This window comes from Centroberyx affinis, unplaced genomic scaffold (assembly GCF_046629955.1).
Source record: "Centroberyx affinis isolate AG114_WGS23_722 - 3 ecotype Tasmania unplaced genomic scaffold, CSIRO-AGI_Caff_v1 ptg000898l_1, whole genome shotgun sequence".
Taxonomy (NCBI): domain Eukaryota; kingdom Metazoa; phylum Chordata; class Actinopteri; order Beryciformes; family Berycidae; genus Centroberyx; species Centroberyx affinis.
The window spans coordinates 151408-223496 of NW_027279484.1; the positions used below are offsets into that span (position 1 = coordinate 151408).

Genomic DNA, 72089 nt, shown 5'->3' on the forward strand with positions numbered 1-72089 from the left:
TTCATTTTAAAATCTTGCTCATGGACTCCATGTTTGAGCAAAGTTTTCCTCTTGACCTTCTCTAGACACAAACACACAAACGCAAACAAACACACACTCGCACACCCACACACACACACAGTTTGGCACCATCTGCTGGAACTTTGAGAAGCATGTGGTTTCTTAGAGAGAGATTTAGCTTGAGAATTAATAAATGGGTAATAAAGTAAACAGAAGAGGACCATGCTGGTCAAACAACCCAAAACTCAAATCATGCTTAAGCCAGAACTGCATACTGTTTTTGAAACAAGCCTTCTCAATTAGTTACAGTGAGATCAAATGCACACACACATATTTCAGGGTTTCTTAATAGTATATTGGTTATTTTCCACAGAAAGGCAAGGGTACATTGACTGATGAATGCAGTCTGTTCAGCCAGTTCACAGCCGACTTAGAAGAAGCACAGCAATGGTTGCCAAGGTGCCCAGATAGTCATTTAACCCTCATTGGTTGAGGGAGAAGCTGAGGGCAGTGTAGCCTTTTCACATGCTGCTCTTTCCATCCCCATTATCTCTTCTGTCTCATCCCTGCGACGACCAATATGGGTTCTTTGAAAGGGTTTAGCATTCTTTTAAATGTAAATACCAGACTGTGCTCTTTCTGCACAGACTCGCAGGATGGCGTTGAAGATTAGGCTTGATGGTTTGTCAGCGCAGCACTGCTCTTGAGCAAATCGTTTACCGACAGCGCCAACTGCAACACACAGCATTAGGCACATTTTGTGAGTCACTGGTCACATTTAACACTGGAAAAGGCGATCAAACACGCGGATAGGCCTGCTATACTTATTATGGCCTGTTCAAGCATCACACTACGACAGACTGTGTGACAGAGGCATGGCTGCACATACAAACTTAAATCACATCACTCTCAGCAGTGTTCATCCGGAGAGAAACACAAACAGAGGGCACTAGGTGGCTTCAGACGTCGTCATACAGAGGGACCCTCTGCCACTGTGGTTCTCAGGGCCGTGGCATGTTTGGATGGCGGCGGGTGTGCGTTCCATGGCACTACTTTCAATAGAGCTCCCCCTGGAGTAGCCAGGGAATGGCTATCACAACAATTACACTGACAGCTCTTTTCTAAAGTGCACTTGATTTATTTGATTTAGCTAAGATTAATGGCCTTCCCCTCCAGCAGGCCTGGCTGACATGTGCAGGAGAACACAGGCTTCTCTCACAGAGGCACAGGTGTATACTAACACAGATAATGAAATCGTATAAGCAATGTGCACACTTCCAAACACTCTTGCGCACACACTCACAAATCATCCTTGATGATGCTTCAGTCTGACAGGAGTGTCAGACTGTCCAGGTAACTACTATCAGTCATAAAATAACTTTAAATGACATTTATAGAAAAGATGATGCACACAACTAACAATATGAGTTAGATTTTGTTTGGCAGACTGAAATAAATAACAGATTTGATTAGCGCTCTCTCTCGGTCTGTCTCTCTGTCACACACACACACACACACACACACAGGCACACACACACATACATAAGTACATATGTGCGTGCACACACATTCCCACAGCTTGCTGCTAGAGGGAGACACCTGCCCCTCCTCTGTGTGCCAGAAAGCACTCTGTCTGCTCTGTCTGGCTGGCTGGCCGACAGTTGCCAGGCCAGCGGTCCGGTATGGTCCAGTGCGGTTGGCACTGAAGCCTGCCCATCTGCCCGAGTTGACTCGTTCGCTCCCACACCACTTGTCCGCGAGGACGAAATGTGCTGTGGTGTCCTGGCACGGCTCCCTGAAATGTCAACCTGGCGTGACAAACCCGGGCCGGCCCCTTGGCCCTCACAGGCCGAGTATTGTGGGGCATTGCCCTGGATCAGACAGGGAGCCAGGAACATGCCAGGGTAACAACAACCACTGATCGACTACCGGGGTGCTGCCATCTTGTCCTAGGTGGGTAGAGCTTGTTCGGTCGGGTAGAGAATGACTGCTCTCATTACTGGCCCTGGACCTTACAAAACACGGCTATTCACTAGTTGATAGAGGGCAGCTGGATAGAAATGAGACACCATGACCGGGAAATACATTGGGGGAAAACAGTTGGACCCTCCACTGAAACAGTAACATCCCATACAAAATTGTTATGAATGAAACAAATTGTAACTTGGCATCTCTTCTTACAGGGCAAAGACAATAAACCTGGAAGACAAATAACATGCGGAACATATTTTCTGTTGTTTTGACCAGATGGGCTTGGAGGTGCAGTGAGGGTCTGATGTTGGCTGACTCTGTCCTGCATCCCCCTCAGGGCTGCAACTGTGAGTGGTCATTAACACAGGGAGCAGCCATGCCAGCAGAGAGTGGAGTCTAGCGGTAGTTAACAGCCACTATGCAGTTAAATCCTCCTTCTCTGTGCTAAATAGGAACAAGTACAGCATGCCTCCTGCTTGCCAGGGCTCTAAAAGAAGCACATCATCTAAGACCTTTAAAAAAAAGGTATTGTTTTGCAAGCACAAAGGAATAGAATGGGAAAGGTGTACAATTTCTACTCTGCCTCGTAGCTCAATTCTGCTGAGTCTGGGGTTATGGCTGGGGCTGTCTGCAGTGCTTAATTTGTAAATGATGAGGTTAATGAGCCAATTCGGTTTTTGCAATGGAGGGGAAAGGAAGAGTCAACTACTGGGATTATTACATGGCAGACAAAAAACCCCCCAAAAAACAAACTTTCATGCCACCAGAGGTGTCAGGTCCACGCAAATAAGTACCGGAATGCAGGTAGTCCAAAACCAGGAGGTGCCGGATCCTGTTCCGGCAGGATCCGGCACAAATTAAACACTGGCTGTCTGGCAGTTATCCATACACAGCAAAGCACTGCGTGTGTGCGCACATGTGTATGTACATGTGTGTGTACAGTGGAGCTGTGGACAGGTATGACAGGCTGACCTCCGCATGTTGCCGGGGAGAGTGTGTGGCCCAGCGTTACCTGTCATAACATGGCCTGTCTGGAGTCCTGCAGCACCAGTGACCAGGCCACTGGGCAGCCAGAAATAATAGAGACTGGCAAGAGGGCAACGAGAGGTCACAAGGGAGGGCTCGAGGGCGGGAAGGGGGGGGGGGGGGATCGAGGACATATGACAGGAAGACGAGGGGAAGGATGAAGGCAGGAGAGTGAGAGGGAGAAAACAAGAGGTAGAGAAAAGAGAGAAATTTACTGTAGTGAGAAGGAGAGTATTAAAGATAATGATGCTGGAGCAAGTAGCTAAATCAGAGAGAGAAAATAAGAGAGGGGAAGGAAGGCTGTGCTGTGTGGCTGTGCTTCTCCCTGCATATCACATATTCGAGCCTCTGAAGAGAGCCAGAAATGAAGCCGAGTGGCAGTGAGGGAAGAGAAGAGCGGGCAGTTGGCAAGACATAATCTCACTTGTGCTTTTTGAGTTCTCTTTCTCGGTCTGACACCCTGAGGTGGCCACACACAAACCAGAAAAATAAGCCCCATCTTTAACTAGACAGACCACCATGCATCAGTTCCCCTTTGTTTTGAAACTCAATCTATCTTTGCCAGTATGATGTTGTTACAGCATTCTCAAGGTACAACCACTCGCCTGCAGAGATCGTACAGCTGAATTCACTTAGGCAGGCTTGGCCAGCAATTAAAGTGGCGGATTAAGAGTGATTGCATTTTGTGTCCTGAGGAGGCGCTGCCTGCCATCTTGAGAGGTCTCATTAACATGGCTGCCGTGGGCCGTGCTGAGCACTGCCACGGGCAGTTAAAAAATAATGGAGACATTATCAACCTTAATGTCTTGTACCTGGAGTGGAGAAGATTTTATAATCACTATTGTGACGGGCCACAGGCCGGCAGTTGCGCGAAAGGGAAAGGTTGGATGAAGATAACCCTTTTTCTGACCAGACCCCTGTGTGTTTTTTGATCAGGCACGACACGTGGGGAGTCTGAGCAGCTGGATTTCATTAATTGAGCGCTGGCAGCATTCTGCTCTGGCGGCAGGGGTGAGTCACACTGGTGGGATTGGTCTCTCTCTCCCTGATATCATCTTCCAACCATAACTACAAATAATTATTCACTCAAATCCATTACCGGGGGTCAATCAAGTTCCCCAATCACTTCTAAAGTCCAATTACTGGCGCCAAGGCTCTGTTCGCGCCTTCCTGCAGATGAAGGCCTGGCCCACAGGCTGCCCAGTAAATTACACATAGCAAACAGGAGAGTGTGCTTGTGTGTATGTGCGGGAGAATGAGCCTCCTCAGGTGGGTAATAAAGCAGGGGTACACACTGGCCTCCCTGGGGCATTCTGACCGTACCATCCTGCAGACTTCACCAGGTTAAATAGAATTAGCCCATGCAACGAGACGCACTTCGAATACCAAGCGCGTCTCATCATTCTACGAGGAAGAGCACACACAGTATGCACCCCGTAGATTGGTATTAACATCCATCTCAGCAGTTGATATAATAAGACATGTCGCCATAAGGGTCTTCTTATAAAGAGGCTGCACAGTGACCCATCAGAGCAGCATAATGAGTGAGTGTCTTGGGGTGTTAGATCTACAAGAAGACACACACACACACACACACACACACACGCACAGCTTCCTTGCAGCTCTCCACCCCCATTAGCGTGTGGCTCCTTGTATCGTTTTGCAGCCGTTTGGAAAGTGAGCCGTGAGCCTGGAGGAAATGCTTCTCACACACTCATCTGTCACGACAGAGAGACAGCAGTGCAGCCAGCCGAGTCGGAGCGGGTGTGCAAGAAAGCAGACAGTGTGTGTGTGTGTGTGTGTGTGTGTGACAGGGAAGAGGAGGGGGTGCTGTATGTACAAGGCGTGTAGGAGGTGAGCAGAAAGGGAGGCAGGAGGGCTGTTCATATGTGTTTGTTGTGTGTAAGGAGGAGGGAGGGTGAGTGTATCTGCTATGGTATGTGCCTCTGTGTGTGTGTGTGAGGAGTAGAGCAAACACAGCAGGGAAGGGTGGAGGTTTGGTGGATCGGCAGTGCATGACCAGTCATCACACTGTACACACACACACACACATATACACACAAGCTCCCAAACCAGCATGGTGGGAGGGCCACTGTGACATTTCACTCAGTGTCAGGCTTCCCTCACGCTCTGATCCGACCGGACAACAACCAAAATACAGCGCTGACACAACCAACAACACAAACCCATAAACGTCTGTCCCCGCTAAGATGCTTGCTTTGTTTACTGACATTTGTAGCAGCCCATTGTTCTGTGCCTATTCCAGACTTTGAGGTTTCTGAAGGGGAAAAAAGCTGAGTTCTGGGCTGCAATTACAACAGTATGAGGGCACCATTTGTTTGTTGTGTGCCAGGAAAGCATTTTGACTTCAGACTGCTGACACAAAGAGATGCTGTCAGTGGAAGCCCCGCCATTAAACATGAAAATCCTCCCAACCTCATCAAAGAGCCAGTCTCTGTCCTCTGCTTACATTCGAGAGATCCAGCGAAATGCTAAACACATGTGGACAGCCCTGTGTTTAGGCTAAAATGGCTGAACATGATACGGCAGCATTTGAGTTAATCTTCCTCAGTGAAACCGCATGGTGTGTTTACACTGAAGCCTGTGTGTGCATGTATATGAGTGTGTGCGTGTGTGTATCTTGTGTTGTGGAGAATGTCCAGAGCTGCAGAACTCACTGTTCCCTTTGCAAAGCCAGAGCTGTACAGTGTGTGTGTGTGTGTTTGTGTCAGCATGATGGAGGAGAAGGGTGTTACTCAGACCTAATGAATCCATCTGCATTCAAGGGGCATTCTTCCTCCTGTATGCAGGCAGGAGCAAACGAGCAGTGACCTCGGAGCCGGTCCAGCAGTAGGGGGTTCTTGCTCGCTTGTTTGCTCTTCCAATGCAGACCAGTAAAGATAATCAAGAAAACTATGCATTAGTATTGAACTTGTTACGTTTTTTCCATGATGTACAGGCTAGTTGAAGGTTACAGACCACCGTTGCTGCAGCCATACAGTCATTTTTAAACCGGCTGTCCTGCACTCCCGTCATTCCTTTTTGTGTGCATCAGTGAGGCTTGAGAATAGCGGAGGGTTGGCACAGAGGGCGAGGACTACAGTACAGCCTGAGCTCCAGGAGAGTGGCAGCTGCTGATGTCCTCGCCTCTATGTGACCTGGCACCCTAGACAGCCACAATGGAGAATGGATGGGGGGAGATTATGCAGGGGGAGGGTGGCTGGCACCAAGAGGCCAGTCATTAGGATAATGAACCCAGTAATTTAGTGGAATTTGGGAGACCTCTAGTGGTTCAAAGGAGATAGTGCATAGTGAAGGTAATTCTGAAAACATTTAATAAAGTGTGGGTTGACTGAAATTAAAAGGAACTGCGAGAAGCTGACTCATTCAGAGGATTTCTAACACAGGGGTTTCTGGCTCCAGAATGCAGAAATTTAATTACATCTTTAACACAAATTTCAAGACTAATATTTACAGAGGCAGCATTAATCATTCCCCCTTTTTCATATCACGAGCAAACACGAAGGAGAGAGAAAAAGCTCACCAAAATATACGGACAGATTTAATATTATTGATTTTTAATCCATTTATCATTCACATCACTCATTAAATATTTAATTTATTCCACTCAGAAACAATAATAGTCAATAAAAAAAATAATTTTAAAAACACATCTATTGATATTCTGAGGAAAATAGTGTTTATGATTGTCTAAGAACAATTTCCACAGCAGTGCAGAGCAATGGGATAAACAACTGACTGTGACAATCCCAAAGCTCTAGAAACTCATCATCACTATTAGGTCAAAGGTGTTGTGTTTTAACAATGAGTGGGCAGGCAAGGCCGCCAGTCAAATCTGTCCATCGTAGATGATGCTCCCACCATATGTCACAAAAAGCCACAGCTTCACCTTCTGCTGAGCCTGTTGGCTACAGTGTTTGGTATTTTGCATCATATTTTCCAAACGTAATGATGAGACATTCGCAATTCTCAAATGCACCGGGCTAATCTCATTACAACTGTTCTTGTCTAGTTTTCTGTTCCAAGTAAAAAGAGCAACTGTGTCACTCCCAGTATCTGGTTTAGAAAACCCAAGGTGATGGCAGCAAAAAGTTTAATAAGTTTAATATCTGACAGCATTAAACCTTATCTCTCATTCAAATGAAATGATATTGATATTATTTTGCCATGTACTGTCCAAATATGAATGTGCCATGAAGCTGTGGGTGAGAAGTGAGCAGTTCTCTCCTAATTTGGAGTAAGGTAGGTTGAGCTCTTCTCTGTGCTGAGTGATGACTTCTATCTCAACTATTTTACATATGGATTTAGTGTAAAAGAGTGAGGCTGCGTCCTTTTGCACTAACCACGGAATCAAGGACAGATATTCTCACTTTGTCCTGACGTTACTTGGCACTTAGTGGACCTGTTCAGCCACTATGCAATCCCTCCTTCTCCAGAAGTGCAGTCCCAGTGCTAACTATGAAGATGACGATGAGGAGGAGAAGGCTTTGAGGAGCAGGTCAGCAGCCAGGCCCGGGGAGATGGCTCCTCTGGTCACCCTGTCCTCTAGGTGGGGTAGCGCCTGTCTGACGGCAGGGTGGCTCTGGAAATGGCAGAGGACGTTCTCCTGGATCAAGCTCCACATCCAGACCTTCTGCTGGGCCCTGCGCCGGCCCTGCAGGGCGCCGCTGGCTGACATGGTGTCCCGGTACGACTCCATCTTGGCCCACAGCTCTGGGATGCCCTCCCCAGTCTGAGAGGAGACGCGCACCACCTGAAGAGGGAGTCAGTGGTCAGTGTGATCACTCAGAAATAATTCCTTACTGTAAATGGAGTCATAAAGCCTGATGAACATTGCGAGACTGGTGCTAAATCCCACCCAAAAATCAGACTGCATTCAGTACAACTCAATCGTTCAGCCTGAGGATCCGATGTGTCACTAGAGGCACTGTGAGACATTTCAGCCTCCTGCCTTTTTAAGAAGCTCTGCATTGAAAGGTCCTGGTTTTCCTTTGGTTTTGGCAAAATGCTGCATGTCTAACAGAATACATCCACTGAAAGAAATGGCTGCCACATGATTTAATTTCTATTCCCTCTTGTTCACACAAGCACTCTTGAAATAAACATCACTTGACAGAGATTATTCGTTCAACAAGTGACTTGAATTCATGGCTGTATCTTATTAAGAGCTTACTGTGGATTCCAAAAGACATAATCAAATTCAGGGTAATTATTAATTAAATAATTTAATTAATGTAACAGTTTGTTTGATACCAGTGAGATATATCGGTGGAAAGAAAATGCTAATATGCTATGAAACATTCAAATGTTCAAATTATTTAGAGCCATCTAACACAGGGTCTTGATCAAAGTACCGTAGATATAAAAGTGGAAGTACATCACATTAACAGGATTCCCAAAAATCCATGGCATTCAGAGGTGTCGCATTTAAGACCCATCAAACATTTTGTTCAGAGAAATAAGTTAACCTCCTGCAATTCATCACTTTATCACGCACTAATGAATCAGGAGGAGAGGAGGGAGTTTGGAGTTCATGTAAAATAAACCTTGCAGATGTTACTAATCTTCCACCATCTCCAGATTGGTGAAGTGTGATTAAATTAAATCTATTAGTTGCAGATAATTTGGCATAAAGTGACAGTTGGTAGAGTTGGATTTGACACCCTGATACAAATTGGAGACATGCGATCAATCAACAACCAATCAGAAGCAAATCTCCAAAATTTATTGGAGGCATCTAATTAAATCATGAGGTCAACTTGTACACATCATTTTACAAGGACAAGGCAAAACGGGGAAATCAAACTCTCTGAGACTGAATGTACTGTATGCAGAGGTGCGACAAAGTCAGCTTTGCTCGAGTCCCAAGTCTGTCTCAAGTCTTGAGGCACAAGTCTCAAGTCAAGTCTCAAGTCTAAATGTAGATTACCAAGTCAAGTCCATGTCATTAATGTCAAGTCTCAAGTCTAAATGTAGAACGCCAAGTCAAGTCAAAAGTCCAGTATCAATTTAGTATAAATTGAGTCCAGTATCAATTTAATATCTTAAAGAAAACAAAATATCTAGGCCTTTTCAATGCAATATCGTTTTAAAAACTTAAATAAGTGCATTTAAATTCAGTTGTCTGAATTCAAAGTGAAACCCAAGTCACCAGAACCCAAGTCAAGTCAAGTCAAGTCATAATCAAGTATTCTCTTCATGCATCAAGTAAAGTCTCAAGCAAAACTGCAAATTATTCTCTTGTCAAGCAAGACACTGACTGAGTAGACTAGTCAATATTAACTGTGGTAATTGACGGTCACAAAATCAATTTGCTTAAATTCATTCCCCACTTGTCTGGAATACACAGTTAGTGAAAAAAAATATATAATTAGTAGTCTAGTTTTTTTTTTTCCCTTTCACAAATCAATTTTATGTTCATGTGACACACCAGTGGAAACTGACCTACAGTTTTAAACCCACCAATATAGAGTTAGATAATAAAGGGAGCCAGGTAGAGACAGAAAACAGAGAGACAAAAGAGGGCAAGAAAGAGAAGATAAGGAATAGAGAAAGAAACTAGGAGAGGAGGAAGACAGCAAGGGACCAGTGTCTCAGCTTTTATGTGAGTGTGCGGGCTTCTAATCAGCAAAATGCATGACACAGCAGCCCAGTATTCAGAGCAGCGGTAGCAGGGGGAGGGGGGATGGGGAGGGGGAGAGCGGGGGGTGGGGGTGGGGGGGGGGGGGGGGGTGTTGCCTGGCAGCCTGCCATGTGGGCAGATGCTGCATTGGGCCAGGGAAACAAAGGGACAAGGCCAGGCAGGCGGGTGAGCTGGGGCGTGCGGGGAGGGGGGTTGAGACACTGCAGCACTGAGTCCATGACGCTATGACATCATCACCATCATCGTCCACCCCTCCTCCCAGGTCAGCTGACCTCACTGTGGGATGTCTTGTTGGGTCCACAGTGCGCGCGCGTGTGTGTGTGTGTATGGTAGAGGGACAGAGCAATGCTGCTTATGCTCCTGCCCAGCGGGTTAAATGTTGAACACTTCTGACACATCAATTATCCTTGTTTATTGTATCCGATCCATAATCATTACAATCCTAATCAGTCCTTCGTTGACCCACCCTGTTTATGCACTGTTTTTTATGTATACAGACACATACAGACACATACAGACACACACACACACACACACTCATTCTCTCACACACACACCTTAGGGTTCCAGGACTTGGACTTCTTCCTGAGCAGCTTCAGTGCGCTGGTGTACTCAGCCTGGATCCTCCTGGCTGGTACCACAAGGTCTCCGTCTGACTTGGTCACCACCACCAGGTCCGCCATCTCGATGATGCCCCTCTTGATGCCCTGAGTGGAGACGGTGGGGGTGGGTGGGGGGCATTAAGTTCACAACACTGTAAATAAATCTGATGTCTAGACACCTAAGCTGATTGAGGGATCCATGTACAGAGTGATGGGCTGATGGATGGATGGAACTATGGCTTACTGTTTACTAGAAGGGACTCAACTGACTCAAGGGATGCAGTTGAAGTTATTTTTATTTCAGTTTCAGTTTGATCCAAAGTAAGGAAAGTAATTAGGCTTATTTGAAACAGTAATTATAAAAAAGCAACAATACAGAAGTCCTACAGTGAGAATCGCTTTTTGTTTTGTGTTACAATCAATGTGAAACATCCCAGTACTTCAGTACTTCTTCACATGCTGCTGTTGTCATGACATCGTATTATCACGCTGTCCAGTTCCTTGCAGCTGTCTGAGTGTAGTTTCAGCGTGGGCGCACGCATTTTAGTAGCCAGGTGGTGAACGGTGGCTGGAGTGAATGTACTGAATACTTGTTGCATCTCTGAATATTTCAAGTTGTGCTATTTGTTATTTATGTGTTAATTGCTTTGCTACATTTTAGCCATGAAATTAATGCCTCAATGCATAGCTGAGTAATTACTGTGCTGATATTTATGAACGATGTGTCTGCATTACGGTTTGTCATGTTGTTTGCCGCAATTGTACAGGATGCAGCCTGTATTAGTTTCAACACACTTTAACTGTTTGCTTGTTTATTTGTTTTTGTTTATCGGGAACACTTTTGCAATCTTAATCACATTTATACAGTTTATTGATTGGATGAATTTTGATTTCAGTAATGTTTTCTATGGCAGTGTGTTTTTCCATGTTTTCATTGTAGAAACCAACAGCTACAATAATTAAAACAAAAAGCACTTCAGCTGCCTAATGTCCCGCCATAATCACCATGATATATTAATCATAACCAGTTATGCTAATTAAGTTATTAATTAAGCAAATTAATGCATTAATTAGATATTTCTTTGCAAACATACTTGTCTTCACATAATACATGGGTAGCATTAATATGAACTCCAGATTTTAAAGCATCAAGAAGTTACAGTCGTTTCAAGAAAATCTGTTTTTCCTCATTAATATGCTAATTTATGCAGCAAGATGCTCCAAAATCTAATCAGATCATCTACTCTATAGGGGAACCTGTGGTGTGAGTATGAAGTTTCTATGTTTTCCATGTTTTGTTCTTGAGTTATTGTGTTGACAAGAATGTGTCTACAGACAGACAGGCAGACAGAGACAGACAGACAGACAGACAGACAGACAGACGGACAGACAGACGGACAGACGGACAGACGGACAGACACGAGGACAGGCAGGCAGACAGACAGACAGACCAGCAGACAGACAGGCAGACAGGTGGACAGACTGACAGACGGACGGACAAACGGACAGGCAGGTAGACAGACGGGCAGATGGACAGACGGACAGACAGACAGACGGACGTCACCATGACAACATAATGTCCTGCATACCATGAAACCACGGTGGCGGGACACAACAATTACATTCCTCAGACAACTGCAATAAAAAGTCATGTGGAATAATCTGACAGCTGTCTGAGTCACAGTGTTATAAAAAAAAAAAGAACTTCCACTCACAAAAAGGACATGCAGAGGTTTTATTCTGAGCTGAGGGTGAATTCACGCTCTGTAAGAGGGAGGAGACAGAGAGAAACTCAGGGTTTGTTGAAGAAAACCTGCCAGCGAGCAGGTTAGGACCCAGAGTGACTGACCCAGAGTTTAAGTTACCTCTCTTTCTGGAACTGAAAACCCGGAGTTTCCCTCATCTCAGGGTTAACAAGCTCAGAGTTTTCACTAAACCTGCTTTCTGGAATACCATCCAGGTCTATACAGATGAAAACAGAACTGTTGTTCACTGACCTGGAGTTCATCGCCCCCTGCTGGTGGAATCAGCAACACAAACATGTCCACCATGTCAGCCACCGCAAACTCTGACTGGCCCACACCTGGGAACAAAGACAGAAGTTACTGTCACCGCTGACTGACGATATGACAAACCAGCACAAGACCAACGTGATGTTGACAGACAACAAATGAGACAAAATCCACAAGTACACAGAAACCTCAAACTGTGATGAATCCACCAACCCATTTAATGTTTTATACTAGAGTTACACTGCAGGTTCAAGGTTCAGCGGAAAAAAACAAAACTGGAAACTATGTAAGTTTTCCATGTAGATAGAAGTCACAAGGAAATGGCATGTTGGGACAAGGGCTGAACGATTTTTAAAAAATATCTAATTGCGATTATTTTGACTGATATTGCAATTGCGATATGATTTGCGATATTAGAGGGAATGATAATTTTTACATCATTATTCTCATTTTCATTGAAAAACGTATTAAAATGATTATGGTGTGATTTTTGCAGGGATCTGTACCAAACAAAGATGTTTTCTTTGACGTGTAGGCCAGGACATCTCTGCAGCATGACAATATTTCATTTAAATTGGTATTTTGACACATTTCGCCTTTAACAAATACTGCACCTCCTGCGATTTGAAAATTGCAGTAGGCCATATTGCGATTTCGATAAAATTTCGATTAATTGTTCAGCCCTAGTTGGGACGGAACATGACAAGGGCAGGAACTGTTCAAACATGTACAAAAGTGTTAAAAAATGGGTTTGTGCATAATCTTGAACTGTCATGAATTTATTTAAATCAATAAATTCCAGCCACTGGGACGCAACCATGGTGTCCTAGGAACAGAAAACAGGATTTTCTGAAAAATGTACCACTGTCACATGTTGTCACTTGTGTGTGTGATAGTACTGTTGGTTGAAATTTTTTACGTTCACATCATCAAGTAAAAATATGCCGTTTTCCAGAGAGTAAAAGTAATAAAATTATGTAAAAAATGACAATTTTGTAGAATTTTTGGCATGTATTGTTATATAGCTGTACAATATGATATGGAGAATTAGCTAATAAGGTGAAAAAGTCAATGCTTCATTCATTTCATCGGATCTGTCTTGTATAGGTAAGAAAAAAAGAAAGATTTGAGCCTGCAGTGTAAATATAGGCTTGGTGAAAGACATACGAGTGGAAATCCCAGTGTCTTACCTACAGTCTCTACCAGCACTATGTCGTATCCGGCCCCCTCACAGAGGACAATGGCCTCATTAGTGGTTCTGGTGACTCCGCCCAGCGTCCCGGAGGTTGGAGACGGCCTGATGAAGGCATTCATGTCCCTGGAAAGCTCAGTCATACGTGTCTTATCGCCCATCAAAGACCCTGGAAGAAGAGCGATGATTTGTATAGTATATAACACCAACTAAACTATTCATTACTGTAATGGTGCAACTGCAGCATGTACTGAAAGAGGATTATGTGGCAGCATTAGTGCATCAAGCCACAAACATCATGGAAACATCACTGAAACTAAAACATGAGAGAATCCTGCTTGAAGCGTCCTTAGGAATCAAACTACAATCATCCACTTAAATCTATTATACTTTGTAAAGCATCCATTGTCATCCCAAAAACATTCTCTCATCTATATCTTATGATGATGATGTATGTCTGAGATGCTACCTCCTGTAGTGCAGGAGGATGGGTCCACAGCCAGCACTGACACTTTATGTCCGCGTCCCGTCAGCATCTTGCCCACCACCTCGATGAAGGAGGACTTCCCTGCTCCCGGAGGACCAGACAGACCTGCGGAATCAGCAAACAGCTCGAATCAGCGACAAATCTTACAAAGAGGCTGATTTCTTAAACATAGACTGTTACTTCAAGACAAGCAGGCTGCCAAGCAAGACTAAAACTGGCTGCCCAACTCATGTAGTCGTTCTCTTAAACAATTGTTGTTAGTTATCAATTACTTGTCTGATGCCGGGTGTAGAGCACATAAGCGTATGAGGCCACTGCAATTTAATTTTCAGTTAATCTAGTTGTGTAGAAACTACACAACTACACAGAATGACTTACAAAACATAAAAAAAAGTTCATCCACTCCTTCAGATAGATCCATGTTTCAAAATGAAGGAATAAACATGGCACTTAGATCGATATATCAGTTTGCAGATATATTTTAGCTGAATATTTTGAATTTTTGGCATGACAGAATATCGGCACAAAAAAATCTGCAGCTTCAACACAAAAATATCACCATCAGTCTGTATACATGCAGCCTTATTACTACTTGTCGTATTCATAGTACTCCCATGATGTCACATGCATTTCCTACCAATATGGTGCTTTACAATACACACTGCTCATTGGCTGTGTTTGTCATTTAATTGTAATCACCTGTTAATGTATTACAATCACCTCTTATTTTCCTACCAAGATGGCCGTGTGATGATGTGACAGAATTCTATGAATAGGCAAGAGATCAATCAAGAGAATAAAAAGATATATCCCCTACAACTGACAAAAACCAAGTCCCACTTTGTGACGTTTATGTGCCCTGGCCTTAGCTCACATGCCCAGTTGAATACAGAAACCCTGTAGCCATTCATCCCCAGACCACACACCTACTCTGAAGGCCAGCGGCTTCCCTCCATTGCGCTCCTCCTTCTCCCTCCTGTAGGCCAGCACCCTCTGCAGCAGCACCTGGGCCAGCTCCTTCTTCCTGGGATGCTGCGTCTCCACCAGAGTAATGGACTCGGCCAGAGAGGCCCGCTGTCCCCGGATCAGCCCTTCGTACAGTTTGCTCAGCAGCCTCTTCTCGGGCTCGCTCAGGTCCTGTATGTGCTGGCTGAGCGCCGCCTCGGTGCTCACAGCCCTCCTGCGGTGCCAGCTGGGCCCGGGGACGGGGCTCCGATAACGGCTGTGAGGACCGGAGAGGAGCCCGCGGCGGAGGCACTGGGTCCTGCTGACCGAGGGTAAGGTGAATAGAGTGGGGGTCAGGTGACAGAGCAGGGAGAGGCCGGACCGTCCCATTGTATGGTACACCTGGGTCATCTAGGAGGAGAAACAGGACATTAAACTACGAGCCTCTGTTGTTGTTGTTTTTCATTAGCTACAACTGGCACTGAATATTTCAGAATAATGAATTGTTAACATGCAAAATGGAAGACATTTACTGGCGTTTTTTTTGTATTAACCCGACATAATATACTGCTAGCTCTGCTATCTAGACAACCAGCTGTTGAATACAAACTGCAAAGTTACAAAACCTGCCACTGTTTATGACAAGAGCGTGCACCAAATTGCGTCTAAATCCTCCTCTACATTAGGCATGTATCAACACAAATTTAGCCCGTAATGTGACTACAGATATATCTCAAAGACCAGTGTTTAGATAGCAGACATTTCAGATAAAATGTCCATGTAGGCTATTCTGTAAGAAGCATTCACGCTGACCTCCTACCAGTTTAATTCATTCTCTTCCTGATTCCGGTCACGTGTGGTACCGCCCCCCTCCGCCCCGCTCCGTCCACAACAAATACTTCCGCCATTCATTTTTGCAATGAGAAAAACAACTTCATAAAACATGTTTAAAATTAAATGTACATATAAAAACGTGTAGCAAAACGTCTGCGTGATTTATGAACTATGTGAAAAAAATTACCACTGAAAATGAAACGTTAATGCACTGGCACGACAGTAGACCACTTTATCCACTAGATGGCAGCAAATATACATTTTTCCAATCCCGCCTTGAAGCTTGAAACACTAGTAGTTTTCCCTGAGCTACACAGCTTTCGTTTCTATTATGTAACTGTAATGTGCCTTTGAATTCCTAAATGTCAGCACCTGTTTATCCTCATTGTTTCATTGGTAAAAACATCATCCAAAGCAGTTTTTAGGGGAGGACTGTCATGACCTGCTCTGTCACAGTGAGAATCAGGTGTAATAACAATCAACTATAATTTGTTGGGCTACTTTCCAAACTGAGTCGCAAAGTACTTTACAGTCCATAAAACAATACAAAATAAAAGCCATAAAGATAAGAAAACTTACTTTACAGTGAATTAAACAGTAAGAAGTGGAAGCCAAGAAGATATAAAAAACTCATTAGGGGTTGAAAGTGCCAAGATGAAGCTCAATACCACACTTCGCCTGCAACCTTTCCTGGGTGTTATATTGTATGCAAATGTTGTAGGCTATGTGAAGTATAATCATTCATGCAGTTTTTCTACCTGCTTATTTCTTTTCAGGTCAAGGGGGGCTGAGTCCAATCCCAGAATATATTGTGTGGAAGGCAGGGAGACACTGGACAGGTCATCAGTCCATCACAGAGCGAACACAGGTAGACAGTCACTCACAGTCATTCATACCTCTCTTGATTCATACCTATTGGCAATTTGGGAGTCTCCAATCCACCTGGCTTGTTTGTCTGTGGGAAGTGGGAGGAAACCAACCTGACAACCTGAAGGAAACCCACACAGAAACAAACTACACACAGAAAGTGGTGGGAATTAAAGTCCAGCTCTTTCTTGCTATGAAGCAACAGTGCGAACCACTGAGCCACTGTGCCACCCATTCAAATGAAATTCAAACACATACAGCATGCACACTACCCACTGTATATGCACATTTGGCCCAATGCTTTTTCTAATGCACCTTACTGGAAGCTGCTTCTTCACAAAGGAGTGTCCAATTAAAACACAGTAGGGCTGGAATACATTTTATTGAATTTATTGGAAAATATTATCCCACATGACTTTATTGCAGTTGGCTTTGGGATATAATTGTTGTGACCTTCAACCCTCTACCCCCAACCATGCTTTAGGACCCCCTACACACACACACAGACACAAACACATAGATACGTTCTTTGGTTGATGTTTTTTGAAAATGCCTGTCAGTACCGTGAGTGTATAGTTTTTTAGCATGGGTTGTCCCAACAATACGGACACACACGCACACACACACAAACACACACACACACACACACACTGAGTGGTCATAAAAAAAGACAGAAGTTGCACGTGATGAAACAAATTTATTGAATCTTCCAGTAGAGACTTGATATTCATGGAATAAAACTGCTTTTCTGGGAGTTCTACTGAGCAAAAACAGGAAAAAAAAAGAAAAACAAAACAAAGAGGCAATGTGTGAAAGTGCAGACAAATGAAACAGAAAACATGTTCAAAAATACAAAAAGAATATAAAGAATATAACAGTTTAATAGCAAATAGGATTGCTCAAAGCATAAAAGAATTGAATGGCAAAATCTGCATTTTATAAAAAAAAAAATCATATTAGGACCATCAGTAACTGATAGCTACCCTTTTTTCAGTCAACAATTTTAAAATTTTGAATGCTCAGGCAAAAACATGTTTTTTTTTCCCTAACAGTCTTTTAGCAAGTTTTGCTGAGTCAATGTAATAAGAGAATGAAGCACAGCCACTGAAATATTTATATCCTCAATGTGACTCTGTATTTGACACGTTTTATTTTGCTGTAGCATATACAGCAAGGGACAAACTGAACTGCACTTGTATTTGCCTCTGCTCGGTGTCATTTTCAGCTACCAGCCTTAAATGTGTAACACTACACTAACCAAACTACGCTTTGCAAAACCAGACTGCACAGCACGTACTCTAATGGTGAATATACCTAAACACTATTCTTTTTTTCTTAAAATTCAGTTGAACACGAGTGTAACACAAGATGAGCAACATTTAAACATTAGTCTTTTTCTGAAAATGCCCTTTTAGTGCCATGCCCCACACTAAACCCCACTCGAAAACTCTCAGACTCTCCCTAATTTTGCCCTCCTGTTATATTTCAAGATTTGTGATATGGGATTTCATTTTGATTTTTACTGCTTCAATTTATTTTGCCAGACCTAAAAAAAGAACACTTCTGGGAGACATTTAATCATCCTGATCTCAGTGTCTGGAGATGATTTAAAATTTTCAGTCATACTGGTCATCCTCCAAGCCCCTGCTAATTCTGCACACGTCCTTTAGTACATTTCATGCCGACCCCATTGCAGTCAGGCAGCAGACAGCAGGCACAGTCAGATCTAGCAGGCAACTGCAATTTAGGCGACCTGGAATGTCCCGTAATCATTGTAACGACACATGTAAATCTGGACTTCCGAGGGAATACTAAGATGCAAACTAGGTATGAGAGGGAACAATAGAATAATGAAAAAGAGAAACTGTGGGAGCAAGATCAGGGAGGATACTTGCGTCATGATGAGTGTGATGGTCTAATTATTACAGTTGGTCACAAAGATCAAGTATCTTCCAGTTGCATCACGCTCACTTTGCTTACCCCTCTCCCAGTCTGTAAATGTGCCCAATTCAGACATCCTTCAAGTAGAGTACAAACCAACCCATACAGCAACCTGCCCAACCCAACTGGTCCCAGATCAGCTTGTTCTTCAGCCAAAACCTCTATCAATTATTGGAAAAAGCAGATTGGCTAAAGCACACGCCAATCTCGGACCAGCTAACTCCTGTTCTCGCTACTTGAACCAAAATGCTGGGGTGTGGACAGCCACGGGGCTGAGGACAGTTTAGTCTAGGAGACGGAGGAGATGGGGTTGTGGGGCGAGCCCATCTGGGTTAGCACCTTGTCCAACCACTGCAGCGGGCCGTGCAGATGGATCTCAATCCAGCAAGGCGTGCTGGTCACATCCTGGCGGTGGTACTCTGCACCCCAGCCCTGGAACATGTAAAAACATGTCATTTTAGATTATCGTATAAGAGTCTGAACACAAGTATTAGGGACGGGACAATTCGATAAGCGATCTGGCGTTCATGATTTGATACAACCACAATATGATGTAATAAATAAAAGTTCAATAACAATGTAGTATGACTGTGCAGAATTATGTTTATTTCTGAGCCACAGATCTTTCTAGTGATGGCATTGGCTTGCTAGAATGTAAACAGCAATTTAAAAATGTCATTACAAAGTGAAAATAATATAATCGGATGGAGAGCTTGAGAAGTGATGGGCAAGTCATCTCATTTGTGATTACTACAGCAGAATAGTTTTGTAAATTTTAATATTTTATATAAATTCATATTTTCTAGTGCTATTCTGTTTTTTTTTTTACTGCTAATAGTACTGCTTGAATATATGCTTATTGCCTTTTGTCTATTGCTTGTGTCTGTATATTGCACTGGATGCCACTTTACTGTTATTGTTTTATTGTTTTGTTTTGTCTGTTTGCTATTTGCACCACACCAATGCACCAAGCTAAATTCCTCATATCTGCATATGTACCTGGCGAAAATAAATCTGAATCTGAATCTGTATGTAGCTAATGCTGCAATTCATTTTTCTGCCCCACGAAGTGTCACATTTTTGTATTGCAATATATTGAATTTCGATATGTTGTCCCATCCCTAACAAGTACTGTATATTTCTGCCCTCCTCATCTGTAAGCTTCTTTCATCCGATCAGGTTACCTTGACGAAGCTCATGCGGATGGTGCACATCTTGGTGAGCTCGTAGACGGCCTCAAAGCCGTGGTTGACGGACTGGGCCAGCAGCTCGGCAAACTCCTGGTTGTTGAAAATCTTCAGGCTGCAGCCGCTGGGGATCTTGCACACGGTCGTGGGATGGAACCCGTGGTGGTAGTTACAGTTGCGACTCTGGACGAAGATACTGCTATCACTCAGGCATTCTGCATACACCTCCCCGCCGACATAATACAGATGGACACCTGGGAGGAAACGGAAGAGGATAGGGGGATTTATACACGCGCTGGCCATCTGGGGCAGCAGTGGAGGTTAGAGCTCTTCCACATCCTGCTCTCTGTCTGCCTCGTCTGGCACTTTCATGAAAACAACTAACGACCACAAATCATCAATGTGGTAAATCTAAAATCAATAGACTAAAATGTTCACTCAGTTTGTTGTTACTGTCCCGTACGCCTCTTAATCCCAATCCCTAACATCTATTGACGACGTGCATTGATCTCGTCTCGTCTGTGCTCTGCAGCCATCGACGGGCCTCGCCTACCGCACCTTTGCCAATGTGCCGCCGGGTGTTCTCGATGGTGGAGTTGCGGTTGACGTTGGAGAGCAGGCCGAGGCAGAAGCGGTTGCGGTTGTTGGAGGGGTCTGTGAAGCCGTCGACGAGCACGCTGGTGGAGGAAGCCTGGAACGCCTCCCCGACGCGGTTGTTGAGCTCGTAGTAAACAATGGAGCACCAGTGCTTCGGTTCCTCATAGGCCACGGGCTGCACATCTGCACAGGAAACACATCAATAGGTTACAGGGGTGAGATAATGCAACAATGCAACTCTCATGCACACACACACACACACACATATTTATTTATGTGTTTGATCTTAAAGCCGCCTAAGATAAATTGTCAGGAGCAATAGATGCCTGCTGAGGCTCAGCTGTAGATTTTATTAATCCGCAAAAACTAATTCTTCCAAATCGTCCCCTGTAGCCCATAACAATTATTTGAATACACATATAGGACCCGCTGGCTACATTTGTATACATTTACCCTGACCAAAATCAATGCAGACCAATCTTATGGTGAACTCCTCCAGATTGTCTGCGGTCTGTGTGCCAGCCTTTATTGAGCAGGCAGGCAGTCAATAGAAGGTGCCTGGCCCATGCGCTCTGTGCCTGGTATCTCGGGTGAGCCGGTGCCAGCTGGCCTCACCCTCTCTGGGGGAGGAATAAATCATGTTTATCTAAGCGCATACTTCTCCCAAACTTCCTCTGTAGCGTGGCACTGGCTAGCAGGTGTGTTTTGTCTGCCCTGTTCCCAGAAGCGGCCTACAATGGAAACCCACTCCCGTGCACAGGATGCAGCTTGTGGAAAAGAACTTAAAAACTCCCCAAACTCCCACTTGCAGCACGCATTTCAACAGCTCTTCCCGCCACTGCTGTCACTGTGCGTGGGTGGGATGGTGTTCCAATCTCTGGGCCTTGACTGCATGGTGATAATAAATAGAAAGCTTCAGTGGGGTCAGGTGTGGAGAGACTGAGGGTCTGTAAGTGCAGCTTTGTATTCCGATGTAACATGAGATTCTAATTTAATCTAAACTAATTTAATTGAAATCGCCCCCACAGTGTATTAGAGCAGCCCCCCCCCCTCTTGCTAGTTTTCTGAAAAATGCAAGCGTCAAATCAGTCAGTATGTGACACAAAGGACAGAGATCTGCTCTACATTACAACCTCATGTGGGTTTGCTCACCTTGCCAAACCAACAAGAGTCTATCCAATTCAGACTGAAAGCATCAGTTGCACATGATTAAGACCAGTGCTTGAATAAAGCAAATTAAGAGAAGACATATTTGATGGACTTTTGGACCACAATAGGCTTTCAGAGATATCACAGGACATATTTTGTATTATTTGTGTGGCCCTTCTTATCCCTACAGTGAGTATAAAGACTATACAATCATCCAATACATGTCCTTTGTACGGTTTATTACATATTCATGAATGCACTGTTCGGATGTGTGAGGTAAAGCCTGTCAAAACCACAACGCCGAGATAGCAGCAATTATTGCAGCACATTTCAGATCTGGAAGTTGGAGGTAATTAGTGAAGCTGATGGTTAACGAGGTTCAAGTCATTACCACCAGCGGAGATGACATAAGCCCCAGGTTTTACAGGGCTCATAAAAGCTGCTATGAGACCCGTCTTAATTGGCTGAGGCTTTGAACTTCCCCTGGGGTTGCACCCATAGACAGCGCCTTGCTGTAACCAAAGCAAATCCCTTCCACGCTCCTGTTGTCCACAACTGCATCAGACAAGATACGGTCTACCAACTCAACTGAAATTTTTCCATTTGTATTTGGAAGCACGTGTGCTTAAACTTGTGACTGCAACAGCAGAAACAGATTCAAAACAGTTCCCAGAAATCTTTGCACCTGCAGCACAAGGGGAGCAGGTGCGGACAGCTCTATGTGGATGATATCACAGCGAGCACAGGCGAGCGATGCTGCCGTGGGAGAAATTAAACCAGGGGTGTGTGTGTGTCTGTTAATATCACCATGGATACCTGGCCTGTTGTTACTCTCTATAGGCAAGGGCGGAGCCAGGAGGTTGGTGTCCATAGGCTGGGGGCAGTCCTGAGTCATCTGCTCCTCTGGGGGCATGTAGGCTGGAGGGGGCGTCTCTGCATCGGGAAGGAGGGAAGAGGGAAGAGGGAAGAGGAGAGAGGAGAGAAGAGAGTTCTGCTGTTGAGTATGGAGGAAAGAGGAGGAAGTCACGCAGGTACAGGAGGAGCTAGTTCACTGTCACATCAAAGTCTTACCTGGCATTTGGAATGGACTGCCGGGGTCGGAGCTGGTTGGAGAATGAGGGAAGGTGGCGCTGCTGCTGCCGCTCCCGGGCGAGTTTGGGTAGCTGTTGCCCGGCGAATGAGGGAAGGGCATTGTGTTGGCCTGGGCAAAGGATTCTGGGAAGGTGGCATTCTGGGGCATGTGCGGCTCGTTCTGTTGAAGAGGATTGCGGAAGCGAGGCAACATCGTATGCTTGGCGTTGAACTCGCTGTTCCTAGGTACCAACACAGGAGGCAGCACTGAGGAGAGAGAGGAGGACATACAGGTCGTAACTGAAAGAGCTTAGATACTAGAGCTGAACAATTAATCGAAAAACAAAAACAAAATCACAATATGAACTTCTGCCGTTTCCAAATCACAGATGATGCACTTAATTGCTTAAGATTAAAATGGATTTCTAAACAAAGTATTTTAGTGCTCCGGGTAATTTTTAGTCCATGAATCTAGTAGGCCTACAATATTGGTGAAAACATTTCATCATACTCAAACTCAGTAAATCCTGCACACTGACATCTACAAAATTACTTTTCTTTAAACAATTTTACATTTTAAAGCCCGAAAAAAACTATGATGAGAAAAACTATGAATCACAGTTTAAATCAAGACTGCAATATTCTGTCAAATAATCGTAATTTGAATTTTTGTCAGTGTCTTTCAGCCCTATTAGACACATCAGCAATATTCTCAGGCCAATCAAGACATGAACTTGAACGTGAAGGGAGGTTACATTTAGATATCCTTAAATGAAGTCAAATGAAATTGTCCACTAGTCAAACAATACTCCATTAATGCGACAGTGCGGCTTTTAAAGCTCTCACTGCACACATTTTTTTTATAGTTGGTCTACTTACTTTCAAAGAACTGCAACACAGCCTTTTTCTCTCCATTCTGATGTAATGTTTAACCCCACGGGCGATGATCGTTCGGGTGGGGTTAGCTCTCTCTTTGAGTCAGTAAGCTCCCAGAGTCTAGTTAACACTATTAACTCCCACGGGCAAGCATGAGCATGTGCACAAACACACGCAAAACACATGCACGCAAACTCAATAAGGATCGAGTTCTTTGATTACGGCATAATAAAGAAATCTCTCTCCATCTTGCTATCTGGCTCTATCCGTCATTCTGCTCGCCGAGCGCAGATGTCCCTGCATTTTTGAAATGTCAGCTTCCAGCCTGTTGGTTTTAGCAAGCAGTATTTGGCCCCGACTCCCAGACATTCTGCTCTGAAAAAACATCTCTGAGGTGAGCCTTTCTGGAGGAATTCATCACTTGGGGCAAATATCCTGGCTGATACGCAATGTGAGGGCCATTCAGGTGCAGCAGATACAAACCACAGAGATATGCTCCACTTGTGTCTATAAATACCTGTGCGGATAAATAAAGTTTGTGCTGAAATTTTAGAAGGGGGCCCTGCGCTGCTGTCAGTGTTCCTACAGGTAGCCCACGTAAGCTGCAGTAAGCCAATGCTTCAATGCATCAGTTTATTTAAAGGTTGTAACTGTGCAGAAGCGGCCTGTCAGCTGTGTTGTTTGGTCGGATGGTGAGGGGAGATTGACAGGATGTGTGTGAGTGTGTGTAGGAGCGTGGGAGGGGGTGGGGGTGGGGGGTGGGGGGGCAGTGTGGACAGACAGGTGTTCTGGGGTTGGATCACCTTAGCCCTCTGCCTTCCACCCGCTGCTAAAACAAAAGTGTGCGAGGCAGGCAACCGCTCTTTCCTCCCATTGTGTGTGGGTGACTGGCTTCCTCTCCCAGTCATCCTCAGAGAAACTGTGTATGTATGCATGACTGTGTATGTATGTGCGTCTGTGGAACTGTGTGTGCGTGTGTGAGTGTGTGTGTGTGTGTGTACGGATAAATGTGTGTGGGTGTGTGTGTATAAGTGAGCTCTGGCCAGCAGCACAGAGCATGCCCAAAACAAAGCCCTCATTCTCCCCCGGCTGGAATTTCCTGCTCTGCACACACATGAACACACACACACACACACACACACACACACACACACACACACACACACTCAACCCCTTTCTCTAGCACCCTGCGGACAGCTGTTTCTATCTTGTCAGCTGACCCTCATTTTCTGCTTAGTAGAAAAGAGGCAAAAGAGTGCGTTTGATTTGCCTTGCATCTACCCTTTCAAAGTAAACTAACATCTCTAGACTCTGGATTTAGCACCCAGTCTTCTCTCCTCCCTCTCTCTCTAACACACACACACACACAAACCCAAAAACATAAACTCATGCATATACACACTGGTCAAACTCCTGCACCGCATCAGCCTTGTGAATCAAAGGTGTGTCAATTCAAACAGATAAACCCCTTGCAGGAGGATATAAAAGATGGAGGAGTAAAAGGAGTGAACATCTGCAGAAGCAATTACCGGAAAGGAAAAGGCATGAACTTCGAGGTTAATGCCCTACAGGCTCCGAGAATTAATCATTAGTCATTAGATCGCTGATTCCATTTTAGCACTAATGCGTAAATGCTTTCTATAGAGTCTAATTTTACATATGAAATAACTTAATATCACACTGTTTCAACCACTGTGGGATAAATTCTGGACCATATTGCGGCTCACCTGGACTGTCCACTCTTTTGTAGTGGTAGGGGTTGATACACACATCCTTCTGTTTGGAGCCGAACGGGTACTCGCAGCACTCCAGGGCCTTCAGCTCATGGTGGGACTGCAGGTCGGGCCAGCGCCACACCCGGCAGTAGATGACATGGGGCAGACCCTTCCTGTGGGACACCTGCAGCCGGCCGTCCAGGGAGCGAGGGATGGTCACACAGTTACTGGGCTGACCGGGGCAGCTGAGAGCCCTCTCCAGCTCCTCCATGGCCCCCTTCTTCTTTTTCAGTTTCTTCACCAGAGCGTCCACGGCCTTTTCCGCCCATTTCTCCTCCTCGTCGCCCTGCTTCCAACCCAGGAGCCGCTTGACCGCTGGGCTGGTGAAGGAGAAGAGCGAGGTGACGTTCATGTTGGACAAGCCTCCCTCCTCTCCTCTCTTTTTTTTTTTTCCTCTGACAGGCGTTCAAAGGGCAGAAACACTGAGGGAAGTGTGAGCAAGGGGTGGGGGATAGTCCAGTTTCAGAGGGGAAAGGGTAAGATGTTGTTGGCGCGGTTGTTTGTCCTTCTGGTTTCCTGATAATCCTCAATTTCCACGGCTTCGGATTAGGGCCTCTCTAAATCCACCTATCAGAAGAGATGGAGAAGTAGGTTAGAAAAGTAAGAGACATGTAAAAATCTTTTCCAATAGAGATTTAAAAAACTTTTTGCACAGCTCCTAGTTCCTTTGCCCTCTCTCTAGCACAGTTTGAGCAACTGTGGTGGACGCTCAACTCTGCCCCTTCTGCTTCATTAGCACTGATGTCTCATCAGCACACAGGCGGAACAACCCTCGACGAGGCGGACGAGGATGAGCGGTGATGTCACTCTGTTATGGCTTCTGGGAATCGGCAGCGGCAGAGGAGTCACAACTGACGCCCTCCTGTGAGCGTCAGCCCCAACCAGGCATTCTCTAGATAGCTCCCTGTCCATATGGCTTGTCACATTACCACCACTCACTAATGTCACTTAGAGCAACTTAACGTACACAGCCCAACGCAACCTATATGAAGGACTGTTGAGGAATCTGGCCGACAAGTTTAATCAATCAATCAATTTTAATTTATTTAAAAGGGACAATGTACAGTTAAAACATAAATGTTGCCATTTGATGCACTATACCAGATTATAGCTTTAAGCTAATTTGCATCTGTAGTCCCTTGGCAGGTCACAAAAATACAACACAGTAACAAGACAGATTAAACAGTATACAGGGATGAAACACCACAACACCTTAACACCTGATTCACCTGATAGGAAATGTAACTCTTGAGCAGTTCAAATGAGAAGTGGTTGTAGTAGATGCTGAGGCAAAAAAACAATTAGCAGAAACATGTAGAATCCAAACTCTGCCTCTCTGTCCATTTTACCTTCCATTTCATAGCTGTATTGCAGCTAACATGTCTAACTCTCCCCCCCATATTGTTGGTAGTAGAACTGCTAGAGCGGAGGATGGGTTAAACTGCCAATTTGACGGATTTGACTTCTAATTGTAGATCAGAGAAATCTCTCTCCCTCCCTCCTTCTCTCACACAAACACGCACACAGTGGAGGAAGGGTTACACTGACAACTCTATATCTGAGATTTGAAAACAATTTGAAGTTAGTGCTGCTGAGGCCGTCTTTCAAAGGAGGGAGAGCTTCAGCGAGCAGCCTGCTGAGGTGAATGTTCTGTAAAGCATCAACACCAGCAACAAACACGGGTTTGAGCAGGAATCTGGCAACGTCTGGGACAATAAAAAAGGAAGTACATGTGGACCTCAGGATAAATGTGCCCATTCACCGGGGTCCCACAGGAGCCATTCAGTAGCCAGGAGGTACACGCATTCTCGCTTTTAAAGGGGGAAACAAGAGGGCATTAAGCTCTCGCAGTTCCACCTTCTTTTCAAGCTATTCTGTATGCAATTAGGGAGATAAAAATTTTGTTGTGGCTGAGGTTCGGCTGTGCATACGCGTACAAACAAACAGTGTGTCAGAAATCCACCTCCTTTTTATCCCGACTGACTCAGGGTGAGGATGCATCACTCGCTGACAGTAAATACAGCAGTATATTGGATTTCCTACGAGCAGGAACAAATACATCAGGAAGACTCTGCTTGGCTCGCTCCAAAGTTATTCTTGGCCCTTCAGATTATGGGATGAATAGCCATTTCTATCTTTGTCAGCTACTGTATGTGTAGGCTGCATCATACTGACAAACGGGCAGACAAGTTTGATGAGAACAGGTGCTGTTTACAACACATGGTGTGTGTGTGTGTGTGTGTGTGTGTGTGTGTGTGTGTGTTGTGGAGGCATTGGAAGCCTACTATTGCCAACCACACTGACAGGAAAGCTGCAAGTTGCACCTATATTTAGCTTAGCCGCCCGAATCACATTGGCTAATCTAAAAAGTGAGGGCTGAACTGCTAACAGGGGAGGGAGGGGACACACGGGTGGACTAGGGTGTGTCTGTGTGTGTTTGTGTGTCTGTGTGTGAGAAAGAGGGAGAGAGCGACAGAGAGAGATAGTGAGTGCGACATGGAGGGAGAGAGAGAGACATCAAGGGAAACATATTTGAATGCAGATATCCTTTGTGCCTCAGGCGTCGCTCCCCACTGCCACCTCGCTGTGTATTGTCCCACCATGAGGGAGGCAGGAAACAGGCTGTGTAATTATTTCTTCATTTCTGTCATCGCCGGCACAGCAGCGACATCACTTCCTTCTGCTGAGGCCGGCAGGTCTCTCCACAGGTGCAGGGTGGGAGAGAAAATGGCAGTTTCCTTAACTGATTCTCTTTCTTTCTCTATCTCACACACCTCTTACACTCCTCTCTCCTTTGGTAGTAGAAGTGCTAGAGTGGAGGATGGGTCAGAAATGTCATGGGTGCGGTCTCTGTTCCCGCCTGTTTGAGCATCAAAGTAGTTGGATTTCTGTGATGTTAACTGAGAGGATGAACCTTTGTACTCCTGTTATTGCTGCTTGGTTTTGTGTTCTTATAATAAATCAACCGATTCGCTGGATTTTGATACGATTTAGCGCTGAATAAACGATCATCACAAGAGTTTTCCGGAGTATTACTTGGAAATCTCAGTCTGACAGCTGATGCATTGCTGCATTGTGGCCATGTCACAGTGTCTGACGCCAAACTGACTCAGCAGATCTGCACATAGAGCAATTAGATGTACTTTAGAACTGAGCATGCAGCGTTGCAATACAGCTTATATCAGAGACAGAAGACTACCTTGGTACCAGGGTCCTAACCCAGAAGAAAGCCACAGTCCTGCTTTGACGGCCACTCTGTGACAGCCGGCCCTATCGGCACACGTTCAGGACTAGCTGCAGAGAGACGGCCTTTAATCCAATTCAGATGGAGAATTCCAGAAAAGTACGCGCTGGAACATCTGGAGCAGGCTTCACAATCCTCTACTGTCATCCCGCTGCAGCTGGAGACCATATCTCTCTTGGGTATTTCCAAAACTGACAATCCATAATATCTGACCGCTGGCTTGACCACATGCTTACTTAAAGGGGCTGAGATGGTTTTGTGTTGACGGTTCTTTAGACAATGCTAGTTTAGAGTTGCCTGTGAAGCAGTCAAAATATGACGGCGCCGGCCTGCCTCCCTGGCCCTATACCTATGTATAGACTGGGATGTTTGTGTGGCTTTTCCAAACTATTCCCTGAAATTTCCACCTTCAAGGATAGGACTGATGTTCCCATACAGGTGGTTTCAGAGCCAGTATCCCAAAGCCCAGTAACCTGCATTGAATCTAACAAATCTTTATCAGATCTAATCCAACGGCAAAAAAAAAACCCTTCATGGAAAATCTCAGCCCACATTAAATCAACTTGGAAAACTCTCATACTAGGCCTGTATCGCTGTAGATTAAGCCTCTATTGGTCACACACTGATTCATTGATCCTATGATAATCCTTTTTACTGACCGTGAGTTAAATATATCAACATCCTTTCCATGTGTCGAACATCTCTATGCAGTCATCAAACTTTTAGCCAACACACTCATCACCCTCGTTTGTCTTACAGTCTATGAAGCTCAACAGATGCCTCCGGTGGACTCGCCCACTGCTCCCCTCCCCGTTAAAGCTGAAACACACACCGTCATTTACACAAGAACTCCATAAAAATCACTCTGACATTCCCCGCAGCTGAGCCCGTGCAATTCTCCCACTAGCCTATTGCGTTAGGTAGAGGTAGCTTGTTACAGCGACGGAGGCTGAGGCTAATGGGAGCATAGAGTGGGATCATGCGACATTGACAGGCGGAGGGTTTGACCCACCTGGTGCGAGCTGTTAGCCACTACACTAGCCCCATGGATCATTTTGCACTGCTCCAGTGTCTGTTAATCAATTTAGGACTGGGCTGTGTAGGATGAGGAGGCAGTAATGATGCTCTCTGGACCCTCCCCGGGGACGGAGCATTATAAAGAAGCTACATTATTTATCAGCAGGGCCCTGGATGGGGCCTCCATTAGCCCCCGCTCAATGGAGTCACTGGCTATAAACAGAGGAGTGGAGGCAGAGAGAGGGTGATAGATAAAGAGAGAGGGAGAGAGAGAGGGGGGGGAGAGGCAGAGAGGGGGAATGATGCAGAGAGGGAGAGGGAGAAAGCGAAAGTGACGGCAAAGCCAGAGATTTTTAAGACAGACTGTATATGTGTGTGTGTGTGTGTGTCAGAGAGAGAGAAGGGAGGGGGCACACACACACACAAACACACACAGATACAGACACACTCTCTTAACCAAGCACTTCTCACAAAAGTGTTTTCAAGGGTCATTCCTGAGTAAATAGTGACACTAAGGGATGGAATATGTGCTTTTTCACAGCAATGCAGCAGTGGCACAGCTTTTCCAGGGCAGCATCTTTTCAAGAATAAAAAAAAGTTCTACGTCATTTGATTGAATAAGTAAAAATGAGCTAAATACAGCCAAACCAGTGGCCAATGTGGCAAATGTAGCGTTTTACCGCAGTCGCTCAAGCCTCCAGTCTCACACAATAGTCTATGAGCTGGGCTTGAAATAACCACAGTCAGACATGAGGTGTTGCCCTTAGTGACTAGACATGGCATTGACCCGGGAGGCTCCTTAAACTCCATGGGGTCACTTTTCCTCACAAACACCACACCACGCATACAGCAATGACCTAGTAAAGATTAAGCTGCTGTATGAGCGCGTCTATGAGTGAAATCTAGCTTTCACACCACTTAGAGCGTGACATGGACGGGCTGCGGGACTGGAAACACACAGAAAAACACTGGAAAGCCTGTCACAACCAAACTGCGGTCGGTAACATCCAGCCCCTTAGGGTGCGAGCAATGACTTTGAAGGGCTTCAGAAGCTGAACTGGGATCAGATTGTGTATGTACCCAGACAGACCAGTCCACACACGACCACAGACATAACTAGCGAACACATGGGGTTTCAAGCAGCTATCCCAACCATGCTTGGCACTCAGTGTTGGGTTAGTGTTGTGTTAGGGGCGGACACCTCACCCCAACACATGGCAGGCGAGGGTGTCTGGGCCGTACGGACAGACAGAAGGGTTTTCTGAGACTGACATCGCTCAGTTCTGTTGTGACTGACTCTTTGGAACCAGAGGAATGTGCATAACCTATATTTACACGTTGTAGCTGAGCGTTTTTGTGCTGTGATGTGATATATTGTCACAAGATAAATCTGGGCAATACCTGAATACTTTTAATTAAAACTATTGTAATAACACTGTAATAGTTCTGTCTTCAGCTCAAAACAATATTGCTATATAGGGTTTTATACATGGTGCAAGGTAAATAAAGTATGTTTACAATAGGGGTGGGACAACAAGCCACAAAATGTTTGCTCCTGCCATGTTTTGCCGTTTGCATTTCGCTTAACAATGCCTTACACAGAAGGAATACAACTGAACCTGATAATAGCATCAGATAATCACATGTGCATTTGATATATTGAAGTTAACGTGAAACTAACCATGTCATTTCAATTCCATAAAAAAACAAAACAAACATTGGTTTATTTTTCAAACAGAATTTAAAGCTGCATATATTGAGCATGCAGGATGATAAAACAATTGAAGTAAATCACGGACAAGGACAAATTCCCGTCCTTTGGGTAATCTGATATGTCATCTTCAATAATGTCAGGAGGTCTAGCCTTAGCTGCTGTAGGTCTCTCTCTCTCTCTCTCTCTCTCGCTCTCTCTCTCTCGCTCTCATACACACACACAAATTCATAAACTCATTGACATAATTGTGCATAAAACCACACACATTTATGCTACACTGACGCACAGTAGTGCAGATGATAGCCTCAGTAGATTTACAGCCATAAGACAATACAACTGAGAAAATGTTAAGATGATGCTGTTGGTAAGGAGATGGCATGTGGATGTTGGTAACCAGTGTAGAGTAGTATAGCTTACTGCATACATTCTTCCTCATCCAATAAACTCTTATCAATGACTTCAAAATATGATGAGTGAACAATAAATCATGCCATCTACTGTATGAAACAAAATCACCATCCATCAATCTACAAATAAATGATCTGCAATACAGTGCCTGTAAACCTGTAGCTTAATAAACTCAATATACTATTGGACAATGTATAATAACATTTAATCCCTAATTAAAAATCACTATGATATCCCTATAGGCACTCATAGCGTGTCTGTGTAGTGAGTGACTACTCAGTAGTGAGTTTATAGTGATCATATCGCATTTATGGTATTTTTATCCCCTGTAATATCACTATAACAGTCCTGTTCTAGGCTAGCCTATGTCTAACATATTCCTATAGAGACTTGTAGTTTAGCTATTTGTACAATATCCTTGTAAAATGTATTATAAGATTAGCTACTATGGTTCTTTTTCAAAGGAGCCAAGTTGCTAACACATCGCAAAAGCAATCAGTTTACACCTAAACGAAAAATGATTACTTCAAGTTTCAGTTTGCCTACATTTGCAACTCTGTTACCAATCTGATAGTTACGGGAAAAAAAGTTTGAAGCTGCCAAGTGCCAGACTGTTCAGTTGAATCGTTTGAATCTACTTTTCTTACGAATAGAGTCATGCAAACTAGAAGGGTGTAAATACAAGTGAAGAAGCGGTACTTTTCATTTTGCATATAGGAAAAAAAAAGTTTACAGTAGGCCTACCTTTTTTGTGCAGCTTTGAGTCTCCCTCCTCCTATGTGCTCTCATACAGCTGCCTGTCTTGGGTCTGCTTGGCCTGGCGTCAGTGAGTCGCGGAGCCGTCTCACCCTCCGCTGAGCGCCAGTATCACGCCGCGGGATGCAGTCCGACAATAACAAGACCTACTTTTTACACATCTAACATCTTCATTCAGTGTGTGGAAATGGATTATGTAACTGTGAAACAATGCGGTCTTTTCGTTAAGTTTAAAGAAGCTCACCGGTGGAGGGTTTCTTTTAGAGTCTCGGGAGTGTTTTTTGTTGTTACAACTTGCCTGTTGAGGGGTGAAACCATGTTCAAAAAGTATCACTTGGTGATACTTTTAGAGAGGAAGAAGATAATAGGGGTTTTGCTCTCTCCAGTGTGGTTTCCAACCTACTCACAGTACAGAGATACAACAGCAATCCTCTTAGATGGGGGTCCATGAGACAAAACCTTTAATAAGTGAGTATCATTGATCTAAGCATGCCTATATGGGGGCCTTGAAAAGACAAAGGTTGGGTATAAGGTATAAATGAGGTATAAATTTATACATGAGGTATAAATTCAGCCTACAAATTAGTTGATTATTTGACCTCATGTGTAACCTTTAGTTTGCAGGAAATGCCTCTTTCCTTCTTTCTTTTTTTCTTTCTTTCAAATAATGCGTCACCATACATCGGCTGGTTTTAGGTCACATCACCCCTCGGCACTGAAACAAAACAGCTCTATACTGATTCTCCAAACTGGGCCAGTGACCTCTTGCAGTAGTTATAACTGACAGACAGGGAACTCTTCTTGGCTGTGGTTTATCTGATGGTGAACTCCTGAACTGCACTGTGTTAAGCTTGCCTCTCAGTTCCCCTTGCTTTGATTGTGATATGATAAGCACTATTTATGTTGTCAGGAGAACAAAAGTGTCTAAGAGAAGGGTAAGCACAGGAGCATGCTCACACATGCCGTCATCTCAGATTCTCACCTCAAGACAATACCTTCATGCACACAGCCTATAACACATACCTCTGCATGTAGCAGGCTATCTGTGTTGGGTACTGGCATAATTTTGCACTGTCAAGAGTGAAACTTCAACAGTTCTTCAAACCATCTCATTAATATTGCATGCTAATGCATGAAAATAGCCTTCAGGGCAGCAGCAGAGGACAGGAACACAAAGTGTAATTTCCTCTTCTCAGATGTGAGAACCTAATCAGTCCTATCTTACACAAAAGTTGATGTGATGGAGAAATACTATTCAAAATTAAGTAGAATCCAGAATATTCTATGATGCAAATATTTTTATTAAACCTGCCAAAACAAAAGTGAATAGGCTTACATCATTTTCCCCTTACAAAAGGGAACTATATTAATACCATAGCACTTTTTAGAAGGATAGGCTGCAATACAAAAGTCACTGTAAACATGTAAAATATCATGCAGCTATATACATAAAAAATATACCACAGAAAATCCTGGAGGAGGTTAACAAACACCATAAAGTAGCCTACAATTAACCCACTATAAACTCATTATTGAGCACGCTATAAATCCCTATAGGAAATATTACACGAATATTATAGTGATTTCTCATTAAGGTTTGCCAAGTTAGGAAGAACTGCAATTATTTAACATGGACAAAAACGCATGGAGAAAATCCTACAAATCTACTACAAGCCTCGTTTAATATTTTCAGTTATTTAAGAGTTCATTTGTCAAGTTCAGCGCTGCGACGGCCAAGTTTGATAGAAGGGGTCGGCGGGGGACTAGATTATCCTGAAGACAGGCGGAGGAAAACCGTTCAGAGTGGAGGAGGCTCCTGGCGCAGGTGACGTCACGGCGCTGGCGACAGAATGTCTGAGTGAGGCGGGAGCGAGCTGCACGTGAATGTGAAATCTGGGAAAACAGTGTGATCAGGGGAGGGAGGGAGGCAGGGAGGGCGGCGATGATGATGATGATGATAATGAGTAGAAATAGAGGGAAGGGTCCCCAAACTTTTTACATTTGAACCCCTCCCCCCTTAAAAAAAAACAAAGAGCGAGAGAGAGAGAGCTGCACATTAGAACACGCACATTTATATCCCTATAATATTCCCATAGGGACTTGCAGTGTTTGAATAGTGAGTTTATAGTGACCTTATCATATTTTATGGCACTGTTTTATCTCCTATGGTATCACTATAATAATAGTGTAGTAGTCCTGTAATATTCCAATAGAGACCTATAGTTTTACTGTGACATTTGTACAGCATCCCTCTATTACTACAGTTCTTTTTCAAAAGGAACATTTTGTCCAAGGGAGCCCCATCTGAGAGGCTTTTTGCTGTTAGATATGCCTTCATACAGAACAGCATAGTAGTTGGGGAGGTAACAGTGAGGACAGAGAAATAAACAGTCACCCTTATACATTCTGTCATTGTGCAAACTTCTAGGGAGTGAAATAATACTGAAATTAAACTGTTACTCATTCTTTCAGGGACCCTGGAAATCCCCTCCTGGAAGCCTGACGGTCCCCAGACCCCGCTTTGGGAACCACTGGAACAGAGGGTGAGACAAGATCTTACAGATGCTCACATTAGACCAAAACCAAAGTAATCAAAACCAAACAAAGTAATCAAATTTTTTGGCAAATTTGATTACTTGGCTGTTTCAGAGGGAGAGTGTCAGCCGTCTTCTCTGTGCTGGTCTCACTGCAGTTCCAGAGTGGATTCTGGCCTGAATTAGTCAGCAAAGGAAGCAGACACAATGCAAATATTTGCAATATTCACACGGAGAGGCCCGCTTCCTCGTTGTAGTAACATATGAGATTCAATGATTTAAAATAGCTCTGACACCTGATACTTTGTTAGCCATATCCCACTTTGATTATTGACATTGAAAATTCAATATTGCTATATTGGTATAGGTCTATTGGTAATACTGACAGTAATAAGAGACAGAAATAGTGTGTTCAAACAGAGGTTGTTGTCATTCTCTGTGCTCAGACTGCCCATGCTTTGTAGTGGTAAGAGCTGAATGTGGATGCAGTTTAGATGACAATTCCCATTGTTAAGCCATCACACAGCGGGATAGCAGCCACTGATGGAGAAGAGAGGAGGCCAGTACAGAGGTCAGCTCCTTCCCGTCTCTCTGCTTTCCAGCACAGTCCCTTGTGCAGTTCATGTCACTTCATGAGTGACTGAAAGAGGATCCAATCCCAGGTCAGCCGGGCCTGAGAGACTTGGGGCAAGCAACCCATGAAGCTCAAGCCAGCAGAGCCATGGCTAGGCATGGGGAGCTATCATCATGTCTATGTGATTTCCAACTCCATTATATAAAATGCATCCAAGCACATTGCAAGACTGTAGCCAAGGTCAGCCTATCTTCAACATATCCAAACTGAAATGAGACAAAATGCCTCATTGGACCTAACATTTTTGACTCCTGACCTAATCCATATTGGGATAAACTCAACATATAGGCCAGTGTCAGCATCAGCCATGATTGGATTATAATAAGTATAACATATACAGTATATCACTAAGCTTTATAGCAATTGGTTTGTGTACCTTTCTACCCAACTGTTAGCCGCTCATCTCCCACCATTTGCCTTCTAATCATAAGCACAAAGCACAAAATGATCTCTTTTGGTGCACCATTCATGCACATTGCAATCACAGCAGCATGAGCTCATATCTCAACCCATTTATTTCTGATTCTGTAGCCTCAACATTTCTACCACAGTACTTGATGTGCTACTATCCAATGCAGAAGCCATACAGGAGATCAGGAGGGGCAGATTGCTTAATCAAAAAGAAGAGATCAGGCTCTTGAAATAGTCAGATATTTTTCTACTTCTACGTACAAATGAACTCATCAACACTCAAAGCAGACCCAAAACAGGACAAGAAAGAGGCCAATATGTTGACTAGCATGTGTGGGCAGGACATTAATGTTTGATTCACTTAGTAGTAGGTCCTATTAGGTCAGGGTTCACAAAGAGCGGGAGCCATTTACAAACCCTGGAGCCCTGCCTGTCTCTAGCCAGACTAAGGAAGAGTAGACCTCAAGGGTTAGGATTCATTACAGCATAGCTCCATAGACTTCCATGAATTAGCACGGGGTTGAAATGCTTAACGATGACTGACACACATGTGTTTAGATGACGCTCCCTCACACATGCAATTCATTTGGCCCCCGAGTGCCATCAGAGGTCTCTTGGCAGGCCCATCGAGTTTTTGCAGTAACGCGAGGCATGGTGGCAGCGCATCAGGCCGGCTCACATTTCAAACGGGCGCCTCGCTTGACGCGGCTTTTCGCAAGTCCTTCTAGAAATAATGTCTGGGGTGGTAATATTTGAATGCCGTCTCCAAGGGCTCTCGGTTTACCCCTTCCGCCCTCTCTGCACACTGCATAGAGACAGGGAATGCACCAATAGGATAACACAGAGGGTGACACTACCTTAAGTACACAGCTACTCGCTGATTGCTTTGTCTATCAGTGGTTATTTTGAGGTCAAGATATGTCCCTTTACATGGGGTGCGGAGCGGTTCATTGAGTAGTTATCACAAACACATTCATGTAGATACAGACGCAGACTAATGATTAAGTCACACTTAGAGACACCTTGTCTGACACTCTCTCACTGTCTCTCACTCTCACACACACACACTCGCTTGATCGTTCTCACAGCTCTTCACACACCCTTGAGAGATTTGATCACTGGCCCTCTCAGCAGACAATGAGCTATTTCTAATCTAAACCCACTGTGTAAAATGAGACTCCCTTGTGGACTGTGTCTAAACCCCCTGCCTTCCACACCCCCGATTCTCTTCACCCCCAGCAAAGAGATCCCCTGGGCTCGGTGTGGAGGGTGGTCTGCCCTGCTCCCCTCCCCAGGTTCTGTGTGGAGTAGCAGGGTTCGAGTCTTGGGAGGGATCTAACAGCAGCTGCCACAGTCACTTGTTAGATGGGACTGTCGACCGTAGATAGCACAGCTGTCAGTCAAAGCTGTTGCGGCGCATTTTGTACAAGGGGGTGGTGACACGTTGAACTTCAACCAACTGCTGAGGCTTGTTCATGGCTGGACACATGACAGTGCACCTGTATCTTGGCCAGCTGTCCCCCACTTTACAGGTGCATTCTCAGAAGCTCTGTGGTTTATCCAGTAAAGAAGTGCCTTTTCGTCCTACTACTGCATTTTGCAGTTAATGGTATTTGAATGCCATTCTCTCACCATGATCGTTATTTGAAGAAGTATAAGGAAGAAGTATGAGGACCCTATCATAAACTTGATTTGAAATTGAAAATATTATATAGGATAATCTTCTTTTTTATTATTATTATTTTTTTTATTAAAGATTTATTTTTGGCATTTTATTAGACAGTTACAGTGAGAGAGAGACAGGAAGGTATGGGAGAGAGTGTGAGGGGAGGACATGCAGCAAAGGACCGCAGGCCAGATTTGAACCCAGGTCGCTGCGGGAAGGACTGAGCCTTATGGTACATGCCCTACTCGGTGAGCCACCAGGGCACCCCTAGGATAATCTTCTTGAGTGTGATTGGACTTCTTGACTGTGGATTGGAGACTCTAAATTGTCTATTGATATGAATGTGAGTGATTGTCTAGTCTGCATTAGCCCTGTGATGGACTGGCAACCGGGGTGTTTTGCTGCCTTCTGCCCCATGTACGTATGCTGGGATTGGCTCCAACCCTTCATCACCCTGAGAGGGAATAAGTGGGTAAAGAAAATTAATGAATGAAAATCTTCTTGACAAGTTGTGCTACTAAAGGTCCATCTGAGCTGAGCTGCTGAGTAGTGTAAAGGCATGTTGTCACCTGCTGAACTAGTTATTTCATTTTTACTTTGAGCAGTTTTGCCTTCATCAGACTGTAGACAATAGAGAGAGATAGTGGTTCTCACTTAAAAACACTGTCTAAATTACCTCTAACATCTTTTATTCACGACACACTGAGGTAGACATAGAACCGAAACGTCTGTGTTCTTTTTTCCTCCCCTGCGCTCTCTTGAATAAAAGATGTTAGAGGTAATTTAGTCTACGGACAGTGTTTTTGAGTGCGAACCACTGCTGTAAGTCTCGAATGATCCTACTTGGTTATATGCACCAAACAAAGTTAATTAAATATAAACAGTAGACCTGGTTGAGTGTGATGGTATTGCTTCTCTCTTAGTAGAGAGAGATAGGGAAGACTGGAAGAGAGAGGGGGGTGACATGCGACTAAGATCCCAGGCCAGACCCAAACCAGGACATCACAGTCACATGGCACATACCCCAGGCAACTGAGCCGCCAACATGCCCCGTTATTGCATTTTTTTCATATGGAGTTGAAAAGGAAAATCAGTTGAAGTCACCTTAAACATATCGATGGCAGAAAACCTGAAGCAAATTACTAGATTACGCATTCCTGCACATATCAAAATCAGAATCACAGAACCTGGATAGCATCTCACATATTGTGTGCACCCAGTTCAAGTCATACATAACACTGTTAACTGTGCAGTACTAAGTTTTACAGGTGATACAGTGATCAGCATCAGTATCAGAATCACTTGACTTCAATAAAGAATCAACTGACTACAATACATACAAATGTACAAGAAATTGGTCTTAGTGGCATTGGTGCAGATACATATCAACAAATGACATTGTAACACAGTACATACTGACAAGGTGTTGAGTGTCCAGTCAAGCATAAGCCCAGTTGTACTGAAAAGAGTGAATAGCATGATATTTGAGTGTTATAGAACATAATAATTCCCGAGGCTGTAAAGTGGCAAAGTACGCAAAGCATAGTGATAGCATGATTGTATAGAGAACAGTAGCACTGTTGAGTGGTGAGGAAGAGTCTGGAGATTGTGGGGGTGTACTGGGGTGAGTCTCAGGAGGGCTGGTTAAGAAGGGTGATCACTCTTGGAAAGCAGCTTTGTAGATGACGGGTTATAGGCTCAATGCACTGGTACTGTCTCCCAGACATTGCCTGGGTGGGCAGCGTTGATAACCGTCTTTCCTGCCCTTTTCTTCACCCTGTTTTCATGCAGTTCCTTGAAGGAGGGCAGCTGGCAGCCAATTATCACCTCAGTTGTGCTGACATCACGCGGGAGATGGCACTTGGAACAAGAGGAGGTGGAGCAGAGCCAGATGCTGACTGGACTGGAGGATGCTTTTGATTGTTGATCTGTAGAATTGGAGTAGGACTGGGTGAGATGTTGAGCTTGTTCTGGTCCCATTGTACGGGACATCTCTTGGTGATGGTGACCCCTGGGAACTTGAAATATTGAGTTCACAACGGAGTGACTGAGCATATTCTGCTCCAGGTTGTTGACAGCACACCATGGTGGGAAGACATTACATGTTCCAGAACAATGCAAAATGCTAAGTGCATGGACGGTTATTAGTCCAAGCAATAATGGTTCAGGTGTCTGGAAGTTTGTGAAAGACAGAGTGAGGAAGAAGGTGACAGAGCCTGTGTATCAGGATATTTCATATTGGGCAGCAGAATATCCAAGGTATGGGTGGTAGGGGTGATGGGAGAGATACATACTACTCAGACCCAAATCTGTGAAAGAAGCTGCTTTGATGTGAGGTAAGCATTGTTTATAATGAACCTGTGGCATTTGTCAGAAGTGTGTCTGACAAACATGCAGTGTCCTGTAGAAATGAGGTTCCTGCATACAAATGATGGTCTGGTGTACTGGGCAACTCTGGGTTTATGTCCAGGGAATACCAGACTTATCCAGTTCCAAATATTGAACAGACTTTATTGGACACCTTCTAAGCTCTGTAGAGCTCGGCTCAAGGATGATTCCATATGTTGGAGATGTCCCGCTCAAGGCACACTGGTCATGCTCTTTGATGCTGCCCCAAGGTACTACACTTTTGGTCTAACATTCATGCAAGTGTTGGGAATATTATAGGGACCTTCCACCCCTGACTGTTTATTCTGGGCAACGCTTCTCTACTGCAAGATATTCCCTTGTTTAAAGTGGAATAAGTCCAGACTGCACAGACTACTACTCCAACAATGGAAATCAGTCCACGCTCTGTCTTTGACTGACTGGTATCTTCTGCTCAGCAAAATCACAGTTTATGACAAACTGTCCTTCTGTCTCAATCAGATTTTCTCTGTGGAAATGGGAAGGGTACTTGTGGAAGGCCCCTGAAGATGATATATATATATATTTTACATTTTTGTCCTTATGTACTTGTTTTTAAACTTTTTATTGTTCTCTGGGGAGGCATTTGGTTCCAATTGTGATGTCACTGCAAAGACCTCAGATGTCAGTGTTATACTTTGTACCAGAAAATGTTTCATAAAATAGACATCATTAAAAAAAAGAAGTGAGGTTCCTAAATGGAAAACATGTTGCAGTTGATAACACCTTTGCACAGTGGAAACTTGTGGTAGATTACCCTTGGAGTGAGCAGAACAAACACAGGCCTTCGGGGCTCCAGCGCTCAAAGAGTGAGGATCTAACGGATGACAGTCTTCCACACAAACCCATGCACACTCACACTAGACTCCTTGTCTCTGATCTATTCAAAGACACCATTCATAGCTAGATGAGGTCTGATCATAAATATGCTCCCCTAAATCATGCAAGTAAGCTTTCTGCAGTGTTACAGTGTGTTGCAACAGATCAAACCTGCATCCTGCTAGCTAGATCATCAAGCAGATGTTGCTCCAGTACAGCCTGGGTGAGGTCATACCTCAGGAGAGAAGGGGGTCTGTACATCTGGAGCTGGCTGGAGCATTGTAAGTGATAGCCATCATGACATCACCTCTTCCTGGTCTGGCCTCCAAAGACAGATCTGTAGGGCAAAAATAGACCGCTCCTCAAACAAAGCTGATGACTGATTTAGTTTGCTGCAAAAATAATTACACTGGTGAGGACATTTAAGGTCAAATGTCATGGAGTAAGGAGAGTCGTTGTGGTACTGTGGCGGACATTTATAGAAAGGAGATTAGTGAAATGTTTTAGGATACATATAAATATATAACAATAGGACATAGTGCTCAATGGGCAGTGAGCTTGCCTATGCTCTTCCCCAATATCATGACGCTATATAAAATTAATGTTGCCACGGCGTTACAAATAAGTCCTGTACATGGAAATCACTTGCAGAAACTGTAGTAAGGATTTCAAAATGTTTTCTGGGCCTAGGCTTACTGGTAATGTTCCAACTACAGCAGGTAGCATCCACAAATGAACCGTAGGATACGAGTGGCCAACCTGGGAATTCCTTCCTCATTTGCTCTCTGGGAACGCTTGAAACTGGACCCGGACACTGTGATGATGTCACCAATCTTGAATTGATCCCTGCAGCTGCCCTGTGACCAGGACATGTGTGCATGTGTATGTGAGTGTGTCATGGGGAGAAGGGGCAAGTTTGATAGAGTTTTGGACAAGATCAGGCATTTACATTACAAGCTCACTTAACTGCCCAACCTAATTAGATAATCCTCTTTCAACTCCCATTCAGCTCGTTCCTGAGTAAACTTACTCGGGCTTGCTCGTGTGTAAGCATGGTGTCATATGTTGCTCTCAGCTAGCTAAGTGCACCACCCGTCTCCTCTTCCCCCCTCCTCCGCCCTCGTTTTAAAGACTTGGCCCTTGGGGGAGACCCATCGATCATGACCATTTACCACAGTCCTCCCTCTCAGGAAATCCCAGCAACAGTCCTGCTCAACCCCTGTTAGCTGCCCACTGATAAACTCTCCTTTGTCTCACTCTTTATGAGCCCACATGAGAGGGCTGAAGGTTAGTTTTTTTTTTGTTTTGTTTTTTTACCTCTGGCTATAGTAGTAGTTTGTCATGGGTGTAGGACACCAGATCACATCATTTTCACTACACAACAAAATTAATATTGTTATGACATGCATCATAGTTTGTCCTAGGGGGCATCCAAAGAAAGCTTGTCTAGATAACACCATTCACACATGCAATTAAATTCCCAATACAAATAAAAGAAGATAATAAAAGACAATAAAAGATGCATCAGCATTGTGATTAGGGCTCCAAGCTATATTTAACCTGAAGTGAAATTGCACCTAATTAGGATAATACATTGATTTCCCTACACCACCTATGTAGAGCCCCATTTACATTTGGCATTAAAATTCCAAGGATTCTGATAAAAATGCACCTAGATTGTGTTAATATGGGGCACTAAGCCACATTTAAACAGTAAATACTCCAAAGCAAGATTGAAGACAGATTTTCATGAATGTAAATAGTCAGGTTGTTATCCACATGTTATTCACACCTGATTAAATGTGGCTTGGAAGCCTAACTTGGATTTATTTGGAAAATTAGATATGATAGCTGTTTCTGTAAAATTATACAGCAGTCACATAATCATTGTCTCTTTATGAACAAAAATGTGTCTATTTTATGTTTTGATACATAGCAGCATAATTGTCAACCGGGGTTTCCACACCTTGTCACTGAATGAAATTCCAAAACTTTTCCATTACTTCTTCATGGCCCCTTTTCAAATTTCCATGACCAAATGTACACTAAGTTTAAGCAATAGGTTGTTTTTCACTTTAGAATCAATGATTATATAACGTTTTTTTAAACTCTGTCAATAAAAAACAGTCAGCAACCAACAATATTTTCCTTCAACAGGGAGCCAGTTTCAGAGCCAGCCAAAGTGTTTTGAGACATTTGACAGTATTGTCAAATGTCCAAAACTTTTCTCCCTTCCATCATCTCTCCAGGCCAACATAAACATGGCTGATTAAATTGTTGTTAGCATAGCTTTTTGATAATACTAATTTCTTGCCATTTTCATTTACAAAATAAAGTGTCATGTGAACAGATAGAACTGTCCTCCAGTACAGAAGAGCAGTGAAGCTAGTGGTGCATACTGAGCCCATCTAGTGGTAACCTGTGGATGGTAAAAGACCCAGGCTACAAGCTCTTCAGTTCCATGATTGATGCAAATTGAGAAATTTTAGTGGCAGTCTGCTTGCATCATCATTATTTTGAAAATGCTGTGACATCATCTTGTCAAATATGCAATTTCTCAAATATCTCAGCTAAGTGAAATAGGACACTAAAACATTAATTCTAAAGAGCATAATGAGACACTTTTGGCATGATGCATTTCTGTTTCTCAGTTATAGAGTGGCGAGCTCCCTCTTGTGGACAAAAGGGTCCATTCAATTCACATATTGAAGAAAAAATAATACCATGCACAGGAAATAAGTTGATTTATTCATTAGATATTCTCTTTAAAATGACAGATATTGGGTTTTGTGAATCTGATGATAAAACACTCCTTTGAGTCCCAAAGGCGTGTATGTGCGTGTATACATATATATATGGGTGCTGGTCAGCCCAGCAAACAGCAAGTGCAAGGGCTTTTAAAGCCAGTGTTCCCCAGCCTGTTCCTCAGTGACACCCCAGATTCATGATGTTGCTCTGTTTCAGCACTAGATCACCTGATTACAAGAGTTAGAATAATTCAACAGGATGGATTGGATTTGTGCCAGAGCCGCACTTCTTCCTATGTCCATTCAGTAAAGGACCTTGAGGAGCGGAGTGAGAAATCATGGACCCTAGGAAAGCGTGCTGCTGGGTCTCTCCTGTGTTTCTCCTCCACAGTAGATGAGGCGTTGAAGGACAGTGGAGTTCTCTCTCTCTCTCTCTTATGGAAGGAATGGGTTCTTAGTCATCCAGGAAGAAGTAGTTGCCACTCTTCTTCTGCTCCGTATCCTGAGAGGATGATGATACAGAGATGTGGTGAGGTAAGAGAGAGAGGGGAAGGTGTCCAGCGCTGATTTGCAGGTTGAAGTAAACGCTCAAATGCAAAATCTGCCAAATGAAAAGACAGCTAAAACTTGAGTTTATTCACAGCATCCCATACCTTTACGGAGTTCATCTTGTTGATTCTTGGTCGGAAGTTTTTGGGATCTCGCCTGAATGTGATCTCCAGCCGCGATAAGAACTTGTTCATCCCTGCAAGTAAGGTCTGCGGCCTGAAAAAGGAAATGAGGTTGAAGCCGTATGTTAAGCATCCTGCTTTACTCCGACTCATTTCTCATTTTCCTCTCATTTCTTAAGTTAATGTGATATCTGAGCAAGTATTTCAATAGCTTAAAGCAATATTTCACTTTAGAATGAAGATTTTCAGCTTTTGTCAAAAATATTTGTGCTTCTAGTGCACAGAAATTTCAATTCAAATTCCACATTGCACTGTATATGCGAAATGGCTCTATGGTGTACGCTCACTAGTTAGTGTTGATACAATCCACAACACATCAGCTACAGCACAGTGTCTTACGTGTTAGCAGCGGTGCTCTTGGAGGGAATACCGTCGAACACGATGACACGGTCTGCCAGGTAGGTGGCCATGATGAAGTCGTGTTCCACTACAAAGGCCGTCTTCTTGGCGTGGAGGATGAATCTATGAAAAAGCCGTAATGTACATCACACTTCTGTCATCATCAAGATCTGCTCAGAAGCGTTGCACTGTCTACGCGACAATGTGTTTTACCGTTTGATGACCCTGGCCGCCACGAGACGCTGCTCTGAATCCAGGTAGGCAGAGGGCTCGTCTATCAGATAGACGTCGGCTGGTTTCCCCAGACACAGGGTCAGGGCCACCCGCTGCAGTTCACCTCCTGAAAGGTTTTGGACCTAGAGCCACCACACACACACACACACACACCAACACAGAGTCAGGCTGAGATGAGCAATGAGCCACTGGTGGTTAGAATGAATTAAAAATCTTTCTCTTCCTGTGTGATACTCACGTCTTGGTCAATGATGCTGTCCATCTGCATGGGCTTCATGACATCTGTGACAAACTGAGGGTGTGTGTAGGCATCACGGATCTTGTTGTGAAGCAGGGCCCGCACACTGCCCTACAGACAGATTAGCGGACTTTGTTAACTGTTAGGTCACACTGAGGAAAGTAGACCTTACGTTCAGGCTGAAACCTACTTTGAATTTAGGGCTGATTTTCTGTGGTTTGTAGCTGACGTTGAGGATAGGCACTTCACCTGAGGGGGAGAATGAAAATGAATAAAATTGAATTTATTTTCTTAAAAAAAAAACGGTCAAACTGCCAAAGGCAACACCATGCACAAAGGGTTGAATTAATTAATCTCCTTGCCTCCTTCATCTGGTTTCAGACGCCCAGCCAGCATTCTGATGAATGTCGTTTTACCTGTCCCTAAACAAGTAGAAAAATCCAATTAGTGTTTAGACATAAGATTATTTAAACTGCAACACACATGCACACACACATAAACATACACAAATACATCCATTACCGTTCTCTCCCAGCATGACCATGATTTCGGAGTCTGTGAACTCTCCCTCCAGAATCTCCAGGGAAAAGTTGCCAAAGGCCTTCTTCATGTTTGGGTACTGGTAGCGGCACAACTTCTTGACCTCCTCCTCACTGGCCGTCTCAGCTACCTTAAACACCAGCGAGGTCTCTCTAAAACGCAAATTCTCTGTGGGCACGTAGCCGTCCAGGAAGATGTTGATGCCTGAGGTGAAGAGAAGGAAAAGAAGCAAGGGGTTCTTTTAGTGCTGTTAAAAGGGAAACAAGGGGCACCCCAGTGGCTCAACTGGTAGAGTGCCTATTTTATGTTTTGCATTGTATGTGAGGTCCTGTCCAAAGTGTAGCTTCCAGTTATTTGTGTCAGTAGCCATATCACTTGTGTGGAGAAACACACACAAACTTCAAGAACACAAAGAGGCCAGTAGTGGGATAGTGTAGCTACCTTCCCTGACGCCGAACGGCATGGTGACCACTCCGTACGCACTGGGAACCCCATAGAAACAGCAGATGAAGTCAGACAGGTAGTCCAGGACACTCAGGTCGTGCTCCACCACGATGATATATCTGTGGGGGACAGAAGATTCATCCTTTCAGGCAGGTAGGACCCGGTTGAATACTTTTAAAAATCCATCCATCTCCTTCCTTGCAGTAAACATCCTAATATGGAGAGTTATTTGTGTCACTGACCTGTCTGGGCTGATGAGGGAGCGGATGGCGATGGCAGCTTTTAAACGCTGTTTAACATCCAGGTAACTGGACGGCTCGTCAAACATGAAGCTGAGGAATAAACAGGAAATGTGCAGTGAAATAGTACTGATATCGTACAAATCAATGATGAGACCAAGCTTTTTCAGTTGCCTTGTTAATTCAATCCATCAGTAGAAACTGATATGGTGTAATAAACACAATGGGCCTCATGCAAGAACTGTGCGTATGCACAGATTTGATCTTAAAATGTTCGTATGTATATCAATATATTGGAATTCATCAATATTCTATTTATTATATATAATTTCAATTTGTTCATAGGTAAGATCAAAATTTAAGAATGCTGGGGACCGCTCTTATTTCAGTACGCACAATCTTGTTGCACTTTGTGCCAGGGTTCAGAAGGCAAATGTTTTTTTTAAAAGCTTAGTATATACATTATGAAAACACTTAAGAATCTGCAATGTGGACAGCACACTGAAGCCAAAGACATTTGCAGAAGGAAATAAAGATTCTGTTGATCAATTTCTTTTTGTTTCCTTCATTACTTCATCAATTATTCTTGTCTCCTAAAAACATCACGAAAATATTAAATTGATTTGAAAAGGGCATGTGAACTGCAGAACAAAGAGGCTAGCCTAGATTCTGCACTAAGGATCTATAATTTGGATTGCTTCTTACCATCATTCTCAGCTCTTCATAATTGATCGAGCAGTATGTTGGGGCTCTCCGAGTTCGGTCAAGGGTGGTGCTGGGCAATAAAACAATATTGATAATTATCCTGATTAAATTTTCCTCTATAACCTTCAATAATGACCATAGCAGAGTTTCTCTCAGGAACTGAAGGATAATTCTGATTTTCAACCTGGACCTTATTTTCCCAATCAATCAGAACAATTGTGTTCAAAATTTGATCACACACTGCGCAAGTTTCCTGAATCTGACTTTGGATTTTCTTACTTGTCTTTTACTGCATTTTGTAAGAACAAATTTAAGAGAAAAATAAGAAAAAATTCATGCATGAGGCCCATTGGGCCAATCTATTAGTACAAGCCTTGATTAGATCTTGTTGGAGCGTCAACAGCAGACCGGTAATGAACCTTACATGTCGGCCTTCTGGATGCAGACAACAGCACAGGCAAAGCGCTGCAGCTCCCCTCCTGAGAGGTCCTCTACATTTCTGTCCCTGAGATGAGTCAGATCTGAGAGAGAGAGAGGGGATTATAATGAGAAACAGAGACGAAGAGAGAGAGAGAGAGGAATTCCAACCTCTACTATAATAAACAGCTGCTGACCGAGTGGTTCTCTGTAAATCATTCAAAAATAACAGATTCCATGAGCAATGAAATGCGAAAGGCTGTTCTGATCAATTTAAGATGCTATCCTAGATGAGTGAAACAGACTGGCTATTTAGGGCACCCGCAAACTATCAACTATGCCACTATTATACTCTTTCACCCATCACTGACTGGCCCAGTGAGCTCATGTGGCACAGGACGTCAGCAAACAGTGGGACAATAATGACATTATAGTCCCATTGCATTTTGGACACTAATAAACTGCTGATCCCATCACATGCTGCTATTGTTAGGTGGGACCCAAATGCAGGACACGGACAGGGTGGTGTTGGTAAGGAAAGGTTTTATTGTAAGGGAGGATCTGGATGAGGGGCTAATAGCAGGGAACCTGAATTCGGTGGCTGCAGGGGGGAGTGATGGTGAGGAGGTGCGGGGCTTGGCGTGAGCGTGGGATGAGGGGAAGCGTGGCAGCAGGTGTAGCTTGGAGGCTAGGAGGTTGCTACTAGGCAGGCAGGGAGACAGGCAGGAGGACAGGTAGGCGAGTGATGATCCTGGGACACAAGAGAGGCTGGTTAATAACAGGAAACACGAAGAGACAAAGTCACTAGGAGTTTAAACTAGATTTGGCCTTGAAGCGTAACTACCACTGAGGTTGAAACAACAATCTGGCGAAGAATGGTTGAAGAGCCGGGGTAGATATACTGCAGGCAGGTGAGCTGATGAGAGGCAGGTGAGCAGACTGGGAGAGGTGATGAGCCGACTGCAGACAGGTGTGCAGGATGAGCAGAGCCGGGAGCCAGGAGAACGAGGAAGAGAGACCACGCCCACGCCAATACACACACAAACAAAACATAGACAGAGAGAGAGACAGACAGGGGAGCACTGGGAACACAGGGAAGGGGAAACACAAGGAAACACTAGGGAATCTTCTTGGGTACGACCACGGCCGTAACAGCTATAACACACTTGCATACATGCAGAGGGAGATAGCTAGATAAAAGCGTTGAGTCTCAACGTACCAAGCTGCTCACAGACCACATCCTCACTTTTGGTGTCATCTTTCCTGTTCAGGATGGAACCCACGTTTCCCTGGTGACGGAGTGAACAGCTATCAGCCGCTGGACATTCTAACGATCGTATTTACAAGCCACTATCCGTTCACACAGAAATGCAATTTTGTCTCTCCAGAATGTTACCATCTGTGATCACTGCAACCAAAAAAATCACTTGTGTTTTTTTTCTTCTCTTCAAAATTGCAAGACAATTTTCTGTATTTTCTGTCAACATTTGTGGACCATGTTTTGATGCCAATTTTTGAGACTGTATTTGAAATGATGTGCTTATTGACAAGAAATGTAATTACTGTATAATGAGATAAAATGTCCATGACTTGTAAATGTGGTGACTGATTTCAGAATGAGGGGGGTTTATATGGTTAGAGTGTGGTAATAGGACCACCTTGCAAGTAATTGCAATATTTGAAGAGAACTTTTGATTTTGAGGGGAAAAAATTTACAGAAATTAATAATGTGACTAGAAAAGATAGCAGGAAAAAAGTAATCTTGTAGCAACTGATGTATTATGCAGTGATGTATTATCTGTACTGCCAGGTAATGTAATGTAATGACTAGACTAGTAATAACTTGTCAAAATGTAACAAAATATTCCTCTAAATGGGTTGAAAATGTAATTAACGCCTGTTCATGTAATAAATTCCTGAATAATAAAATAACATTATTACAATTAACTACTCTTTATTACTTCACAAAGGTGTGTAACATAATTTTAAGTGATGATGTAATAATACTGGCAAAAAATGTAATAATTTAGAGCATTCTTCTTATTCTACTATGATGATTATCACATTAGTCATTATTACATCATTATTACATCAGTTAAAAGTTGTACAACCCTTATGAAATAAAAATCACTGTATAATGTAATAAGTTATGTAAGAAGTTATATTATCGAGAAAATTACATTAGCAGGTGTTAGTAAATTTTCAACCCATTTAAAAAGGGACATTTTATTCCATTTTGACAAGTTCTTACATTAATCAGCAAATATTATATTATCAGTTGCTACTATCCCCTTGCAAAGAAACAAAAGTTATATGTCCAAAAACCATTAAATCCTGAAAAAAGTAGAGCGATAAATCACATCCCTGAATTCTGAAAAAGTTTACGCCCAACACTATCACAGTGTGTAGGAGAACTGAAACGGAGAACTGAAACTGAGAACTGAAACAGTGTGTGGAACTGAACTGACCTTGACAGTTTTGGGGATCTGGTCCACGTACTGAGGCTTCACAATAGCCTTGAGGTCGTCCTCTAGGATCTTGGTGAAGTAGTTCTGCAGCTCTGAACCACGGAAATACGTGAGGATCTCCTGCCAGTCCGGGGGAGCCTGGTAAGACACAGAGCACATTAGCTGATTAGATAGATTTTAATAATATTAATCATGCTAACAGACTTAGTCATATAGACCCAGATGTGTGTCAGACTCACAGCTCATCACATGCCACTCTACCTGGCCCAAAAAAAAAAAAAACTTTACTCATCTAAGTTTATCTTTCCTACTCTCCTGACGCAGCATGTAAATGTCATTCATCCAAACACATTTGAATCAAGGAAAGATTATCTGTGAAATAAAATGCTAAACTAGACACTATTTCTCATTGTTTCTCAATTGTTTCTCAATTAAGTGTTTCTTAAATTCCTTTACATAAAAATAGCTAAACTTTTGTCTCAGTCACTTTTTTCATAATTTCTTGTCTGGTATGCAAACAGTGTTGATTATGGTGGAATATCAATCCTTACATTTCACTGACAACAAAATTCAGTGAAGAATCAAGATTTTAATCAGTTGCGACTGAGTAAATATGGTAAACAAAAGGCAGTTGAGCTGCCTAATGTCCTGCCATGTAAATTTATGCAGCAAGGTGCTCCAAAATACTCTATGGAGGGAACCTGTGGTGTAAAGTAGGAAGTTTTTATCATGTATTGTTCTTGAATGAATGTTCACAAGTGTCACGCCAACACCCACAAGAAGAAATGGAAGTCTCTGCCAGGAAATAATTCCTAAAAACATGTTGTGCGGATTGGTTTTACAAATGTATATCACAGCCTGTAGACTATACTACCTAGATGCAAATTAACGTAGATAGCCCACTAATATAACAATTCAATTTACCTTTTTTATATCCTGTGTTAAATGTTCTAGTGTCAAAGAACAGCAGGAATGACAGAAAGGTACATTTATGAACACTCCATCTTCACTCACATCATACTCTCCCAGGTTGGGTTTCTGTTTTCCAGCCAGAATCTTCAGTGCTGTAGATTTCCCAATTCCGTTGCTTCCCACCAGTCCCAGCACCTCTCCGGGCCTGGGGACTGGCAATCTGGAATTCCACAGGACAAAAGATATATTTAGTAAACAAAGCTAGTTAAACAGTATAAGATTAGATAGCAAGGTAAACAAGCACGATTCACTGATTCGATACATCTTGAGCTTGAACCCACCTATGCAACTTGAAGGAGTTGGCACAATATCTGTGAGTGGTCTGATCCTCAAGGCTGCTTGGCAGGTTGATGATGGAAATGGCCCCGAATGGACATTTCTGTGAATGAAAACATCAGCTCAAGTTATTCAACTGCACATCAGAACCCAAGTCCTTGTTTTGCAGGGTTTTTTTTGGTTTTTTTTAATTGAGTTCCAAAAAGATACAAACATCAGGCAGTATGAAATGACGACAGAAAATCCACTACATCATACGAACGTGGTTCACAGAATAAGAAGCATAATTACATTGGCAAGTAAAAAATAAATAAATAAATAAATAAATAAAAATATGATGACTTTGATACAAGATACAGAAATATGAAAACAAATTATAACAAAATAAATAAATAAAATAATAACATAGAAAGTCATAAGTGCAGGAGAGGTTATGCAGGGAAAATTCGATAAAGTTTTTGAAAAAAGTTAGTAAAGTTAGTATAATCCTTAATAAAGGATTATAACACCAAGTTCTTCATTTGACTGAAATGAGACTTTGAGATCACTTACCTTAACACAAATTCCACATCCAATACAGAGCGACTCAGAAATCCAAGCAATTTTGCTCTGAGGTGTGACATCTATGCACAATTTACCTGGAGGAGGCACACCAAAGGAGAGGGAACACGGAGGTTTAAGATTAATAAACTGAAATGACAAAAAAAAACACTGATAACTGAGATCCATCTCCAGAGGCTTGAGGTCTCCTAACCCATTCGGACCACCGGGCAGCTCTTCTTGCACTCCTGGCGGCATCTCTTTGGCTTGCACTTGTTATGGTCGACGATAGCAATTCTGGTGTTTCTCTCCGACATCCTTCCTGCCTGTTAGGCTGTCGGCAGAGCAGAGCCTCCCCGCCTCAGCTGCTGCACTGCAGACACACAGGAAAGGGGATGGAGATGCTGCTCGGTCTTATGTATGCTACAGTTACAACACTTCTTGTAGGGTCAGAGTCTCGCCTGTTCAGCATGAGATTCTACTGCTTGACAGGCATGAAAACAAATGTCACGAATATGAAAGTGATGAATAACGTTATCACAAAGAATTTCGTTTTAAGAATAACCTAAGGATATGACAGTGTGGTGGTGGCTGTCTGCCACACTCTTGACTTATGACAGACATCACGCAGTTAAGCCAGCCAACAAGATGGTAAATCAACTGTTTGGTAAGCTGTAATGTTACATCAGCTGTAATGCATTATGGAATCGTTTCAGTGCAATTTCTCCATCATCAGCTATACAGGCTGAGTGATGGTTAGAAAACTACTGCTGACCATTGACACAGCAACGGTTGTTAACTACTTTTTAACGTGATAAAGCAGGCTATCGGGTTACCATTGACTAGCATGGTGTTAGCCAAACACAACAGACAGAAATCACGAGTATTGGCTGCTGACTTACCCGCTAACTATAGTATGTTAGTAACCCATGATGCTAACTAAGCAGGAGTCTACCTGTCAAACAATTCTGTAAAATGAATCATCCATCTGTTAATCAAACTCACCTCGTATCCCCAATTTAATGTCTGTGACCCTTTGCTACGATATGTAAGGGGCAATTCTGACGTTTAATTTGATGTTAGGCACGCAGCGTGTTGTCTAGGGGGAGCGAACGCCAGGAGGAGTCGCGCGCCCGTGCGTAAACCCTTGGTCACGCCCACAACCGTGAGTCACTGAAGTTGTATAAAACAGAGCGGGGGCATCTGAGGTAAAGACGAAGCGGGGCCATCTGATTCTGAGCTAGGAGTGTTGAAATACTTTGTCATAGAAGATAAAGCCTGGGAACTTGTGACACAATTCATGTCGCTTGAAAATGGCGTTATGTGCACACAACTGAACTTACATACATGACATTACGAAACCTTACGAAAAAAGAGCTATAATGATCCTGTAACTCATTTCAGTACCAAGCAAATCCCACACAAAACTGTAAGGCTTAATGGGCACTATATACAAACATTAAAGTCATGCCATAATGCATAAGAAATAGTATAAAGTATGATAAGGTCACTATAAACTCACTGTTCAGTGCCACCAACACACTGTATTTGACACAGTATATGCATATTATATATACATATTATACTGATTTATTGTTAGGGAAACTAGTGCAAGATTGTCAAAATAACAGATGGGTAATAAAACATTTCATGGTAATAAACAGTAACAGTACTGGGGTTACAGACAGTTTTGTAGAGTTGGTGAGGAGGAGAGAGTGCAGAGGTGAGTCTCAGGAGGGCTGGTTGAGCTGGGTGACAGCTCTTGGGAAGAAGTTGAGGTAACGCCTAGTAGTCTACTTCATTTCCTGCTTTAAATTGTTCTTCCAATCCAATTCAACAAGTGTTCAATACATGGCCTAATGCAGTGACAAGATATATTTAGGGTAGTTGTTGCTAAATTTACTACTAGTAGCCCTACTACTAGTACTACTACTACTATTACTAATTACAGATTACTAATTACGAAATTTCAGATAGGTGTAGGAGAGTAGTATTGTGATATTTTAACCTAAGTTGCGAATTTCTTTAAAATTGATTCCTTTTGTATTCATGCAGCACAGAGAACAAGCTACTCAACAACCACAGGGTATTATGAACCCTGTGCACCCTACGTAGGCCCACATCTATTATTAAAATTGACAACACAACAGAAATTGTTTCAATGCCCTTATTTTTAGCATATGTCAGTGTTTACTACTTTAATACTTTGGTACTCATACAGCCTTTTATAATGTTTATAGTTGTTGGTTGGTAGTTTGGGTTGTTGGTGGATGTATTGCAGCACAGAAAGCCAAAGGTCAGGCATAGTTTGAATAGTTGAATGTTAGACCTTCATTTAGAGTTTGTATGCACATCTCCTGTTTGTCCATAAGATGTCAGTGTTGTACTGCACAAAAAATATGGTACCATGTCCCAAAACGTTATGTCAATGGAGCTTTTGAGTGTCTCTTGGCAGCACCTGACCTCACAGCTAAACACTGGTACATTTGGACGGAAAATCAGACTCTCACTCAGGCTTCAAGAAACATTCCATGTCAAATTATTTAAACTTTCCCATCAAAATAGACTACATTTTTTGAGAACCTTTTTTAAACTGAAACTGTGTGCCAGTAATTCATGGAACTAACATGCAGGCCAGTGTTGATTTCTATGGTGCCAAAATAGACAGAGTAAAGCCTAAAGTAAAACAATATCTAAACCAATGGTTCATAACATCTCAGCATTGGAATGAGCTGCCAGCAGTGGTGGCAGTGCGGTCAGGTTGAGGTGAGGTTTTGGGGTTGTCGGTTCCTCCTCAAGTTTAGGCTTAAGTGGAAATTGAGGTTCGGTTTGGCCTGGCTTGTGTGGGTTTAGAAATGGACTGTGGAAATGGGGAAGCTTCTTGGGCAACACACTGTTCCTCTGCAATCTCAGATGACAGATGGGCCGGCAATTAACAGCATATTCAGAATAGGTCTGTGTCATAAATAACGACACTAAACGACCATTCAAATAGTCTTGTATTATGGTTCTGTATTGTCAGAACAATTAAGATGGACATGGAATCAAGTATTTGAACATGCTGTTTGAATATCTATGGTAATAAAACAATTTCCACCAATTGAAGTCTTTTGCGCCGCACTGTTTTCATTTGTCGGTTCAACACTGAAAATTTAGTGTGTGTCTGTATGGGTGGGGCTAGGGAGAGTGAATGGTAAGGTATTACACAGCATGACTACAGTCAGTCTCTGTGTCTGCGTCTCTGTTCCCCGACTGCTGCCCCCGTGAGATCACCGGCCACTGACAGGGAATTGGCTGCGGCCCGCTCTCACTGAGTGATTCCCCCGCGGGACAACCTGCCAAGCAGCGAGCTTGCCAACGACCCTCTCATACATTCCTCAACATAGTGGCCACTGCCAACTCGGCGAGTGTGGGTGTGTGCCACCCAGTGCTTCCTCAGCTGCCCCAGACACCTGAACTGGCACAGGAGTGGAGGAGAGAGAGAGAGAGGGAGAGAGAGAGGGGAAAAAGGGATAGATGGAAGGGGGCATGGTGGGAGGGAGAGTACTGTTAAATAGCCAGCAAGCAGCCATTGCAGCTGTCGAGGCCTTCTCCACAACGCTCCCACTGTTCCAGCTTCCAATACAGCACTAATTAAAACTGCGCCCATCCCTCTTCTTGCCAGACATTTCCTTACACACACATACATGTATACACACATGCATACAGAAGCACACTCACACATACATGTGCGCACATACGCACACACACACACACACACACACACACACACGCACACACATACACACCTCCCCTCCACCATCCCAGCCCTCCAGCCCCCGCCCACAACCCCGAAAAGCTGCCCTCTGCTCTGCAGCACATTTGAATGAAGTTATTGACCACCCTTTTTGTGAACAAAATTTACTGCTTTTGCCCTTTTCCCCCGTTGATTTAATCTTGGTGTAATTGATTCTTTCTCGTTGGGCTCACTCTTTGCTCCTCCTTCACTTCTTTCTCCCTGTGCTATTGAAAGCTAAGCAGCAGCTTGGGAAATGAGGCACAGGGGGCAGTGGTGGATCCTGCCTGCCAGCAAGGCATGGTGTACCAAATGAGCAAAATAAGTAGGTGAACCTACACAAAACATGCATTTTAGTAATAATCTCCTCGGTCAGGATGGAACAAGAAAAAAGAGAAACCGGCCCACCAACAGATACAAAAATATCAAGCGTTCATTAAACAGTCCTGATGTGTCTTGTTGCCAACCTCCCAGGTTTCATGCTCTGGACCTTGATACCACATAACTGCACAATGCAAACACTTCTTTCTATAATTTGGAGGAAATATGTGTTGTTTAAGAACAGAAATATATTCCCTTTCTCATCTGTTGGGCCCTAATTGCTGTACAAAAGAATAATGAAGTGTGTTGGCTTCCAAGAGAAACCTCTCGTCCCAGCCACTTCCCTTCACCTTCTCCAGAGTGGGCATTCCTATATAGATTAGCTGGAAATCTTTCCTGCTCTATGGAGGATAATCCCCTGGACGAGGCTGCTTGGCGCACATATTAAGAATGATTTAGGCACGCTGAATTCCGGTCAGGTCAAGTCTGCGCTTTCATGGTATGATTTGGCTGTTGCGATTGTTTTACCTTGCGGAGGGAATGGGAGCAGACAGAAGAAAGGAGAGGAAAGGAGGGCAACTTATACTGTGCAAACAGAGTTCAAAGTCATCATGTGGATTTGAAAGATGAATTAGGGTCGTTGGTACAGTGCAGCTCAGGCCCTTAGAGAGATGTGTGTGTGTGTGTGTTTGGCTTGAACCAGGGGGTCTGGGAGTGAAGTTATTAAGAAGTTTGAGGTCTTATGGGTATTTCCACATCAGGTTTTCCTTTAGCCTCACACACTACCCACCACATAGCAGAACATTCATCAGGATTGTATTAATATGAATGAGAATTACAACAAAGAGGGGAGGGGGAGCGGTGCAGCGGGAGAGTGTGTGCACATGGTCTTTTTCTCCCAGGGTCACTTAGAGAGTGGCTCACATGTATTTACCCCACATAATGTGATTTAAATGTGACTGAGAGGACAGTGCTTGGACAAGGAAGCCGCCTTTAAGACAAGATGAAACTTTAATGATCCCCGTGGTGAAATTGGGTAAATTGGGTTAGCTAAGCTGCTGTGATGTGATTCTATTTTCACTCTCATTTCTAAACGGAAACAAATGAGGCTAGTTCGTTTCTTTTTCACATTGTCCTTTTCGGCACAGATCCACGAATACGGGGAATGTAGAACAAGGATGTGGCAGCAGAACCAAGCTCAGCTCAATTTAGTTCAGCTCAATAGTGTTAACAGGGTATGAAAGACTTAAATCTATGAAGATTGCTGTAGGCAGCGGGCTGTCACACACACTCTACTGCAGATCTGCCAGGCAGAGGCAAGCGGCTGAAATGAGGAGAAAATGTCTCTCTAACAAGATTTATAATTTTACGGCATGGGTTCAAGCTTTGGCTCATTCCCCTGAGCAGGATTGGTCAGCATTTATAATTTTAATTCATTCATGGAAACACTGCACTGTGTTCTTCACAGTGACTGTGTGTCAGAGGAGATGTGGGTCCAATGGAGGAATAATACCAGAATTAGCCATGGAAAAGCCCAGGGAGGAAAGACTGGCTTATTTCAAGCTAAAGTGAAAAGGACAGTATGGGCAAGACAGGGGTTTTAGTGGTTTTACAGTTCAGTGGCGGTGTTTGAAAGCATGCTCTTTCAGCAACGTGGGTGGCACGGTTGTTACTAGCATCTCTGCTGTTGTATTGTCATTGGCTCTATGCACTTGTCAGCATCATTGCTCACTTTCTCAGAATAAATGTTGATTTTGTTTTATATAATGGAAGCCGAGGAGCGATGCTTTGATTCATGAAATAGCCGTGGCCTCGGTGTGAGAGCTTGTGTCATCGCAGATGTCCAAATTCCACTGGCGTGTTTATTGTTTTTCTTTTATTTTGAGGAGGCTATTCTGCGTGGCTCTAGCACCACCGTTCCCGTAGCTACCCCTCCATGTGAAAACTTGTGTCATGTAAACAGACGACGAGAAAATAACAAGCACAAGAAAAGAGAAAATTTCCACCCCGGCGTCATCCTCCTTTTTCTCCCTCACCCCCTTCAGTCTACCCACCACTTGTTGTCCTTTATTTGTAGCCTAAGTGCTTTGGCATTAAATCTTATTATTTTTTGGTAAATAAACCAGTTTCTGGTAGGAATTACACACAACTTGGTGTGAGGTCCTTTTCAGAAAAGGGGCCTGGATCCTTTTATCTAAAATGTTTTCTATTTGTGCTTTTGTAAGACACTTTTGACTGCTTTGAAAGAGAGAAACCAGGTTTTTCTTGCGTTTCTGGGGGTGAGGTTGGGGATTTTTTCTCAGCATTGTGGTGAGATTTATTCGAAGAGGCTGCATTTTTTCCTGATTTCCCTCTTTGTTCTCTGTAAGTAGTTCCAGGTCCCGCCTCACACACTCATCTGTGTGCAAGTGTGTGTGTGTGTGTGTGTGTGTGTGTCTGTGTATGCGCGCATGAGCCTCCGCGAATTTGCACATGGATGCGTGTGTGTGCCGAGCACATGTGTGAATGTGTGTTTGCGTGTGCGCGAGGCCAAGGCGGGGACTTGATGTGACACCTGCTGTTGGGATGAATAGGGTCAGTGGCAGGGCCCTTCAGCAGGCAGCAGCTGCTTGTTCTCACTGCAAACCCAACTCTCTCAGTGCTTTCAGAGCCACAGAGCCTCCGGGACGGGAGCGGAGGCCCTGACAGGACACATAGTGCCCCCTGCCACCATCTGCTGCCATTACAGTTATTATCTTAAAAGTATTGCAATTCCCCTCCCAGGGTCGTGATCTTAATCGCTCGGAAGGAAACGTGAAATTGACCTGAGAGAAACATCTAAAAGGAACGTCAATTTCCATCATTGCGCTCTGAATGCAGGAAGAGGTTTCCAGACAGCTGCTGACAGACAGAGATTCTTGGTATTTGGCTGGCCTGACCTGTCTATGCTCTCTTGCTGTGTGGTAGTCTGCCCCGTGTGTGACTTCCCAGGTCTGAAAACATTCCCTTTGGCATAACAGAGGAAGAGGGCAGAAGACAGAGTAAATGGTGAGGGTACAAAAACACACCGGTCTGTATTTTAGCAATGTTTCAAAAGCTGACAAACCGACCACATTCAAACCTGCCCCATCATCCTTTTTGATAGATTTGTAATAGGATCAAAGGGGGGTAAATTCAGAAAAATAGCAACACAATGGCATTTTATTGACACATCATATTACTGACAACCAGACTGTTGTAATTCAGAGTCTAGTAAAAATCCTTTCACAGCCTTTTGTTTCATCAACATTCTTAAGACAGGGAAATATCTTCCCCTATCCATCCACCAGAGGTCAGCCTTTTATTAACAAATGTTAATGCAGCCTTAATCACTCACAAAACCGCATTTTCCATGAAGAAAACCAAAGCTATTGTAAATCCTTGGGAATATTGAATAAATTACTTGTGATAGATTAGCAATGTCTCAGTATTTTTTGCAGATTTTTCTCAGGGAAACTAGGCCCCACATACAATAATAAGGGTAGTGTGTCAGACACTGCTGGTACAAGGAAAATTCCCTGTCATCACAGGACATTTGGGCTGAAGCACAAAGTACAGAGTGTGGTCCTGTTGCAGTGTATTTGTTAAATGAAGGGTTTCTTCAACTGACATCAAACAGTCAACCACTAATGGTGCTGGTATTCTAGGCTATGCCTTTGTTGACTAACTGACTGGGGAGAGAAATGATAGCCTTAAACACAAGATGGCCACAAGCTTTCCAGTTGTGTGGCAAATTCTTAACATTACTCCACTTGCAACATGTTCCGCTAGTGAGTGAAAACTCTCTCATCTCTGTTTACCAATTTTTATTTACCTGAAAATACCTCATAAATTATCCTTTAAAGCAGCATCAGTCGTGTGTTTTCCTGAGTTCATTGGCACATTGATGAAAATGGCAGGTTGCATGTCCCAAATCGTTTCAGCCTGGTATGTTGTGACAGGTAGCTTTAAGAGGAAGGCTGTATGGGCTTGGCTCTTTTAGAGAGTTTGTACTTGAAGTACATGACAGCCTTGGACTGTGGGGCTCTCCTGGGCCAGCAGGTGCGTCCGTCGCCAGAGTAGTCCTCCAAACACTGACAGGTGTAGGAACCATCTGTGTTGACACACTGAGCATGACGGCTGCACTGGTGGGACCCTGTTAAACACTCGTCCTTATCTGGGGAAGCAAAGAGAAGGAGAATTGAATTGTTTGTACATGACAAATGCTTGTCAGACACTTTATCTCTTTATTTTGGTAAGTAAATTTGGTAAGTAAAGTAAGTAAATTATACTTATTGGATTGGTTACTGGATGAGTGTAAGCCAAGGTTGCTTCATTTAACTAAGTCATGTCAGATCGGTAAGGAAAGAGCAAAGGCTGTTGAGAAATGACTGTCTGTTTCAAACCTGCATGAGAGATAATGTTGCAATGCTCATCAAATGGATGAAAACAAAAACAGCTAGTGGGCGAGCCCACATCTGAGTGGGTGAGCTAAGAGTCTTCGTCAAATAAACATGGTTTCTACATTCTCTCCTGCCAAAGCACATCTTCACATGATCCGTCTCTCTGCCAATTAAGGCAGATGAGGGGAACATGTGGGGTTGTGCTGTGATCCACTTAGTCATTTACGGGGCTGACATAGAGCAGAGCTGGATGTGGCTTTATGTAAAAAATCTCTCACACACCTGCACATGCACACACACACAAACGCACATTCTCGCACATACCACCACCACAGCATTTTATGAGAAACATGTGACCATCTGCTGGTAGCACAGGGGGTGCAAGGATCTACTGGATATTAATGTCATGAGGCTGCACACACACAAACGTGAATTTTTTCCAATCGAAAATACTAAAGAGTACATTTTCTTACCCCGGCACTGCACTGAGCCCTGGAGCGACCCCATCACAAAACCATCTTGACACACACACACAAAGCTGCCGAAGGTATTCTTGCAGGTCCGGCGTGGCGGACACACGTCAGCATCCCACCGGCACTCATCTACATCTGCAGCAGAACACAAACAAATCTGAAATATCAACACCATCTTGGCAAAAACACACATTTCATTACACGAACACACTAAATGCTGGGTTACATGTCAAGGATGGAAGTTGTAGTCCTGTTACTGTAATTGATTAGCTTTTTGTGTACTACGACCAGTCAGCAAAGAAGAGAAGAGTAATCTGGCTTTACTTTGTGCACTTCATCCCTTTTTGCTTTTTGCTCCCTTTGTACAACAGATAATCAAACATGTTGGGTCATTCATGCAATCCAACTGTGTTTAGTAGCGCTATACTGACCCAACACATTTTAGTGTGTACACACACCACCTGGACATGCAATCCAACCAAATGCATACCTTCCATACACCCCCAACCCACCCTCAACTCTGACAAAGCACCTGCACACACACACACACACACACACACACACACACACACACACACACACACACACATATCTATATAACCTCAGGAAGACAAATTGCGGAAAAGTTTGTTTTCTGTGCTCAAAACAATCATTACCTTCAAAAAGACATGAAAGAGACAAATGAGTGCCTTGACCTTGCAACTGCCTCTTTGTACTGGAGCTTTGAAATGTACACTGCTGTTCAAAAACAAGCAACGACCCAAACACACAGATGTGTCACTTCAAGCCTGGAGCTAAACCCTTCAAGGTGACTTTTATTAACAAACATCCTTTCAAACTACATATCCTAAAAACTACACAGAAGTGTTTTCAAAATTCATTTCAAGTCAGCTGTGACTGTATCTTTACCTATAGAAGACTACAGAGAGACACCTGCATGTTTTAAGTTTGACTATTGCCTTGACGTTAGGAACCTAAATAAATAGGCTACCTCTGAGAAAAACACTATGGTTAGCCAACACTGTACTGCTGCATGTTTTTGTAATGTTATGCTCCTCCAACACCACATTCAATTACAGTGGTACAGTACAAGTTAATAGTGTGCTATGATTTTCCTCTGTCTTGAAGGCCCAATCTTTCCCACCACAGGTCTCCCACAGGGTGAGAAGCCTTGAGAAACACTGGGGAGGGCTAGTGTCATTACAGGACAGGAGGTGTCTGCTGCCAGCGCTTTACAAGAGCTGAGCTATCAAGGGGACTTCAGTCATAAAGAATAAGTAGCTGGACACTGAGGACAGAGGAGTGACTGCAGTCCAGGGTATGTTTTTCTTTACACTGAGGTAATTAAAGGCTTTACCATTGGGTGGACAGACCCGGTGGAGAGGTGCCATTGGTAAGTTAGCTGCAGGTAGTTAACATAATGTCCATGGGAACCTGCGTGTTCCACCTGCTCTCCAAATGAAGCCAAATAGAAAAGATCTGGCAGTGCATGATGATGGCAACCGTACACTATTTGAGAAAATGGCAAAGGAATGGTGAGTTCCCTTTTACATCCCTACTCTTCTGGCAAAGACCTGTTTCCCATAGTTAGGAGAAAAACTAGGAAAAAGAGAATAACAGAATTGATAGAATAGAAGCGCCAGGAAAGACGCTAAATCAAATGGAACTAAATGGTGTGTTGCTATGGTGATTCACCACAGTGATGAGCTGGGGGCGTTTCTGATGAAGCCCACCTTCACAGGTCTTGTTGTCAGCGGCCAGGTGGAGGCCGGGGGGACACAGACAGCGCACCGCTCCCCCTCTCTCCATCTGGCAACCAAACTGGCAGCGCAGGGAGAAACACTCGGCCTCTCCTGGAAGACAGACGGGGAAACACTGGCTGAGGATCGGTCAGAGAAATGGGCCATTGGATCACCGCTGAGCGAGAAGAACACACACACATGCCACCACACACACAGTGCACTAGCACAGTCTTGTTTTCTGATACCCTGGGACTAGTGATGTAGAGGTAAATACAAAGATTGGTAAACTATGACTTCCAGTAGGTGATCATCGTAAGGCAAACAAACACCAATATAAACAAAAATCAAGTGTGCTTTCAGAAAACCATTGATTTATGTTTTTTTTTCCCTCTTGAAATACCCTAACTTCAGCAAGCTTACATCGATTTGATATCAGTTAGTATGATATATACTACAAAATTATGTCATTAACATTTATATCAGCCTAAAAAGGTGGGTAAGCTTTATTCTGCAATAAAAAGGCATATAAACTGAGTACTAAATCCTTGATTGCGACAACATATGCTTTGACCTTCCATTCAATAGTAATAGAATGATGATGGATGGCTCCTGAGGAAAGTTGATCCAACATCAGAAATAATCAGCTGTGGATATATTTTATATTAGCACAGATATACTGTATGTTCCCTATATCAGTCAATTTAAGGAATTTCTTCATTTGGGTTCACAGATCCTGTATTGTAGTTTTAAATGTGTCTTTTTAAAGAGACAATTACTCACTGCTGCAGGTGTGTCCATCTGCACTGAGCGTGTATCCGGGTTCACAGTAACAGCGATAGCTACCATGAGTATTCATACAGCGCTGGGAACATGGTCGCTCCAGGAAACCGCACTCATTCACATCTGGAGTCAATATGAAACATTATTCAAGTAGTAGATAGGAATCGTTGCAGCACATGAAGCAGAAGTGCGTAGGTATAGCGGTTACGGAACAGGAAAGTAAGATTGGCGATGCCGTGGTCATGCAGCGTACCTTTGTCACACTGCGGTCCTTCATACCCTGTGTAACACAAACACTTGTCTGGTCCCACACATTTGCCATGTACACATGACGTCCCACACACCGCTGTGGAGGACCAGAGGTGACACACATAACATAAACCGTTACAAACATCCAACCACAGTGCATAAGGTAAATCTGTATCTACACTGGCCTTTGACCTCTCTATAGTGGCATAATGTTAACATGTTGATATGTTAATGAAAAAAATGCAAAGAAAGCAGGGAATAGAATAGAATAGAATAGAATAGAGCTTTATTTTCCATCCAAGGCAAATTTGGAAAATTGTTTTTAGTCTCACCAATTAAAATACAATCACATTAAATCACATCCATGTACATCAATAAAACAAATCACATCACATCAATAAAACAAAAACATCAATATACAACAATCAATAGAACTTACATACGTCAGTCACAGAGAAGGGGTAGATTAGTGCTGTTTGTTAATTCAATTAATTAAGTTACCAGAGATGCATGAATCAGAACTGCCTCCCGGTTCCAGAAAAACCCAATCCCAAACCGAATTTGAGACACAAATTTACTTGCCCTTGTGTCCTCTAGTGTTTGTTTTGCTGTATACTGAAAGATGCTGAACTGATAACCTGTGAACCTGTGAAAGAGTGACTTACGCTGACAGACGCCGTTAACATTCCTCCATCCCAGACAACAGGATGTTGACCGGCCGTAGCTGCAGTACCCCGGCCCTGAGCGACCCCCGGTTCGCTCCGGCGCACCCTCCGCTGACCTGTGGAGGCTGGGACAAAAGGTTATCAGATCATTAAGCATCATCAAGCCTCCAGGGCCTCAGTTTCTACACAGGACTCACACTTTGTGACGGTTCAGTATTAGAAAATCACAGGATTTGATATGATCTGTTAATGTAAATGAGCCATAGCCAACACTGTTACATGTCTCCTGTAAAGGGTCTCTGTGGTCAGTGATGCAGTGGTACATAAAAATGTGGGTAGATTATGCCCTTCAGGTGATCCTCATAAGGCAAATAACTACCAATATAAACAAAAATCAATTATATTTTCAGAGCCAGCATTCATTTATACCTTTCCCTCCCTTTAGTCTAGTCTAGTCTGTTTTATAGCTCTTTATCACAGTCAAGTCTCAAAGGGCTTTACATACCATCATATATATGTAATTTACCATACTACATCATACATATACATACACATCCTATATTAGGTCATATACTGTACATATACTAACAGCAGTTTGACACCACTGAGTATGATGTATGCTATCAATTTATGCCATAAAGATTCTTGTAAGCCTCGACTTGTCAGCCTAAATTTCTGTCAGGTGGGTTTACCCTCCACTACATCCTTGATTACAAACAATATAACCAAATCCATAAAACAGTTTCATTATTATCGGACCTCTGGAGCACATTTGGTGCAGCTGTATAACTACTTATGAAACACCTTCCTCATTCCCATGCACTCACAAGAAATGATCCTGACGCACACACACACACACACACACACTGTAGTCTAAATGGCAATGATTACTCCCTCATTAAAATCTCGTGTAATAAACAAAAGTGCAGTAAATTGGACTACCATCGAACCAGCTTTCATTCAGAGCTGGTGTTAAATCTTTTAACACCCACTAGTACGCCAGAGGTGATAATTATGAATCACCGCAATAAGAGACTATTATATGATTAGACACAGGCCAAATCGGCCCGGTTCACACAGAGGCATACAGGAAGAGGCCAACACCAGTCTGTGTGTGAAGGGAGGCAGATCCATTTTGTTCAACCCTTCCTTGTTCAACATGCTGACTAAATTGCACAGGCTTGCTTGTTGTTATTTTGTTTGCAGAGGGAATCAAGATCATAAATCAAGTGGGCCTGTTCTGCCCTCAGGAAAAAACAACTCCAGTGATCCTATGGTAAATTTTAAAAGGATACTCTATAAATATCATAGCAGAACGATAAATCCCTATAGACTTTTACAGGAAAAGTATAGCAATAACATAACTCACAGACACACTTGTAGTACGTCTATGAATAAAATAGGCCCAGTGATTAAGATTGGAGTAAAACTGCAAAGTGCAACTAACACCATGTCTAAAATTTAGGCTGCACGCCATGAATTTGAATTTTCCCGACAACAAAAGTCAGATTCACGTCTACAAATTTTTTTTTACAGACTTTGTTACAATCTTTCATGGCCTCTTACCTGTGCTGGTGATGCGCCAGGGAGAGCGTAATGAAATGAACCGTGACCACAAAGACCCGTCGGCTCATTTCCATCATTTTCCTTCCACCACGGTTTTTTTTTTATTATAGCCCTTTAACTACATATTAACTGTATCCGCTATATATTCTCTGTCAAAAGAGACACTCGTTTCGTGATGTGTGTGTTTAAGAGGCAATTGGTGAGGTGTCTCCCGTGCCAGAGACCATTCAAGTGTGTGGGGTCACATGACGTTGTAATTGTAGGGTGCGGGGAATAAAGGTGTGACAGGTCACCTGGGTGCAAAAGAGAGAGAGAGAGAGAGAGAGAGAGAGAGAGAGAGAGAGAGAGATGTTCAGTGTTTACACAGCACTCACTTATCTGTATTTATATTTTTTAACTGCAATGTCTAAATTTTTCTATTTTTCTGTTTGTATTTTTAAGTTATTTTTTACCTATTTTTATTTATATACTTGATTGCAATGGTGCAATGCTACACAGCTCTATTTACACATTTCCTTATTCTGTATATCTTTACTTATTGTACTTACTTAGCTACTACTTACTACTTTTTTGTTTTTATTTCACACTTGCTTTGGCAATGTAAATGCATGTTTCCCATGCCAATAAAGCCTCTTTGAATTGAAATTGAATCGAATTGAGGGAGAGAGAGAGAGAGAGAGAGAGAGAGAGAGAGAGAGAGAGAGAGACATAAAGAGATAAAGAGACAGAGACAGAAAGACAGAAAGAGAGACAGAGAGACAGAACGTCATAGGCAGATAGAAAGACATAGAGAAAGAGACACAGAGAGGCCATTATTAGGGCTAAGTGTTTTATAAAGGCTGTGACTGCGATCTCAGGCTCGGAAATAACTACTGGCAGCCTCAGAGGTAGTTGCCTTTGAAGCCTTAACTATTACCAGCACTGATCAGAGTGCAATCAGTTGTATTAAGCTCAAAGGCGGAGTCTACGTCTAGTCGCCTGGTGGTCCACTCAGTAGGAAGACTTACATTCACACACACACACACACACACACACACACACACACACACACACACACATGCACACACATCCTGCCTACAATCTGCCGCTGGATCTGCCTGTTGAGCATCAGCAGTTAAAAAAGCTTTTTCGTGTCAATGTCAAGTGTTAATTTCCCTACAGCTTCACATCTGCACCCGCTGAAGGCTCAAAATCAAACTGATTACCTATTCCCACCGAGGCCAACATTATTGTGCTATAGCCAGTTTAGAGCAACCAAACTTCCCTGCTCTCAATCAACACCTCAATTTGTCTGACCCCAAAATGACTTACTACAAATGGCACATATTTGGCAGGCTTTTCCAATCCCCTTGTGCTAATTCAGAGATTACTGTGGGTAGGCAGCCCCAGGGTGCCACCAGTGCAGAGGAGAGCAGAGCATAGATGCACTCCAACTGTAAACCACACAAGATTCAGATTCAACCAATCACAGTTATGGAATGATTTGATTGTGTGAGGTGTTAGAGGGCAGGGAAAGAGGTGCGGTTGAAGATGATTGGGAACTATTGGGATGGTATGTTAAAGAGTTCTGTCTCAGTTATGTGTCAGCTCTCTCTCTCTCTCTCTCTCTCTCACACACACACACACACACACACACACACACACACACACGCACACTACGCCGGCCCCCCTTGGATAGTTCTTGTCAAATTTGCCACCACACATCAGTAAGTGAGGTGCAAGGAGACCATAAAATGGTTCTGCATGATCTGCCTTGAATTCGGGCCAAGCCTCAGTCCCTATCCACCATTTATGATACAATTAAATATAACGCAGCCTGCCAAAAAAGAAGGGAGTGAGGGAAAGAGAGAAAAAAGAAAGTGGTCATCATCAGGGAGGGAAGAGAATGATAAACAATGTTGGTGCTAGCGCAGTGTGTGGCAAGTGCAGAGTCGATCAGAGGTACGCAGAGTCCGCCGCGTTCTCTTCCATCAAGCCGGCATGGACTTGGTGGGAGCGAATCATTTTAAGTCCATGTCTGCTCCGAATCAGCCAACTCTCCTCCTCCTCTCTGACCACATGAGAGGTGTAATGCATTGGTGGTCTTCGATCCCTCATCTTGAAACGGGATGCCTCAGAGCCACAGAGGTACATCAGTTATGATCAAAGGAGATCAGATGACATTTAAAGCCCCCTCCCGACCCCCACCCACTCAAGAAAACATAAAATATATCGGTCATAAGTTACAAGGTAGGAGGGAATCCCCCTGATATAAAAATGGGGCTCCTAGAACAGTGGTGGTGGTCAATCACACAGGCGATATGGGCAGCCGACTAGAGTGCTAACTGGCCTACGACACCGTAAAACACTCACTCACCCGCCCACCTACAAAAAAAAAATCTGTCTGCTCTTATTAGCCTGTACTTTTGATATAATAACAATTGGCAGTAATAAATTACAATTCAGATGCACTTTTAGGATTTTCATGATCTTGCCTGCAGTGGCAAAAATGCCAAGACCACCACTGAACTGGAAAAAATCTTAAACATTAGATTAAAACTACTGTAATAATAGCTGATCCTCATTTTGGAGAGAAAAACGACCACTAATGGCTCTGGACTTTATCATCAAAACACTATAGTTGCTTCCACAGTTGCCATTGACCGGCTCACAAGAGCAGCTTGTTTTCTGCTCTTCTGTTTTTTGTTCAAACAATAGGCCAAAATGTTTCCACCTATTTTAAATGTTGGGGTCATTGGAATTTTCCCACCTCAGTATGGGATTGCCTGCCAAAAAACAGTGGCAGTACAAGTTTGTGGAAATGGTTCAGACATGCTGTGAATATGGAATCGTGTCGACTGAAGTCTGGAAGCCAAAATCCCAAAAGGTGCCAATACAAATGAGTCAAATGAAAAGCTTCAAAACTAGTTTGTAAAGACACCCATTTCTAAAGGCAATAGGCAAGTTTTTTATCCCATTATACACTGTTTGACCCTTGATATACAACTGGAAAATATGTTGGGAATATCTGCCTACATCTCACCATTTTGAGAATGAATCAGGAAACTTTAACAAGGATGACTGTTTTCTAAGAGTAAAACAGAAGCCAGACAGACAACAGATTTCAAATGAGTGACAATAAAAAAAACCATTTTTTCTCTTGTTTTTTTGAAGAGGATAAACATGTTGGAAGTGACTTTTCCATAGGCCTTCTTCCACCATCTGCCATTGTGAGAAACCTGTTTTGCGCTATAGAGCAATCCATTAGATTTCCTGCAAAATCCGACCTGGTGGCTCACAATATAAAATGCAGCGTAGAGTCTGGTAGAGGCTGTGGTAGTCTTCTCAGCGATGGTCTCGTTTGTTTACAGTCATGATTTATTGATGTTAAAATGCTGCACGTAGCTCCTTTAAGTATAAGCCTGCAGGTATTTTATTCAAACCTCCCACAGTCAGAACACGCATAAGTGTCAAAACATGCAACAGACATGAGGATTACGACAACAAACAATTCTGGCTTTCTATTGAGCAACAAATCAAGGAAATTACATTGGAATGTGCAGCACTGGATTTACGTCTGGCAATGATTACATGTACATGCTAGGGCGGTTATGACAATGACAACCATCAAATGAGTCGGGTCAGGCTCAGGAAAACTCACAGATTCGTTAGGCATCAAACTGATTTAAAGCTTAATCTACATACAGTATGTGGTACATACAGGAGTCAACACACAACTGTGAGTGGATGTCAGTGGATCACAGTGGATCTGATCTGCCTCCAGATGACTTGACGAACAGAGCAGTGAGAGAGGCAGCTCACTTTCTGCCTCCTACAGGGAAATGATACTGAACTTTCTCTCAGTTTTGAGGAAACAACAATTATGTACACAATTCAGTCCATCCATGGCAGGGATTAAATTAAACTGATCTCATTCAGTGTTCTCCACCTGCTTGTAAAAAGATTTTGGGGGCCCAAGATCAAGTTTTGTGTAAAAAATGATAATCAACAAATATATAATCATATTTATGATCTTTGAGATATACTTTTTTTTCTTAAGTAATAACTACTTGCATGACTATTTGCAGTTTCATGGCTTTCTTCAAAGACAAATGCAAGAAGAACTGACTGAAAGTGAAAACAAAAATCAATGTTGGGTGTCACACCTGCAGTCAGTGACACAAGGAGGCATTGTTTTATTTTTGAGGAGGGGCACGAGTCAAAACGATTGAGGACTACGGATCCACTCTATTATCTTCATATGCATCTTGTAGTACATTCCAAAAGTAAAACATTCTTACTTTGCAAATCATTTTACTTCAGATTTTTGATATAACATGTGTGATCATGTTTTTGAGGGCATCCGTCGGATGTATCAGTGGCCATAAGGATGGCCTCAGTGCCACTGGGCTCCAATAGATTTCTGGGTAATGTTTTTAGCAGGTGACCCCTGGATGACGGACAGCCGGGGGTCAGAGTTCAGAGGGGCTCCGCGATGGGAGTCGCCCAGGTGTGAGGGGTTAAAGGGTGGAGGTCAGGGATGAGGTCACCAGACGGGACACCTGCGAGACCCTGATGAGGGCAGCAGGGACGGTCGTGGCGGCTGGACAGTGTAACAGATTCGAGGGGAACGAGGGGGAGGAAGTCTCACTCCATCCATCACCATGTGGCTGATCACTGTTTGTGCTCTGGCACTACTTTCGTGCACAAGAGCACATGTGAACATTGATGCATACTCACATGCATAGACTCACTGAGTCACGTTTGCATGCATGGAAGCAGGCGCAGGCACACACACACACATCCTCCTTCACATGCCTGCAGAGGGCACACAGAAATCTGGAATGTGCCACAACCTCACCAAAGGGGAGCTTCTCTTTCTCTTCAACTTCCTTCCTTCTGTTCTTCCTACCTTCCTCCCTTCCTTCCTTCCTTCCTTCCTTCCTCCCTTCCTTCCTTCCTTCCTTCCTTCCTTTCTTCCTTCCAAATCTGTTTGTGTAACGACCTGTTCCTGCCACCACTCTACCATGCCTGTTAGTCTATAGCTAAACTGGAAGTACACAGTGTACAGAGAGGCAGCAGGGTAAACACACTACTGCCATTAGACACAGAGCTTTGGAGAGATTAGGATGCACACAGTACACCACCACCACAGGCAGTCTCTGTACCAAAATGAGGATTAGGGCTTTGGCAATGACAAGGCAGCGCCACAGAAGAACACTTAACCATGCAAGACACTACAGCATTGCCTAGGAGAAGCCTTTACCATATGTGTCCCTATGTGACACCGATGGGAAGGGATCATCGGCAATATTTCATATCCAGTTCAATATTTCATTGGGGAGAATGACATCTTTTTTCTTTCTTTCTGTAATCCTTCTTTCCTGGAATACTACCGATGTGTTTTATTTATGATTCATTTAGCAGAGTGTGCTGTTGGAGTTGGAGTTGTGGGGGTGCATTTGTGTGATTGTGTGTGGGCTTCACTGTTGCAATTTGTTGTGATAGCCGAGCCATAAACATACATAACTGCTTCCATTTTTTTTTTTTTTTACCAACCCTTGCCTTGTGTTTTTTTTTATTGTTGTTGTTTTAAATGTCATTTCAGCGGACGCCCTCTCAGGAGCTTAATTTAATTAAGCTTCAAGCCTGAGTAGATTGTGAGTCTTGGTTATTTGATATTTTATGTTGAGACAATTGACCAAGAGAGACGACTGACCAAGAGTAAATCTGCAGAATGACTCTTTAACACCATACTGCAGATTCACTCATGGTAAAGACATGGTTACTGTGAAATCTGTTGCATCTGCATGCAGAGTGTACACGTGTCTCCATGTTTACATTGCATGTCTGCTTGTGTGTTCATGCAAGTGTGCATGTAAATGCGCTGTTTTGTGTTTGTGTATGTCTGTGTGTGAGTGTGTGTGTGTGTGTGTGTGTGTGTGTGTGTGTGTGAGTGTGTGAGAGTGTGCTACCACTTGTTCAGCCTCTTGCTAGTGGTGTGATAAGCTGTTTGGCCCACACACTGCAGCAGGACGAGCCGTGCCTGTACAGATAACAAGGCGGCAGGCATCTGGCAGAGTTCACTGGCCTGGACACACAGACAAACGGACAGAGGGCTGATGCAAGCTATGGCCCCACTTCAGTCAAAGAAAACCACATCTTTGCAAGCAAGCACAGAAAACCAACTGTACTTTACTTTCTTTTTCTTTCTCTGTTCCCATCACTCTCGTCGGGCGGGAATGTTCTGGAGGGAAGTCGGTGTTTGAAGAGCAAATATGTATGAGGACATGGGAAGAAGGTCCGTGGACATATAGAAAAATATCTCATATCCCACTTCTTTTTGGGAATGGGAGAGATACAGAAAGGGGGTAAATAGGGGAAGTTTGTTCTGCTGGGGTGGTCAGGCGCCTGGTTGCAGCGATGGACACCTCTATTCAACTT

At 43.4% G+C, this 72089-nt stretch overlaps 3 protein-coding genes across 4 annotated transcripts; all 3 read right to left on the reverse strand.

Moving 5' to 3' along the window:
* Positions 1-6445: 6445 nt before the first annotated feature.
* On the reverse strand, positions 6446-15675 carry mmaa (metabolism of cobalamin associated A). Its single transcript, XM_071521563.1, has 7 exons — positions 15533-15675; positions 14881-15310; positions 13937-14059; positions 13466-13636; positions 12261-12346; positions 10219-10368; positions 6446-7771 (listed from the first exon to the last, which is right to left on the reverse strand). Exons 2-7 carry the CDS (start codon positions 15308-15310, stop codon positions 7475-7477), a joined length of 1257 nt encoding a protein of 418 aa, XP_071377664.1. The 5' UTR covers positions 15533-15675; the 3' UTR covers positions 6446-7474.
* A 1636-nt stretch (positions 15676-17311) lies between these two features.
* smad1 (SMAD family member 1) lies at positions 17312-32379 on the reverse strand. 2 transcript variants are annotated; one of them, XM_071521549.1, is made up of 7 exons: positions 32324-32379; positions 25149-25763; positions 22546-22812; positions 22291-22407; positions 20287-20508; positions 19726-19982; positions 17312-18973 (listed from the first exon to the last, which is right to left on the reverse strand). In XM_071521549.1, exons 2-7 carry the CDS (start codon positions 25546-25548, stop codon positions 18830-18832), a joined length of 1407 nt encoding a protein of 468 aa, XP_071377650.1. In that variant the 5' UTR covers positions 25549-25763; positions 32324-32379; the 3' UTR covers positions 17312-18829. The 2 variants fall into 2 exon arrangements, with proteins under 2 accessions (XP_071377650.1, XP_071377649.1); XM_071521548.1 differs by having other exon boundaries at positions 22282-22407.
* Positions 32380-43553: 11174 nt separating this feature from the next.
* On the reverse strand, positions 43554-52800 carry abce1 (ATP-binding cassette, sub-family E (OABP), member 1). The gene is made up of 18 exons (XM_071521558.1): positions 52701-52800; positions 51910-52068; positions 51708-51793; positions 51161-51258; positions 50922-51039; positions 49908-50045; positions 48659-48728; positions 47447-47543; positions 46321-46410; positions 46076-46197; positions 45617-45838; positions 45457-45516; positions 45285-45343; positions 45095-45205; positions 44836-44978; positions 44623-44745; positions 44206-44317; positions 43554-44054 (listed from the first exon to the last, which is right to left on the reverse strand). Exons 2-18 carry the CDS (start codon positions 52010-52012, stop codon positions 44007-44009), a joined length of 1800 nt encoding a protein of 599 aa, XP_071377659.1. The 5' UTR covers positions 52013-52068; positions 52701-52800; the 3' UTR covers positions 43554-44006.
* Between the last annotated feature and the right edge of the window lie 19289 nt (positions 52801-72089).

Bases quoted from the DNA above. Each gene is read 5' to 3' on its own strand.
- mmaa (XM_071521563.1), bottom strand. From the start codon at position 15,310: ATGACCCAGGTGTACCATACAATGGGACGGTCCGGCCTCTCCCTGCTC. The intron at 10,369-12,260 runs GTCAGTGAACAA...GTCTCCACTCAG, and splicing joins CAGGGGGCGATGAACTCCAG to GGCATCAAGAGGGGCATCAT. The intron at 7,772-10,218 runs GTGTGTGTGTGA...CTCCCTCTTCAG, and splicing joins CCAAGTCCTGGAACCCTAAG to GTGGTGCGCGTCTCCTCTCA.
- smad1 (XM_071521548.1), bottom strand. From the start codon at position 25,548: ATGAACGTCACCTCGCTCTTCTCCTTCACCAGCCCAGCGGTCAAGCGG. The intron at 22,408-22,545 runs GTAAGACTTTGA...TTCCCGATGCAG, and splicing joins CAGTCCATTCCAAATGCCAG to AGACGCCCCCTCCAGCCTAC. The intron at 20,509-22,281 runs GTGATATTAACA...TTTCCTGTGCAG, and splicing joins CAACAGGCCAGGTATCCATG to ATGTGCAGCCCGTGGCCTAT.
- abce1 (XM_071521558.1), bottom strand. From the start codon at position 52,012: ATGTCGGAGAGAAACACCAGAATTGCTATCGTCGACCATAACAAGTGC. The intron at 50,046-50,921 runs GTGAGTGAAGAT...GTGTCTTACCAG, and splicing joins CCAACCTGGGAGAGTATGAT to GCTCCCCCGGACTGGCAGGA. The intron at 44,055-44,205 runs GTATGGGATGCT...TCATCCTCTCAG, and splicing joins ACAAGATGAACTCCGTAAAG to GATACGGAGCAGAAGAAGAG.